This window comes from Lolium rigidum, chromosome 1 (assembly GCF_022539505.1).
Source record: "Lolium rigidum isolate FL_2022 chromosome 1, APGP_CSIRO_Lrig_0.1, whole genome shotgun sequence".
Lineage (NCBI taxonomy): Eukaryota > Viridiplantae > Streptophyta > Magnoliopsida > Poales > Poaceae > Lolium > Lolium rigidum.
This window is the reverse complement of record NC_061508.1, coordinates 15,649,314-15,721,402: the sequence shown is the minus strand read 5'-3', so window position 1 is coordinate 15,721,402 and position 72,089 is coordinate 15,649,314. Positions and strand designations below refer to the sequence as shown.

Here is a 72,089-nt window from a genome sequence, read left to right as displayed (position 1 = left end):
CGCTATGATGGACTGGCCAATTTCTGATCTTCCTCTGCTGCTTCCTATCAAGCCTGCAAGAATCAAGAAGTTAGATTCTACCTCTTCTATCAAGAATCTTCCATCGCATGATTTCAGAAGTTTACCTATGAAGCGCCTTGTCCGTGTCTTGCCACTGAGGTGGGCACTCCCGATACAGCCCAAAGCTGTCTCATCACTCGTGCGGCTGGTGGTATTCAACAAGCCACATGCATATGAGTGGGCAGCGCATACGCCAGAACCGCGCCTCCTCCGTGCACTTCTGGTTGAGGCCAGGCATCCCCGCGCCAATACGGTAGTAGGTACCATATGGCTCCCAATCCACCTGCAGCATACAAATATTTCAGAATTTACAACATGCCAGTAAAATTTATGAATTCGGATTGCAAAAGAGTGATCGGTTACCTGCTCAGCGGTAAGAGTGTCCAACTCCTCAGTGTAGTGCATGTACATGATCTTTGGATCGCTCGTCATCTCCGAGACATTGTCCCAAAGATATGCCCAAGTCGGCTCCCGATCAAGGTTCTCATGGTGATGAGGCCATGGCCTCTCGGTGAGTGTCCTAGGCCGCCCAACTGATAGGCGGTCCCAGCTCCATACGGAAAGTAGGAGCAAGCTTCCACCAATACCGCCGCTCCCAGTCCTGCGACAAGCTTCGTCCAACTCGCGTACATAAGACATTTGGTTAGTACTTTGTCTAGCACACTACTATAGAAGAATAGTACATACAACAAATCATCACCTGCCGATAGAGGTAGGCAAGTGCCGCTGTTCCCCAACTCCATCGGTGCTCCAACACCGTAAGCGCCTTCAGCCAACACCAATGGGCCAGCTTCCCACCATTGTCAGCAAAGAGAGTCCTCGAAATCATGTACCATAAGTACACGCGGGTGTACGTCCTCAGAGTGTCCCTGTTGGCCCATTCCGGGCATTGTCCAAAGTTAAGCCTTATCCAAGAGAAAGATGCGCCGGCGGGAGCCCTCGCCTTTGGATCTCGCCGGCGACGGAGGAGCCCTGCCAATAAGCGCCTCCATCCGCCGGCGCCACCCATCGAAGCTGTGTTCATACACGGTGGCTCGCCCCGAATAGGTAGTCCAAGGATCATGGAAACATCCTGAAGAGTAGGGGTCATCTCGCCGGCCCTCAAGTGGAAGGTGTGCGTCTCCGGCCTCCACCGGTCGACAAGAGCGGTGAGTGCCGCGGCGTTCATGTTCGGCCCCCCACGGCTTACAAGCGATTTGAACGGGAGAAGACCGGTAGGCTCGATGAACTCCGTGTACCTCTCGTCATACGGTATATCCACTGTGCCATGGTAACGAATCTTCAAAGGGTGAAGATCCGTTATCCTCTCTGTCATATGAAAAGCCCGGTGATCCCTGTCATACTCTTGATCTAAGAGCCACACCATCCTACATGTTTACACAAATACACCATATTATGAGCCATTCCTAACAAATATGAGCAACACATGAGAATATATCCAAATAAGCCATCACACATACATCATATACATACATATACATTCATATCTAGGCATTCTTAACAAACATGAGTTATTGCATCACAAATATGAGCCATTCCTAACAAATATGAGTTATTGCATCACAAATACTAGGCATACATAACACATTTGAATGCATTTCAACACATACATACATAGGGTTTGAACACATACATGTAAAATTTCATATCTAGGGTTCAAACAAATCTTTGGTTCAAACACATAGACTACAATGTAGATTCCACCAACATTAATTTCCATATCTATGGTTCATATCCAAATCCACCAACATAAATTTCCATGTCTAGGGTTCATATCCAAATCTACCAAATCCACCAACACTAGTGGATGAATCGGAGGGAATCGAAGGGGAATATCTTGAGGAATAGATGAGGAAGGAGTTGGCCGGCCAGATCTGACGAATCCTTGGTGGATTTGGTGGGGGGCGAAGGGGAGGCGGGCGGCGGCGGCGGTTCCTTGCTTGCAGAGAAGAAAGAAGAGAGAAGAAGAGGTGTGGTCGGGCTGGGGCGGGCGCAGGCGCCACACTTAAGTGGATGTGTGGCGCCCTTCCGAGCGGCGCCACAGGTTCCACAGTGTGGCGCCGATGGGAGGGCGCCACACATGCTGCCACGTCGGATCGGCGCACCGGCCCGGCGTCGAGGGCGCCACGTCGGCTGGGGGAGTGGCGCCGCAGGCACTGGCGCCACAGGTGCATGTGTGGCGCCCATGGGAGGGGCGCCACACAAAAGGGTTAGATGGGTGAAATAGTTTGCCCGGAGGGTTAGTCTGTGCTATAGTTGCAACAAAGGGTTATTTCTGTGTAAATCGCCCACAAGAAGAGCGTCTTCCGCGATATGATAGTCCCCCTATTACTCTGCTCCAAGACGTTATTTGGGAGCTGCTCCCTATATTTTATGTCCTAGAAAGTTACACTGACATTTACATCAACATTAGCCGTCATTTTCAGTTAAAAAAACAGCTATCATTTCTTAGCTCCTTTGTGTACTCAATGACAGCCATTAGGCATTAGCTCAATGCCTTTCCTTTCCTTTTTTCCTTCCTATTCCTAGTGCCATGATACCAGAATGAGGAGTGTGCTCTATGGAGCGTTCATGGAGCCCATGTCGGGCCACCGGCTATATAAAGGTAGAGGAGCTCTACGAGAGAGGGCAACGACACTGTAGCAGGATATCATGAAGATGCGGAGGAGTGGAGTTGACATGCTAGGGATGGCGGTGGATTCACGAAGTTGCGGCGGAGGAGAACACCAAGGTCAAAACAGATCGGTGGCGTGTTTCCCAAGATCCGTGGTGATTATTGCAGGCTAGAAAATGTTTGTAGCATCCACATGCTCTCTCTTTGGAAGGCTCTTATTCCATATGCTCTTTGGAAGTTTATGGGCCTAGATATAATAAGGGGCTGAAGTAGGGGGTGTTGAAATGCTCTATTTTTGTTCCCGGGACCATATAAATTGTTTCATGGGGTTGTAGTAGGATCCTTACTAGAGATATGCTCTAAAGCCACGCACTCCCTTCCCCGGTTAATCGGGAATATAAGTTTTTTAATCACATAATTCAAGTAGGCACTACATTATGACATCCTTCCTGCCAAATTTGCCCCTCTCTTTCATGTCGACTGTTTTTCCAGAACAAGTTGAAGCCCACATCATTGTGTGCGAGGCGAATGTGCGTCTATGTGGGGTTACAATAGTTAGAATAATGCACAATTAGGATTCGGCAGAAGTGCATTCTTCATCTTTCTTCTTTTAACATGAAAAGTGCATTCTTCTCGATGTCGCCTTCATGGATAATATGCTGGAGTACCTCTTGAAAAAAGCTAACGTCGCCGCCTGCAAGCCAAGTCAGCAACTACGAGATGGTAACATCATGAACCACCAAAAACATGGACGTTCTTGCCAAAGCCGAGTCAGCATCTCCCACTTTGTAGCAACCCCATTAGATCACACGTGGAAGGTGGGCCATCAGCATGCTGATTCACCCCCAGCAAAGCAATGATCCCGCTACCTATAGAAGAAATTGAGTGGAAAGCCCAGCTGACGTGGACTGCATGCACCCGGCAGCGACTGCTGAGCTCATTCTCGTTCGTGTTTTCCTCTTCGACTTACTCTAGCTGTAATTTTCTCTACTCCAGTGTAGCTAGCTAGATGCAGTATTTTTACCACCAGCTAGGATTAGTGTGCTTTGAATCTTGGCAGTTTCGATTCCGTCCCGTGTCAGTCGACATGTAGCAGAGGTCGGGATCGATGGATCCCAAAAGCAACCGATCGATGGCCAAATCTCTTATTTTAGCCATTGTGGTGCTATAATATTAGACTCAAGTTTGCTATATATATGAGTCCAGATGATGGACAACCGCTCACATTTAAAAACGCATGTCATTTGTCATGTCTAACTTTGTGTTGCAACAACATGACCTTTGTTAATTAGGTGGCCAAGATCAGCCGTACTGCAAAGCTCGGTGGCACGTGCGAAAAGGTGTACTTACCACGGACATGTTTGAATGTGCTGTCTATTAAAATATATATGTTAAAACCATCTTTTTAGAAGTTTGGAGTTTTAGATGACTTAACTAGCTCGTTAATTTATGTTACACACTATATATATTAATAAAAAAATTCACCTTATAGCTCACTTGTTTATTGTTATTTTTTAAGAATCGAACCTTGCGAACATTGTGCGGTAATGGAAAGAAGCAAAGTAACGAACTCCAAAGTACATGTTTGTTTTGTCATATTTATGTTTGAGGACGAGCATAGGTTAAGTTTGGGGATATTGATGCATGTAAAATGCATACATAAACTTTGTAGTTTATTATGTCAAAATCATTATTATTATGTAACTTTATTATATTTATTAATACTAAACTATTAATAGTTGCAAAAGTGCACAAGTTCTTGTTTTACACTTTGTTGCGTAGGAAATATGTAAATATGGAAGGAAACCGGTCATTATGGTGAAATCTAGAGTTTCCCGTTATCTATCCCTGCAGAACTTTTTTTGAAGATAGAGACGGTTAGACCTTGAAGGCAGCGTCCAATGAAAAGGTGCCAATTGTTGAAGTTGTGGGAAATTTTATGCCCTTCATTTTAGACATAACATTCGCAGAAATCCGACTCTGGATGCCTTTTGTCCGGCCATATTACTGAGGGTCAAGAAGTAGTTTCAGGTTTCCAAAAATTGGTGACACGATTGGCACAAACTCTTGTCATACTTGATGGTTTTGGCCAAACTACGACTTTATGGGTTCATAAACAACATAGGGTAGTCCTACAAATGTTCTAGAGGTGCCCAAGAGCCCTTGGATGAAAGGGACATCCATCCTATAGCCAAGATTGCATCTGAGCCTCTATATATTGAGGGGAAAACCTACTCCTGGAAGAGGTCAACCATTATCACAATTTTCCTCCCCCTTGGCAGCCGCCAAGTGCGGGGGGGAGGGGGGTGGAGGTCCTCAAGACCAGCACCATGGACAAGGAAGAAGGAGGGCCAAGGTGCCGCTGACCCCTAGGGAAGCCGCCGCCCCCATTGGGCACCGCCCTCGACAAGGGATGCCATGCCGGCGCCTATCACCATCTCCTCCATGGGCTGCTCTTCATCACCAACATCTTCATCAACACCTACATTAACATCATCATCTACCCTTTTGTAATCTTTTGGCAAACATGATGTGTATTGCAATGTATCATTTTCCCATTATATTTTGTACCTCTACGCCTATGTTTGAGTAGTGACTTGGTCTAGGCAATTGTGATATAGTTTGTTGATGATTGCATACAACTATATGTTATCTTCTATGATGATATTGTTGTACTAACATATCAATGCACACATATGTTAGGGGACGCACAAGGTTGTCATCGTTGCATGTTGATAGGATGAGGTATAGCCGGAGTTGATAGAAACCAAATCCCAAGTCTTAGAGATACATGTTGTATTAATTCATGGTTAATAAACGGGGGTATTATCATGGGGATCTTAGATATAAATGTGGTGCTTGGACATTATGTCTTAATAATTCACTTTTTCTCTTAATTGGTCTTAGGATCAATCACTAGGGTTGTATTTGCTCATGTATATGGCTGCACCTATTAATTGCTCCTCCTTAGAAGAAACACTAAGAAGACTATACTGACCTTCACTAATTATGACAACCACACAAATGTAATCGCAATTTGCCGGAACACTTACTCCCATGAGTTACTTCACCTTACTCCACTTCACCTAACAGCCTTAACTTTAATTGCACTAGTTTTACTTCCTACAATTATTTTTAGTACTTTAAAGTTTTCTTGTTAGTACCACACACACACACACACACACACACTGATGAGGACATCCCTGCCACACTACCTCCGTCATTGCAAGATGAAGATGTTCCTGCTGTGAAGCTCAAGTCCAATGAAGTTAGGATTGGACCAATGACACGAGCTCGTGCGAAGCTACTTAAACAACAGGTGAATTTGTTCCTATGTGATACTTTGATCGATGATAACTTTATACTGCCTAAGTCCTATTAGTTATGTATGATCAGGTATGAAGAAGGAGCAAGCATCGCACGAGGAGAAGAGGAGCAGCTGGACAAGAAGCTGGACGTGAAGCTGGACATGGAGCTGGACATGAAGACATCCCATGGACGCGCGAGGGAGGAGCGGGAGGCATGCGAGAGAGGAGGAGATGTTCAGGCCTGCGCCCAGCCCGGTCAACCGGCCGTGCCGCCGGACCACCCGGCCCCAGGCCTGGTCCGACCGGCTGCCACGCCGGATCCATCCGGTTCAAACCGGATTCTACGCCTGTGCCAACCGGGCACTATCCAGTAAGGCTGGCTGCCTCGCCCGGTTGCCAGCCGGTCCCTGGCCCGGTCCATTGGCAATTAGAAGGTTGTAACCTACCGCTTCGTGGTCGGTGGCTACGTGCGCAAGTGTGTGGAGTTGCGAATATCTTGCAGGGTTGAGAGCTGTTGCATTGGCGACAGGGACCAATCGAGAGATCTCGTTGCGTCATACAAGTTATCATCCACTTCATCAAGTTAACTCCGTTGTGTTCATCCCGTGATCATCATCACCATCGTTGCTTACTGAGAAGATCGGGCCACCCCTTATCATCTTGGTATCAGATTTCAGTGTTTCGTCGGTAAGCTATCCACAATCCACCCCATAGTTGAGTTGTGAGTGTTTCCTATCCAGAAAAAGCCAAAAAAATTAGGGTTAGGGTTTGCCATAGCCTTAGATTGCACTAATTTCAAGTTTTAGTTGCTTTTAGTTGTTGTTTTTGCGTATCTTTTTCTTCCATCTAGTATTGTTAGGATTTGTGTTTCCGCTTTCATCTAGAGTCAGTTTTTGTTGCAGCCTTTCGATATAAGTGACTAGGAACTTCCCCAGAAGAGACTAGTTTTACCGCTCGATAGGCTGCTCATTAGGTTTTTGGTGCTTTGCATTATCTGTTGGCCGTGTTATCAAGGAGTTGAGTAAAAAAAAAGAGAAAATTGAAAAGAAGCAAAACGAGCTACATAGCTGCGTGTTATACAAAAGAAAATTCCAAAAAGAAAAGTGACGTGCTAGTAGAATCAAGTGAATACCTAAGTTTTCTTTAACTGCACCTGTAGTTGAGCAATCTTGTGCCTGTCCCGTTGAGCTTTGCTAGCGTCTCTCGAGTGCATTGCAACCTTTCATCCATATAGTTGCATTGCCACATTTATCGCCTTGTGTGAGTATCATTGGTTGTCTACGATCAGCGCTAGAGCTTGTTATTGGTGCAAATAGGTAACCCACCTACAGCCCCACATATACCCTGCTTTGTCGTGTGATTGTTCTTATACCCTTGATATTCGCTTCACTACATCCATGCACTAGTCTTCACTACAAGTGGTAAGCGACACTAATTCACTTTGGAGCGGTAAGATTTCCTTTTCTTATCAGTTTTGAGTGAGTTGTGAGAGTACCACCGTATATTTTTGATTTAGTGCACTAACCTACTAACCATGTCTGCTAGTGATGAAAAAATTGTTAACCAGGAAAACAAGAATTCCGCTGATCTAATGACATGGAGGTAGTATGAAGCTCTTCGTAATGAGATGCGACGTGAATTCCGCACTCAGGACGATGAACTTAGGGGGACTGTTCAGGGAATCTCCCAGAAGTTGGATACTACTAATGTGACCGTCAACACAATGCGAGATCAAATGACGGATATCCAGCGCAGTCTTCAAGATTTGCAACTAGCTGTTGGTAATCTCACTCAACAACAGCAACAAGAAGAAGAAGATGATGATGAAGCACCTAATGCTAATCGTGGTGCTGGGCGTGGTAACCGCGGTCGTGGTTTCGCTGAACTCCGACGTCAAGGTCGTGGGTTTGAGGATGAAGATGGATTGGGTAAGCCCAAGTTCTCCATACCCAAGTTCTATGGATTTCTATGGATTTCAGGGGAAATGAGGTGGGAAACGGCATGGCATAGTTTGCAGAAACGAGGTCATATTTAGCACGTTTGTTGGCCCCATGATGGGAAGCAACACCCCGGACGCGAATTTCTAATCCGACCCACGGGCGATCATTTTTTCATTTTTTTAGCGTGCCCAAACGGTTTTTTTTTGTGAAGCAGCTACATGGGTCGCATTTTAGTATGACGTGAAGCCTACGTGCGGTGATAGTATACCACCTACGCACCACCTATCACATGCCATGTGCACGCGTTAGCTTTTTGGGAAACCGTGCGACTTCCGGCGGTGTTCCGCCGAATCCGTTGGAAATTGATTGGATTTGAACCAGGGTCAACTATCCGTCGCTCCAGAAATTTCGGAAAAAATGTTTTTGGTTCTACGCTGTATCATTATATGTGCTAATTTTAGTCTTTTAGTTTGTTCGCGAATGGGAGCACCCGCACTACCGGTACTTCGATACCGCATGTCCCGGGGGCCCTGTTTTGGCTAGATGACAATTTGAACGAAGTCAAAATATTCAACGGAACCGCATGGCGTCATTTTATATGTTATAGTAACTATTCAGTTTTTCAAAATTGGGATATGGCAATTACTTTGAAAAACCCTTCACGAAAAGGGCTATCACGTCCGGAGTTCTATGAATTTCAGGGGAAATGAGGTGGGAAATGGCCTCGGCATGGCATGGTTTGCCGAAACAAGGTCATATTTGGCAGATGTGTGGGCCCTAGGATGGGAAGTAAGACCCCGGACATGGATTTCTAATCCGATCCAAGAGCAACTATTTTTTCATTTTTGGCCTGTGTGAAAGCCATGAAATCTTGAACACTATAGCTCATTTCTAAGAAGGTTTGTTTAGGTATTTTAAATATTCTATTTTTTATAGTTTATAAGATATATCCTATTTTTCTGCAAAACTTGATATATTATATTTATTTTTCTCAATTAGAATGATTTAGTTATGCTTTTTCGAAGATTGACGTAGAGAAATAGAAAATAGCTATGCCGATAGCATAGCCGTCGGCATAGGTCTAAAGTGAAAAAAATTTTATTGTGCTGACTGCTAAAACTGTGCTCTCCGGAGGCTCCTATACCGATGGCCCCGATATTTAGCGCCGACGATCATCCTTGTCGTCGCTCTCCGGAGGCTCTTATACCGATGGCCCCGATATTTAGCCATCGGCACATACGGCGGTTGTCGGTACATCTTTGCTCTCCCTGGTGCCCTATGGTGTCCGCAACATGTAGGACGAAATGTCGTGCCACTTTGAGCCGGTAACTTGGTCAAACGTAGTTTAACTTTTTATTCTTTGTTACAGTGTTATGGCCATTCTACCTTCCTCTGTATGATCCACAGGTTTGATAGTTGATACAGGTGAATGGGGAAAACAGAGTAGAGAAACAGAGAGGAGGACTAGACAGCAAGAGGAAGGGGCTCAGTTACAGGTTGGTCCAACGACAACCACTACCACGCCACAACCTGTGCTTTATGTATGTTTTGACCTCTGTCCACCTGGCTTGGACGCGACGTCGATGAGATGGCGTGTCCATCCCTGATTGGCCTTCATGTAGTCCAGTCAGGCCCACAGACGCGGGCTGGCTTCCTTCCTGCTCGTCGAAGCCTTCTTCGCTGCTTGCCTGACGCTGATAAGGCCACATCTCGCTCCAGGTCCATGACATTACCCTCTCCTTGGGAACCAGCTTGTCCCCAAGCTGGATGATCCGGGAAGCGTCGTTGAAGCTCTTCACGATCCTCCCAGGTTGCTGAGGCGTCAGGCAAACCTTCCCAGCGAACAAGCACCTGGCACTGCTTCTCCTTGCCGTGGTCTCTCCAGCGCGTTCCCAGCAACATGTCAGGCTTTGGTTCAGGACACTCCACCTCAGGGAGCTGAGCTTGCACCACCTCTGTTGCTCCCAGGGCTTTCTTCAATTGTGAAACGTGAATGACAGGGTGAATGAGGCTTGTTGCTGGCAAGTCGAGCTTATAGGCGACCTTGCCCACTTTCTGTAGAACCTGAAACGGGCCATAGAAACGAAAGGCAAGCTTACGCGAGCCTTGGTTAGCAACTGATGTTTGCACATAGGGATGAAGTTTCAAGTACACCCAGTCTCCTTCCTCGAAATGGCGCTCGGTTCGATGCTTATCAGCTTGGTGTTTCATGCGCAGCTGCTGACGCTCGAGATGTTGATGCAACAATTTTGTCATTGCCTCACGATCCCTCAACCACTGTTTCAAATCCGGGACAGCACAAGATTCGACAACATCAACTCCAAAATGACGAGGGGTATGGCCATACAGAACCTCAAAAGGTGTTTTACCCAATGTGGAATGGATAGTGGTATTGTACCAGAATTCAGCTAATGGAATCCACTGTGCCCACTGCTTTTGACACGAACTGACGAAACAACGTAGGAACCCTTCAAGACATTGGTTAACCCTTTCCGTTTGCCCATCGGTTTCAGGATGGCGAGCAGAGCTCATTCTCAGTTCAGTTTGTGTCAGCCGGAATAATTCCCTCCACAGGTTGCTAGTAAACACTGGGTCTCTATCTGACACGATTGCCAGAGGCAACCCATGAAGCCTATAAACCTCTTTCACATACAGGGAAGCCACCGAAAGAGCTGTAAAGGGGTGCTTGAGGGGTAAGAAGTGTGCATATCTCGAAAACTTATCCACCACCACCAGTATGCAGTCCAACCCCGATGATTTCGGCAACCCAGTGATGAAATCCATGGTGACCACTTGCCACGCTCCATCTGGTGTTTTGAGTGGTTCCAATAGTCCCGGGTAAGGCACTCTCTCGGCTTTTGCTTGCTGGCAAACAACACAATGGGCCACATACTCCTTCACATGCTTCTTTAGATTAGGCCATGAGAAGGTATGTTTGACCCTATGATAGGTTGCATGGAACCCAGAGTGTCCCCCAATTGGACTTGCGTGTAGAGCATGGAGAATTTTTTGCTGAATTTGAGTATTAGATCCAATCCATATTCTTCCTTTATGGCGGATGATCCCTTGCTGCAATGAATAGTTGCCTTGTGGAGTTTCCAACGCAAGTTGTTGCAATTTCTGTTCTGCGATGGGATCTTGCAAGTAACCCAGTGCTACTGCTTCTAACCAAGCCGGTTTGCATTGAGATACAGCCAACAGCTCTTCTGTATCTGCATGAATGTGTCGTGAAAGGGCGTCTGCCACTCTGTTGTCCACCCCTTTTTTATAAATGATTTTGTATGTCAAGCCAAGGAGCTTAGTGAGTGCTTTGTGCTGCCAGGGTGTTGTTAAACGCTTGTCATCAAGGTGGATGAGGCTGCGCTGGTCAGTGCTAATGATGAACTCCCCATGCTGAAGATAAGACCTCCATTTGTCTATCGCCATAAGGATTGCCAAGCATTCCTTTTCATAAGTCGAGAGTCCTCTGTGACGTGGTCCCAAGGCCTTGCTCAGGAATGCTATAGGATGTTTATTTTGCAGCAACACGGCACCAATGCCCTTACTGCACGCATCAGTTTCAATTACGAAGGTCCGGGAGAAATCAGGCAGGGCCAGGACAGGGGTTGAGACAAGCGCTTGCTTCAATGCTTGGAATGCTGCTTCCTTGTCGGAGTTCCACACAAAGGGAACACCCTTTTTCAATAAATCAGTCAGAGTCCTGCTGATAACTCCATAACCACGAATGAACTTTCTGTAATATCCTGTCATGCCCAAAAATCTTCTCAGTTCTTTGACGTTTTGCGGTGGTTTCCATTTAACAATGGGATCAATTTTGGCCTTGTCAGTGGACACCCCTTCTGCACTAATGACATGGCCCAGATACAGGATTTCTTGCTTGGCAAAGGTGCATTTTGATTTCTTCACCTTCAGTTCATGTTTTAACAAAACTCCTAGCACAGCTTCAACATGGGTTGCATGCTCATTCAGTGTCTTACTGTAAATGAGGATATCATCCACAAAGACTAACACGTATTTCCTTAGGAATGGTGATAGAATGTCATTCATCACACTTTGGAATGTTGCAGGGCCACCAGTAACTCCATACGGCATAACTTTGTACTCAAAATGCCCTTGATGGGTTTGGAAAGCTGTCTTGTACTCATCACATTCTGCCATACGGATTTGGTGGTAGCTTGCTCTCAAGTCCAGGCTGGTGAACCATTTCGCACCCGATAGCTCATCAAGAAGCTCATCAATCACTGGCAATGGGTACTTGTTCTTTACTGTCAGTGCATTGAGATGTCGGTAATCAACACATAACCTCCATGTTAAGTCCTTCTTGCCTACCAGCAGAACAGGGGAGGCAAACGGGCTGGTGCTTGGTTTTATAACACCTTGCGCCAATAGCTCTTTAATCTGCTTTTCGATTTCATTTTTCTGCATTGGGCTGTATCGATATGGTCTTAGATTTACTGGACTGGCCCCTGGAAGCAGTGGAATAGTGTGGTCATACTTTCTATGGGGTGGCAAACCAGTTGGCTCCTCAAACACCTCGGCATATGCGTCCAAGACCATGCCAATTATGTGTGGCACAGTTGTTTGTGTTTCACTGTCAGTAGTGAAATATAGATGGACCAGGTAATAGATGGAATCCTGCTGAGACATGGCATGCAACTCTGTAGCTGAAATTTCTTCACAATGATGAGTCTGTGCTTGTAACCCTTGCAGCTTGCAAGATCTGCCTTCCCACTCAAACTGAAACCATTTCTGTGCCCAGTGTGTTTGCATCAATCCAAATTGTTCCAACCATGTCATCCCAAGAATCATATCGTAACATTGCAGGGGCAGGACCTTTAGTGTAGTGTTGAAGGAGTTTCCCTGACAAGTCCAGCCACAATCAGGAATCTCAGAAGTGCCTTGCAATAGACCTCCCCCTGCCACTTTTACTTGCACCGGATGTTGCAAAGGTATAACTCCAGACAATTTAGCCGCCAAATGAGAGCTGATGAAATTGTTTGAAGATCCCGAATCAATGAGGATCAAGACATCATGCCCTTGAATCTGCCCAAGCAATCGCATAGAGTGCAAATTTTCTGATCCATTCATTGCCTGTTTGCTAATAGACATGAGCACTTCTGCTGTATCTGCTATGGCATCTTCAAATTGATCAGCTTCCACAGAAGAAGGCTCAACATCAGAATCTGAGGTATGTAACATCGCCAAGAGTTCTTCCACTACATGCAACTGGACAGTTGTACTGCATTTGTGGCCGGGAACATATTTTTCACCACACGTGAAACACAGATTCTTAGCCTTGCGATAGGCCTTCAGCGCCGACACTTTGTTGGCTATTGCAGCCGATTTGTCATCAGAATGAATCAAAGCAGGGGGCCTGGCTGTTGGTGAAAAGCTCTGACGAGAGAAAGGTCTTGGTTGCGGACCTTGTCTTCCAAAAAATTTAGGAACATCATCATCAATTTCCTCCTGCAATAAGGCCAAGGAAACAGCAGTCTCGAGGTCCTCGGGGCGTTGAATCATAACAACTCTACGAATATCAGTGGATAAACCTTCTATAAAACGAGTGGTGAAAAAGGTGGGATCTAAATCAGGTTTGTAGGCTAACATGTGATGCATAAGACTGTCAAATTTTTCGATATATGCCACTACACTACCAGTTTGCTTAAGCCTGAAACATTGGCGATACAACATTTGATACTGACCCCTATCAAAGTGTTTACTAAGCAGCGCACACAACTGATCCCAGGTAAACTCAGCTAGTTTATGTTCCACACTCTGTAACCAAAGAGCAGCGTTACCGGAGAAGTGCATAGTGGCATACTCAACTCACGTAACTAGGATCTACGGCGAACGAGCGAAAATATTTTCTCGCGGCCTTCGCTACAACATCGGATTTTCGCCGTCAAAGCGGGGAAAATCCGTGGGAGGCGGAGCTGGTGTAGTGACATGCTGGTTTGCAGTAACAGGAACAATATCGAGATTTGGTCGACTGTTCGTACCTGTGACCGGGGACGACAGGGTGAGAGCAAATTGCTCGCCTGTCGCACCCCGGTGTTCTGTTTGCACGCCGTGGCCAAGTTGCCCGGAGCCCTGCTCCTGTGGTGATGCGCCCACGTTGAGCGGCGCAAGAGGCTGGACTGGCGACGCTGCTCCTGGCGGTGTGCCTAGGGCGCTGAGGCCAACACCCACCACCACACGATCGATCTGCTTCCTGAGCGCTTCCACGGACGCGGTCAGATCTGAGACTTGTGAGTCCACGCCATTGCGCCATGAGTTGATCGATTGGAGAGAAGTTGAGGTGGCTTCAATTGAGGCCTGAGTCGATCCCAGCTTGGCCTCCACCGCTGTGAGGCCGCTCTTGAACTCCTCCTTCAAATCCGTGCGCAAAGCAGCAATTTGCTTGAGGACTTCCTCCATGTTGCGGTCGAGGACGTCGATACGATCCGACGTCGCCCACCGGGTTTGGTGCGGACGATCCAGGGCTAGATCTCACCTTCCGCACCCCAATTCCGGCAACCGATCGGAGGCGTCCCTGGAGGGGAACTTTGTGCCGATTTGCGTGTACAAATCGGCGCCTACCGAGACGGGTTTACTGTCCAGATCGAGGGATTTTACACAGGGAAGCGGTGGATCGAGCGGCTACTGATACCAAATGTTATGGCCATTCTACCTTCCTCTGTATGATCCACGGGTTTGATAGTTGATACAGGTGAATGGGGAAAACAGAGTAGAGAAACGAGAGAGGAGGACTAGACGAGCAAGAGGAAGGGGCTCGAGCTACGAGTTGGTCCAACGACAACCACTACCACGCCACAACTTCGTGCTTTATGTATGTTTTGACCTCTGTCCACCCGGCTTGGACGCGACGTCGATGAGATGGCGTGTCCATCCCTGATTGGCCTTCATGTAGTCCAGTCAGGCCCACAGACGCGGGCTGGCTTCCTTCCTGCTCGTCGAAGCCTTCTTCGCTGCTTGCCTGACGCTGATAAGGCCACATCTCGCTCCAGGTCCATGACATACAGTGACACGGACGCTATCAGCATGTGCGGAGCAACTGTGCAGTGCATCATGGCCTGGCCTCCGAGAGACGAGAGCCGTCCAATTATCCTACAGAGGCCCACTCCTACGGCTAGCTCTAAAAAACTGAAGACTGCCAGGTCACGTACGTGTTTCATCGGGATTCGTTTGCTCCCTGATGTCAGCACGGGATATTCCTTCGCGGCGCGGTATCGAAGGTTCAGAGTTCCCCTTGCGTAGTTGTGTTCGTCGCCAAGATCTGCAACCCGTGGCTGACCCCTTGCCTAATTACGTTAACATTTTTAAACAGAAGGCACGAGTGCCCAGCTTTAAATTAATAAAACCTTTTACGGCCAGAACAAAGGTGCTGAAGAACAGCTAACAAACCAACGACCAAACAAGCACAACAAGAAAGAAAACTAAGCATAGCTTGAGGTAGCCGAGGCCCTCATCCACGAGCAACGGCGGATTCGGAGAGGCTAGCCGAAGAAGGATCCAGCGGACTCGACGCCATGGATTGCACCAGGCACCTGAAACCGCACTCACACCCGGTCCATGGCCGAAGAAGGCTCCTGCCTCCTCGTCCCGGTTCGAAGGACGCCGTACCATCGGCCGATGGCGCCGCTCTCCCTGAGCGCCTGGATGGGAAGTGCAGCCGAGACCCCCGGCGGACCACCGTGCACAGCCAGACACTGCTAGCACACATCCTGAGGAGAGCCTCCCCGTATTCCCGTCGCTCGCCTCCGAGAAGAAACTGTACGGAAGCCGAAGAAGAAGTGGGCGCTGCCCACCGCTGCAGCACCGCCCACCGGACACTAGCACACCTCCACAGACCGCCAATGACCACAGACCCCTCTTTCTCACCCAAGGCCGCGCCTTCAGCAAGGACATCGACACCACCGGTGCCGCCGCGGCCCAATCAAAGATCTAGGCTTTCACCTGGGGAGGTAGGGGAAGGGAGAGGAGAAGGACAAACCACGATGGCGACCCAAGGAGGTAAACGGCGCGAAGGGCATCGCCGCCGTCGAGACCGGCAAGCTGGTCAGGGATTTCTCCCGGTCGTCGATCCCTCGCCGGCACCCCGCCGGATCGAGTGCCGGACGCACCAGCCGTGGATCCGGAGGAGTGGGACGAGGTAGGAGAGGGAGGGCCGGCGCTTCGGATCCGGGCACGGCGGCCACGCGGACCACCCGGCCGAGACCGGCCCCCGTCGGCATCGCGCCACCCGCGCGGCCACGAGGCCATCCCGCACTGCGAGCACCGGTCGCCGCCGAGCCGATGTCGCCTCACCGGACGAGGCCGCCGCCTCGGATCCGAGCCCCCACCGTGGAAGCCACCCGTCGGCTCGCCCTACTCCTCGGATCTAGCCGGGGCCGGCCCGTCGGAGGAAGGGAAGCTCGTCGAGCGGCCGCCGCGGTCATGGCGGTCCCGGCGCGGAGGTCCTCCACCTAGACACCGCGCGGGGGGCCAAGGGCTCAGATCCCCGCCGCCCCCTTCACCGGCGTCGTGGGCTTAGCCCAGCAACGTCTCTGGGGGCGACGAGGAGGAGAGGAGGAGGGGGGGAAGGCGATGGCGGCGCGGCTAGGGTTTCGCCCCCTCGGTCGCCTGGTGGGGGCGACCCGAGGAGAGCGAAGCGGGGATAACAGTTAAACTCCCACTTGTCCATCGTTAACATCAGCCATATCCATCGTTTATTAGCTCAATGCACCTTTTTCTCCATCTGCTCTTCCTATTCCCCATCCCATGATGCCAAATAGAGTTCCGCCAGAGGGGGCAACATTGTAGCCGTAGAATGGGAGGAGAGCGGCGGAGCAGAAGTGGCACGCTCGGGGTGGCACGTTGCCGTGAGTTGCAACAGAGGGAAATGCAGAGGTATAAAGGGCTAACAACGTGTTTCCCAGTGGCCATGGCGAGTATTGCAGGAATGAAAATGTTTGCCAAATCGGTAACTAAAATTGGTGGTTGTAGTCTACTGCATGAGGCTCTTGTGGAGTTTTATGGGCCTAGCTCAAAGACACGCCCACACTATTTCCATATCTTCCATGCCAAACTTGCTTCGCTCTCTTCCACGCCCACTGCTATGGCACAGATAAGTTGGAGCCTATGTCGTGGTGTGCAAAGCGTGGGGCATCCTGATTTTCTTTGCACAAGCACGGTAATTAGGATAGTGGACGGTCACGATCCTTCAGAAGCGACATTTCTCAGTGTCGCCGTCAAGGCTCATATGCACAAAGTAAACCGTGAAAAAGTGAGAGGTAAGGCAATTGCCACCTACAAGCCAAGTCAGCAATTCCGAGTTGGTAACATCATGGATCGTCAAAATAATGGATGTATTTGCCACAGCCTAGTCAGCATCTGCCACTTTGCAGCAACCCCATTAGCAGTACACTTGTAAGGTGGCCAGCAACTTTTTTTTTTTTTTTTTTGGAAATGGCAGGAACATTGTTAGTTCACTTTCAGCTTACTGGCTGTCATTTTCTCTCCTCTAGTATAGCTAGCTTGTAGTAGACGCAGTAATTTTTTTTTGGATCTACTTCTGTTTACCAGCTACCATTATTGTGCTATTCAATTGTGCTTTGAATCTTGGCAGTTTCGATTCCGTCCGGTGTCAGTCGGCATGTAGTAGAGGCCGGGATCGATGATCCCAAAAGCAACTGATGGCCAAATCTTTTGGGCCCCTTACTCTAGCTAATATTTTACTAATATATAGCTCTCCACTATATAGTCCAAATGATGGAGAACCGTTCATCTTTAGAAAACGCATGTCATTTGTCCTTTCCAGGAATTGTGTTGCAACAACATGAACTTTTATTAATTAGGTGGACAAGATCAGCCGTGATGCAATCTCGGTCGCACGTGCGAAACGGTGTACGTTGCAAGACTGGTTGAATGTGCCGGGAATTTTCTCTCGGTTGAACTTTCTCCGGTCACGAATGAGTGTATTTCAAGCTTTTATATTTTATTGAAACAATCGATTTGATAAATTTTATTTAAAACATCATAAACATATATAATGTCAAATGGTATATAGTGAAATTACATTAGAAACAAATAATATACTATAATAAATGATGCTACTTTTTATAAAGTTGATCGAGTTTAGAAGAAAAAAATCAATTTGGGCCATGCGCTACAAAGGACGGAGTGAGCAGAACGTGTATATAAGGACATCTCTTGCTGTCCAACCAATTTCAAACACCAAATATGTTTGTTTTTATCCGTTGGGTCGGATCCCTGGCACTAAAATGACGTCCGGCCATGTTTATCCATGTGTGTTAGGTGGTAGCCCCAATAGCCCGATGCAGTGTAATCATGCGGATACTCGATAAAGACCCTTTGTCGTGTACATTTTCGTGGCACTCGGCAAACAAAGGACACCTCCGCTTGTCGTTCGTTGATTCTTTGCCAAGTGTAATCATGCGGATACTCGACAGGACCCTTTGCCGTGTATATTTTTGTGGCACTCAGCAAATAAAGGGCACTTGCGTTTGTCGTTCATTCATTTTTTTGATAAAAGGTCGCCCCAGCCTCTGCATCAAAGTGATGCATATGACCTTTTTATTATTTTATTGAGAGTGTGTTCTTATTACAATTCAATGACCAATCAGGGTCAACAATAGTATCAACCAAGAAAAAAGGAAAACAGCGGGTGTCTTAGGGCACATCATAGCGTAATCCTGTGGTCAAGCCGCCAGCCGAACTGGCTGAAGAAATCCCGTGTGACCATCTTCAAACGGTTGCCAGATTTCATGGCAGCCTGCTGCTCCTCTGTTTGTAGATAGGACCACGTACGGATCCAGTGTATCGCCAAGGGAATAACCTGCAAGAAAGACGTAGGCTTCTGCAGGTTTAACACCACGCCATTGCGAAAATTCCACAAAGCCCAAACAATGGCACAAACACCAACCTAATTTGAATGAGCTCTTTTTTGGCAATGCCGCTTAACCAATTCCCAAAAAGGTTAGATACATTTACGGGTGGTGAAATAACAAAAGTCATATAGACAATACGCCAAATAATTCTAGCTAGTGGGCATTCAAAAAAAAATGCTGAATGGATTCATTTTTATCACATAATACGCAAGACTTGTTTCCTTCCCAATTTCTTTTAGCAATATTATCTTTGGTAAGAATAACTTTACGATGCAGGAACCACATAAAAAATCTTGATTTTTAAAGGAACCTTCATTTTCCAAATATACTTACGCAAGTATTTTGTTTGGTCATCTAAAAGATCAAGATACATTGATCTAACTGTAAAACATCCAGAGGGAGTAAGATCCCAAACAAATTTGTCATTATCACTAGTCAACTGAATATCCATTAGTCGTTCGACGAGCTGTAACCACAACACCCACTTGTCAGGTGTAAACGACCTACGAAACAACATATTCAGTTGGTTGGGAAAATTAAAAGATTGGCAACGGTCACTTGTTTTCCGTTGGCAATGTTGTAGAGTGGCGCATATTGCTGGGCCAAGGGAGTATCTCCAAGCCAAACGTCTTTCCAGAATCTATTAGAGGATCCATCTCCCAGAACAAAATGACCTCGATTAACTAACTCTTGTTTAACCTTCATTATCCCTTTCCAAAAATGGAAATCTATCGGTTTAGCTGTCACTTGTGAGAGAGTTTTAGAATGCAAGTACTTATTCCTAAGTAAATCTTACCAAACTCCTTCTTCATTTAAGAGTTTATATATCCATTTACTGAGTAAACATTTATTTTTAATCTCGAGTACCTCAATGCAAAACTCCCCTTGATCCTTAGGACGACACAACATGCTCCATTTTGTTAGCCTATATTTTCTTTTGTAACCATCACTTTGCCAGAAAAAGCGTGAACGAAAAAAATCCAGACGCTTCCTCACCCCAATCGGAATCTCAAAATGAGAGCATGAACATTGGCAGACTTGTTAAAATAGAGTTAATAAGAATAAGTCTATCCATATGACAACATCTTCCGTATCTAGGAACTGAGCTTCTTTTCAAATCTATCTTCAATTGGTTTTCATTCCCCATTTTTGAGCTTTCTAAAATGAATTGGAATACCTAAATACTTAAAGGGGAACTTGCCCAGGTCACATCCAAAAAGGATCCTATACTCCTCCTCAGCGTCCTTAGTCTCTCCAAAACAAAAGAGTTCGCTCTTATTGAAATTAATTTTTTACCGGATAATTGCTCAAACATACAAATAATGAGATTCATATTTAAAGCCTTCTCCAAATCATGGTCCATAAAGATGTCATCTGCATACTGTAGAATAGAAACACCTCCCTCTACTAAATGAGGAATAAGGCCATCAACCTACAATCCTCCTTAGCTCTATTAATAATAATCGAAAGCATATTAGCAACAATAGTAAACAAAATTGGAGATAGTGGATCCCCCTGCCTAAGACCCTTCTTAGTCTGAAAGTAATGATCAATATCATCGTTCACCTTTATACCTACACTCCCTTTACTGATGAATTCTTGAATCCATTTACACCACTTGGGGTCAAACCCCTTCATTCGCAAAGCTTGTTGCAAAAAAATCCAATTTACCTTATTATATGCTTTTTCAAAATCAAGTTTCAGCAAAACACCATTCATTTTTTTCCTATGACGCTCATGAATAGTCACATGAAGGACGACCACCCCCTCTAAAATATGACGCCCTAGCATAAAAGCACTTTGTGTCGGTCTGACCACCTTATGTGCAACCTCCGTGACACAGTTAGTACCAACCTTAGTAAAAACTTTAAAACTCACGTTGAGAAGACATATAGGTCTATATTGCTGGCTCTGAACCACATTTTCTTTTTTAGGAAGCAGAATAATTGTTCCAAAATTCAGATGAAGAAGAGGTAAATGCCCATCCTGAAAAGCTGCGAACATAGCCATGAGATCTGGTTTGATCACCTCCCAAAATGATTGATAAAATTCTGCCGGGAGCCTCTGCCAAGTGCATACGATCGACAAGCACCCGATGGAGAAATGATGCCTGCAGTTGATGTCACGTTGGCCCTCTCTTTGCCGAGTGTTTAATAGCGGTATGGCAAAGATTTATTTCCAAAATGAAAAAAAAAATCCCACCATTGCAGCCACCATCGACTCCCATCATCTTCTCTGGCGAGCCTCATGCCGGCATCGATGAAGGTTGGAGCTAGGACAAAGCAGTACCGAAGGCCCCACCATGGCCGATCACTCCAAGAACAACCGCCCGGGGCCGTCATGCCTAGTCTACAAACTTTTCCATCGCCATGGTAAATGCGAGGTTTGAATGTGTTTATACAAAAAAAATCACCAACGCTTATGCCACTAAATTAAGGTCCATTAGATTCGTGATGCACTACATTTTTACCATTCGGATATTTGGCTTTATAAGTATTGTTATGTTTTGTGTAACTCGGAAGTCTGAAACATCTGTACTTTTCAAGAAAGTTGAGAGTACTCTTCCAAGAGGAAGTAGACAATGGGTGTACGGTTAGCTTTGTCTTCAGTTAAACCTTTTTAAATTTGATTAACTTTTTATACAAAAGTAGCAACATATATATGTAGCACAAAATTATTACACTACAAAACTAAATGTCAATATAAATATAGTAATGATAATTTAGTATCATAAATACTACACGCTTATTTCATAAAATTTGTTCAATTTAATAAAATTTAACTGAGAATAAAACTGAAATATCCTAATTTACGAACGGAGGAGGCAGTACCATAACTGCGAAGTCTCACTGCTCAACACGAGTGGCGAGTTGGATTTACCATTGATTGGCCTTCGCAGCTGGGAGCCAAAGTACGTATGGACGGACCTCAGTTGCTACTATAGATAAATTCACGTAGGCTCCTCTGTCACCGCCCCCACGAGCCCCGGTCGTCCGCGCTGCTATCATACATGCACGTGAGCCGAATCCGGGCTCCAGCAACTCAATCATACATGTTCTCTATAGGACTAGTATGCAAATTTTGCATCTGCCCCAAAGAGGCATCTTTTCAAACTTTAAAGGGGATCATGCATATTTTGGGACATCGAAACTGTTTAGTTTGGACTGTTTGTGGTGGAGTGCGGAGAGGTTAAAGACCCATGTCTGTTTCACCCAACAACATCCAGTTAGCATCAAGTAATATGTATCAAAGGAAGTATAATATTCGAGATCTTTAACTTGCGTGCGATAAGATAAGTGCTCTACATTTGCTACTCAAGCTCTCGCGGAAATGCAACAAGACATTCACAGTGAATGGCTTGTTGCCTCCTGGCTCGAGGGCTTGCGGTGGCCATTCACGTCTCACGCAGGTTTTGAGTAGCTAGTTGCCTCGCGCCCGAGGGCTTGATGTGGCCATTCATGGCTCACGCAGGTTGTGAATAGCTTTTTGCCTCCCTGCGCGAGGGCTTGAGGTGCGACATCTGATAGCAACACCAGAACCGTCCGTGCCTTCTATACGAGCCTAGCTAGTTACAAAGATATCACGTCGGCCGATCGTGAACTGTTGGACACCCAAAGTAATCGTTACCTAGTTTACAAATAAAAAGATACGATCTCAACTAAAGATATATTTTAACATTACAAAACACTAGTCAACATCATGTAGAAACAATTGACTAGCTCGTGGGCTAGACTTCAAATGACACATGTGGTTATTGTTACGATTTTTACGAAAATAGCATATTAATCATCCACTTAAAAATTTAATACATACTTTTAGCATCATATTCGGGATCTTTAACTTCGTGCGATTAGACGAATGCTCTCACATTTACGGTTCAATTAAACTCTCGAGCCCAAAGACAACAAGCGATTCACAATCTGCATGCGAGTTTGAATGGCTTGTTGAGGGCTTGAGGTGGCCATTCACGGCTCACGCAGGTTGTAAGTGGCTAGTTGCCTTGCGGCTCGAGGGCTTGATGTGGCCATTCACGGCTCACGCAGGTTGATAATGGCTTTTTGCCTCCCAGACCGAGGGCTTGAGGTGCGACATCTGATAGCAACACCAGAACCGATGCGTGCCTTGTGTATGAGCAAGTTACAAAGATGTCATGTCGACCGATGGTGAACTGTTGGACAAGCTACCACTTCCAAATCGCTACAAACATTCACGCGTGTCCGTTTTTTCCATGATATACATGAAAATCGTCCTTTCTGCTCTTTCCTGGGAGACTCATTCGGAGCAGAGATACTTGCCATTTTCGCCGTAGGCTCCTCTCGCCACCAACACCCACGGCCACGAGCCCGTGTCGTCCGGGTTGTTATGCGCGTGAGCCTAGCCCCGGCCGGCTCCAGCAATTCAACCGATGCACGTACTGTCCTCTTCTGGGTGTCGTGGCTAGGCTAAAAGCAGCGCTAGCACCACATGCAAACAGTGAAGAGAAACAAGCTAGGCCACCATTATGCATGTTCCATCACCAGCTCTCTCAGTGCAAAATTTCCATCTGTGCGCTAAGTCGGCATGGAGCTGCTATATCAGATACAGATCATGGGCCACTCGAGCACATGCGTTCACTCGTTTCGCCACGGCCGGTACGCGTGTGTCAAGGAGAAATATCTTGTGTTCCACGCATGCATGGGACATCCCGTGCATGTTCTTGCCCGCCGATTCATGAGCGGACCTTGCCATCCCTAACACCAGGCCGGCGGCCGGCCAGGCTTGCCAACCGCACAAAGCTAACAATTTGTGATATTCAATAGCAATGTCATCTAAAATTTGGCAGCATAACCTTGTGTGCCTAGGCTTCCAGAAGTTTCTAAGCTAGCTTGCAACTGGTTTTATTCACTTTTTTCCATACTTTAAGATCTGTGTTGTGCTGCCAGGGATCATACAGTTTCATCAAGTTTCAAAGTTTCAAAACGAAAGGGCGCGCAGCGAAACATAGTGATTTTGTGCGCAGCTGGAGGTCTGACAAACGCCACTCTAGCTAGTGTGTCGAGCACATCCACCAATTGCGGAGCTCACTCTGGTTCATTGGTTACTCTCCCGTCTACTTAATTACTCGCTGTAATTTTCTCTCGAGCTAGCTGCAATATTTCCCCTTGCCTGGATCCAGCAGATGTGTTGGCAGCATTATTGCGCTACTTAATTAACTCTTATGTGGACCTTTCCAGTTTGATATTTCCGGCTCATGTGGAGTACATCAGCGGTCGAGATCAGAGATCCCAAAAGCAACCAATTGCCAAATCTTTTGGGCCCCAAATTCTGGCCATTAGTGTACTAAATTAGGCACCTTGTGGTATAGGGTCCAAATGATGGAGAACTGTCCTTTATAAAACTCCCCACATGTCCTGCGTCATTCCCAATAATTGTGCCACGGCAGCATGAACTTCACATGTGCGTAACAAAGATCAGCGGACAACGGCAATATCGCAAGCTCCGTGCCTCACGCGATTGCTCCGTTTTGTAGAGTAAGAGTGTTAAAATTGATTGATGGTGTTTTATTCACGTGATGCAACAATGTTAATAAATATAGATATGTTGGGTAAAAAAAAGTGTTGTGATTAAAAGCATGAAACACATTTTTTTAAGATAATGGGCGCTTTTGTTACTTCAGGAAGCAATTACACCCGACCTCTGCATAGCTAACACTACTAGAAAAAAAGCTTTCAGTGGCGCACCACATATAGCCATCAGTGGCGCACTAGTGGTGCGCCACTGTTATCACGCCACTGCTAACACATAGTAGTGGCGCACTAGGGGTGCGCCACTACTAGCTCGGATACCCGTGGCGCACTACCCGGTGCGCCATTGACATTCCCTCCGAGTGTGCCACTACTACTCCAAAGTGGTGCGCCACTCGTTGGTCGAGGCGGTGCGCCACCACCGTGTAGAAGAGGTGCGCCACTCGCTACCGTCTTGCGTGCGCCACCGGTCCAGCTAGTAGGTGCGCCCACCGTTGCGTGAGTACGTGCGCCACTCGCCCTCTCCGGGACGTGCGCCACCGCTAGTTATCCCGGTGCGCCACCGCTAGTCTCGGAGAGGATCACGGGCGGTGCGCCATCGGATCCGGAGCGAGTGCGCCACCGCTACTTAGTGGTAGTGCGCCACAGATGGTCCACTAGTGCGCCACTGCTAAGATTTCGAATTTTTTTTTTGTATCTTGGCGGGTATTTATACGAGTTGTATATGACGATACAATAGCACAATACGGGATATATAACAGAGCATATAAACAACGAGCACAGACTTATCCATACATAGTTCTTCACATTAGCCCCACATGATTCACAAGCATTCACATTAGAGGTTACAATGCAAGTTACGGTGTTACAAGTCACAAATGAGCTAGTAGTGGCACAAGGTCGATCATCTAAACTAGCATCACATAGAAGAGAGCTAGAGTCACTACTAGCACCGTCCCGATGAAAGTGGTCTTCATCCGGTTCCTCCTCCGCTCCGTCCTCTCTCCCGCCGGATAGCGTGCGTATCCGTCTTCGGCCTCCGCTCTAGTGGTGTACCTTTTGTAGTCGTTACCGCTAAAACGGTGAACCTGTCTCCGACACTCCTCCCAGTCGTTGTAGACTCCGGGAACCTTGCCCTTGTACACGACATACCACGTCATATCTGCGTACATATGCACAAGCCAAAGAAACATTAGTGCACGCTCATAGATGTTTGCAACGAATAAGGTCAAACTCAAAAACGATCCAAGTAGTATGAACTAAAAGGCATGCCTCATACATTGTTGGTCGGAACAAATATTAACATTTAGGGACGGAGTAAGTGAAACCAAGTAGGATGCACAAGAGATTGATACTTGTGTCATCGCACCAGAGTTCACTTACCCCTCCCCCAAGTGTATAGGTGACCAACATTCTAATCATCGGCATTTTGAGATACCAAAGCAAATGGAAGAATGACAAGGGCCTCATACTTTGTCGGTCCAAACAAATATTAACATTTAGAGAAGGCGTCGGTGAAACCAAGTAGGATGCACAAGAGATTGATACTTGTGTCATCGCACCAGGTTCATCGACCCCTCCCCAAGTGTATAGGTGACCAACATTCTAATCATCGGCATTTTGAGATACCAAAGCAAATGGAAGAATGACAAGGGCCTCATACTTTGTCGGTCAAAACAAATATTAACATTCCGTGATGGCGTAAGCGAGGCCAAGTAGGATGCACAAGACATGGATATTTGTGCCATCACACCAGGCTCACTTACGTCACCACGGAGTGTACAAGTGACCAACCATTCTAATCAGCGGCCAATGCAATTAAGAAGTGCCAACTCAAATAAGAAACAAGTAGCTAGTATGAACTAAATGGAATGCCTCATACATTGTTGGTCGAAACAAATATTAACATTCCGGGACGGAGTTAGCGAGCCAGGTAGGATGCACAAGAGATTGATATTTGTGCAATCACACGAGGCTCACTAACACCGCCCTGAGTGTAAGGTGACCAAGCATTTTAATCATCGGCATTTTGAAAATCTCAAAGCAAATGGAATGACAAAATGGAATAAGTGCCTCATACATTGTTGGTCGAAACAAATATGAACATCCCGGGATGGCGTTAGTGAGGCCGGGTAGGATGCACAAGAGATTGATATTTGTGCCATCACACCAGGCTCACTAGCGACACCCCGGAGTGTACGGTTGACCGAACATTCTAATCATCGGCATTTTGAGATACCAAAGCAAATGGAATGACAAGGGCCTCATACATTGTTGGTCCAAACAAATATGAACATCCCGGGATGGTGTCGGCGAGGCAAGGTAGGATGCACAAGAGATTGATATTTGGACATAACATCATCATACCTAACATCGTAGCTTCATACAATTTAATATAGAATTCAAACAACACGAAGCAACGAAGATAGAGTTGACAACACTCTAAGTTCTAACTATCGGTGTCCGAGCCGGATTCGCCGGTGTGGGGGTAGTGCACACGGCGGGCGGTGTCGTCGAACACCTTGACGATCATCTCGCCGTCCCCTCGTACAGGAAGGTGAGCCGGCAGCCGGGCTCGAGGTGGAGGTCACGGGCGAACTTGTCCCACCCTGTGTGCGGGTACATCTTGCCTCGCCCGTCGAACGGGACCTCCACGGACCAGCGGCGGAGGTTGCGGCTAGCCTCCCGTAGCCGCAAGTGCGCCGGCTCGACGCCGTCGACGAACTCGGCGAACTTGTCCGGTAGCCTCTTGATGCCGAGTGGGTCGTCGTCGATGCGGAGGAGGAACTCGAAGCAGCGTTCCTCATGCGAAGACGAGGAGGATGCAGGTGACGGTGACCGTGGGGCCCTTGCTGCTCCACCGCGGCGGCCCCTTCCCGGCCGCGGGGCGCCCAGGACCGCGGCCTCGACCGCCTCGCCGGCCACCGGGACCGGCCATCCTACATGTTTACATTTTTGAACCATATTACGATCCATTCCACTAACAAAATTGGGCATGACCTATGCTAATTTATGTACATATGAGTGCCCCATTTTCGCCGAAACGGAAATGAATCAACATTTCGGCCATAATGGACAACTACGTCGATCCCCGCACAAGAATATGTCACCATATACACCAGCTGAGCACCATGGCACATGTACAATTGTTCCTCATATACACCAGCTGAGCACCATGGCACATGCACATGGCACCAGCTAGTAGCAGACAGCAGCCTAGCAAGCATGCATCAACAACTTAACGGCAGCAACTAGCTAGCAGCATGCATCAACAACAAGCGGCAGCTAGCATCTAGCAGACAAGCTCACCGTGCGTCGCGTGGAGTCGCCGAGAGGTGAGCCGTTGCTCGGGTCGAGGAAGATCAGGTCAGGTGCTCAAGTTCCAGGAAGTAGCAGCAACATACACACCTAGCAGCATTAAAATCAGCATTAAAAAGGAATCAAATAAATGGAAACTTTACATAGGAAAATGACACTACAGACTATGGCCAGAATCAGATAGCATCAAGCAATGTTCAGTATGCTAATTTTCCCTTTTTTCACACAATGTTCAGTATGCCAATGTTCAGCAAGCAACTCTCTCTCACTCTCTACATATCAAACAGAGAAGCTTTCTTTGTTCACACTTGTTACAATGCCAATTTTGAAGGTTTGCCAATGGGCTCTATAACAAAATGAATGATTTTACAATGCATTTGTTCTAAAAATAGAGGATATGTAACCTAACAACGAAGCAACCTATCTAGCAAGAAGCAACCTATCTAGCAAGAAGAACAACACCAAGCAGCAGCAACCTATCTAGCAGCAGCAACAACACCAAGTAACAGCGGCAACCTATCTAACATTAACAATATTTGAATGGACTTTTATTGCTTAAAGTGTACTTTACATGTAACAATGCTCTTAATAGCATGCAATTGTGAGTTACTAAGCATACAATATGATCCAAAGATCCTAGGACGTGTTTTAATCTTCGATTAAGAATTTAATCAATTGGATAGGGAGGGACCGGAGGCAAAAATTCTTAGATGGGCAAGCAATATGGTTGCAATGTATTGGGCCCAACTTGCATACATCGTCCCAAAGTCCCTCTTTATCTCATGTGCATGTTCTCTATAACTAGTCCGGATGATGCAATACTATTTATTGTGTTAGGTGACTGGAACATTAAATTGGTTTACGTAATGTTTTGGTTTCGTATACTTGAACTTATATAGCCTAACTTGTACTTACTAAAACCATCAAAATGAACACCGTTAGCATCAGCAGCTAGAACTAAATTCCACTAAGCCTACAGTCAAAATGAACACCGTTAGCATCAAAATGAACACCTATCGTCGATGCTAACACTCGGTAACGTTGTTTTGCTATTCGTTTTTACATTTCATTCAACACCTACAGTCCTAATCCTAACTCCATCATTCCACTAAGCCTAACTTTTCTAGGGTTAGGGTTGGGTCATGGCGAGGAGGGGCGGCCGGGGAGAAGGGGTGAAGGAGGGAAGGGGCGGCCGGGGGAAGGGGTGTACCTCCCGAAAAAGAAGACGGCGGGCGGAGGGAGACGCAGGGAAGAGGGAGGAGGTACACTGTCGCCGCCGGGAGGGGAGCCTCTCCGTCGCCCGATGACCGCGGTCGGGAGGGGTGGGATCTGGTCGGGCCGGGGTGGCGAGGAGAGGAGGGCGTCGCTGCGGTGGTGAGGGCGTCGCTCGGGGCGCCGGGGAGGTGGCGTCGGAGAGGAGGCCGCCGTCGGAGAGGAGAGATCGATTGGGGAATGGGGGGAATGGGGATGGGGAGAAGAAGAGATGGTCGGGATGGCTAAGTCCCCGACCCCCTAAGCAATGGCGCACCGCTAGGGGTGCGCCACGATGATGCTTAGCAATGGCGCACCACTACGGGTGCGCCACTACGACTTTAGGATAGGGTCAAAAGAATTTGGCTCGTACTATTGACAAGATCCGCACCGTACCGCAGAGTGGCTAGCTATCCGTCCCCCGTTTGGTTAACCCTGGCCGGCCAGGTTCGAACCCTGGCGGCCCCAATTTTTTTTCCCTTTTTTTAAATTGATTTAATACTATAATAAATAGCATAATACACCAACATAAAAGGCATAAATAATTATAATTATGTAGAATATCCAAAAATATAAATTATATGTCTATTTTGATCGGTACAATGTGTAGATTAACAATATGACATCCATTATTCATACAAGAAAATGATACATAATTGATCTCAAAAAAAAGAAAATGATACATAATTATCTTTTCACAATCTTCTTGCCCTTCTTTCTCGCGGTTGAATAATTTAGCCCCGGAACTCCTAGACTTCTTCTCTTGAATGGACGGCCTTTAGGTAGGGTGGTCCTCGCTTCTTCTTGTTGTGTATGGTTCTTCATCATCGTCGTCGTCCTCTTCCATCTTCGGATCGCCGTACCGGTCAAAGTCTAGCTCGTTGGCGGCTCCATCCATTCCGATGATGCTCCTTTTGCCTCTCCTCACGACAACACGGCTGGGCTTTTGCGGGTCGGTAATGAAGAAGCATTGGTCCACTTGGGAAGCTAGTACCCATGGCTCATATTTCGCGGTGACCTTTGCGCCCGCTGTCTTGATTTGGCTTCGGGTATAACCATGGTGGTGAAATGCCGGTCTTCTTTTATGACGTTCTTGGCCCACCTGACACGGAACATCGGCACATTCTCTCCGGCGTAGCTCAGCTCCCAGATCTCCTTGATCTTTCCGTAGTATCTCCGCTTGACGTCACCGGTGTAGGACTCCATCGTTACCCCGGAGTTCGATAATCGCTCTTCATGTCCTTTTCCTCGGTGTAGAATGTGTAGCCGTTGATATCGTACGCCTGAAATGTCATCAGGTTGTGTTCGGCGCCCTGTGACAAGGCGAATATGAGTTTTTCTTCCGCGGAAGAATCCTCGTCTATAGGGTACGTCAGCATCTTGTCCTTGAACCACCGCGTGAAGGTTGAGTTGTGCTCTTTGATTATATCTCCGTCCGTCCTCTGTTGGCCCCGATCACCGTACGTCTTTGCGATGAAGGTTTTGTGCTCTACCACCCAAGGATCGACCACGTCTATGTGTTGTAGCGCGACTAGGTTTGCTCTTTCAAAGTCGGCGATTCGACCCTTGAAGTCGACATGCATTTCGCGGCTACCGTCGCGGTGACCCCATCCAGCGAGCTTCCCGAGATGCCCGTTTACGGGCAGGCCAACGGGGTTCTCGATTTCTAGATAACTCGTGCGTAAGGAGATGCACTCTTCGGTCGAAAGCCCTTGGCTATGCTTCCGTCCGGACGTGCCCTGTTGCGAAAGTATCCTTTGATGACATCATTCATCCTTTCGAGCGGCATCATGATATGTAGGATCGTCGGTCCGAGGTGTATGATATCATCCACGATATGGATCAGCAGATGCACCATAACGTCAAATAATGCGGGAGGGAAGTACATCTCAAGCTCGCACAGTATCACCACGATCTCTTCCTCGTAGCCTTCTAAGTTGCCTCACGCCAACGGACTTCCGAGAGATGACGTCGAAAAAGTTGCATAGGCCAAAAGCGTTTCACGGACGTGCGCGTCCATGATCCCACGGATTGCAACCGGAAGTATCCGCGTCATCAGCACGTGACGGTCGTGAGACTTCATCCCGCTGAACCTCTGCTTCGCTTTGTCTAGGTACGTGCTTATCTTCCCCGCGTAACCGTAGGGAAGTTTTACTCCTAGGAGACAGTCGAAAAACTGCTCGATCTCCTTCCCGACTTAGAGTGAAGCACGCGGGGGGGGCAAGTAATATTCAATCTTTTTGGCATTTTTTCCCTTGCGACGACTTTGCGTGTCCTCCGCCTCATCATCGTCATCGTCATCATCATCATTAGGGCGTCCCGCGTGAAGCTCCTCCCCGATCCCAATTGATTGCAAGTCGTACCTTGCTTTCGGCCCATCTTTGGTCTTCTCTCGGCATGTTCAGGAGGGTACCAAGCGGACTCTCGCACACGTTCTTCGTGATGTGCATGACATCAAGGCTGTGAGGCACACGGAGGATCTTCCAAGACGGCAAGTCCCGTAAAACGACCTCGTCTTCCATACCTTAAGCAGCGGCTCCGGCGCCTTTCGCTTCTTTCCCGGCGGTGGGCACTCTTTCCAATTTTTCAATAGCTCGTCTATTTGCTCGCCGCTTCTCGTACGTGGCCGTCTTCGGGGTTCGTCTTCACCATCGAACGGATCCTTGCGTTTCCTCCATGGGTCGTCCTCGCGAAGCCACCTTCGATGTCCCATGAACACCGTTTTCGAGGACCCGGGATCTCTATCTAGCCGGCGGTACATTGTGTCGTCCATGCACCTTACGCATGCATTGAATCCGTGGACCACCTGCCCCGCGACATATCCGTAACCGAGAAAGTCGTGCACCGTCGTGAGCATTGCGGCTCTCATAGGGAAATATTCTTCCGCGGCGGCGTCCCACGTATTGGCGGGCGTGTCCCATAGCGTGGCTAGCTCCTCTTTCGTAAGCCCCATATACGCATTGATGTCGTTCCCTGGTTGTTTCGGCCCTTCAATTAGCATACTCATTTGAATGTACTTCCTCTTCATGCACAACCAGGGGGGGAGGTTGTACATCCACACAAACACGGGCCAGGTGCTATGCGTGCTGCTCTGGCCGCCAAACGGATTGACTCCATCGGTGCTCGCGCCCAGCCCTATGTTCCTAGGATCGTCCCCAAATTCCGGGTACTCGAGGTCCAACGCATTCCACCGGCTAGCATCCGAAGGGTGTCTCAACATCCTGTCCTTTTTCTTTTTCTTCGGATCATCTCGCGTCATCTTCTCCCTTCCTCATCTCCGCGTGCCGGCGCATTAGCTTTGCTTGCTTAGGATCCGCGAAATACCGCCGTGCAGACGAGGAGTGATTGGAAAGTACCACACCACCTTCCGAGGAGCTTTCTTCCCCTTCTTGTACCGACCGACGCCGCACTCCGGACATATGGTACACTCTGCGTGCTCGTTCCGATAAATGATGCAATCGTTCAAGCACACATGGTATTTCACATGCGGTAAATCCGGAGGACACACGATTTTCTTGGCCTCCTCGATACTAGTCGGACACGTGTTACCTTTGGGAAGACGTTCTCGCCGTAATGACATGTTGTCGTTGAAGGATGTGTCGGTCATTTTGTGCTTTACCTTCATCTCCGCAGCCATGAGCGTTACTTTCAGGCGGGTATCCTCCGGCCTGCATCCTTCATACAATGGAGTAACAGCGTCTACCTCCAGCTTGATCCATCTTGGCTTTCTCTCGGGCGGCAGCTCTTGCGTTACTCGTCCGCTTGAGAAGCAGCTCTTGAAGATAAGGGTCCCGCACCTAGCCCATCGACGATGGTTCATCGTCTTCATCTTCATGATCGTCATGATGACCTCCATCTTGATCTTCCTCATCATCAGGTCCAGGATCTCCTACATTGTGGTCATCATCATCTCCGGGATCTTCTACATCCCGATCATGCCCGAGATCTTCTACATCCCGATCACCTCGGCCTTCCTTACTTCTTGTTGAATTCCCATGGACAAATTCATAATCATCTTCATCGCCTTCCCACCGATAGCCATCCATGAAACCACGCATGAGAAGGTGGTCCCGCACCATATCGGCTTTAGGGTCCATAAGGCTCGTTAGCTTGCATCTTCGACACGGACATCTTATCTCCTTTTGGTTATTTCTAATCATCTCGTCTGTCGCGGCTTTCAAAAACCTAGCCACAACGCCTTCGCTCATCATGCGGACCATGGTCGCCTGCGGATATAGAGAAAATGGATATCTTAGCATACCAAAAGAAAATTTTGGCATGACCTTCCCTAAAAATAGGACATGTATATGCGTAGTATGCCCAACATTCGCCGAAACGGAAATGAATCAACGTTTCGGCAAAATATTGGCAACTCCATCGCATTTCAAATCCCTGCAAACAAAAACACATGCAACACATGTGTGGAGGCTTCGCATATACAACACACATGTGGATCCGGAGGCTTCGCATACAACACACATGCACGTGACGCTTTTCGCGCATGCGCACGTACACATGATATCATCGAGCTTCGCACATAACATATGTGCATGACGTGTGTGCAAGACGATCGGAACCGTTCACACACAAAGCATAAAACCAACAAAGTTACCGATACGGCGAGACCTAGAGTGTTGGATGAGGTAAAAAGTTGAGATTGAGTAGGGTATTGAGCTAAGAAAGCTTCACCATTAGTTACCTATGAAGAAAATTAAGTTTACCAACTTAATTTTGGTGAATGAAGAGGTGAAAATGAGGTGGGAAGGAGGGGCAACACGACCAGATCCAGATTTGGTGGGAGGTGGTGGTGGAAGAGTGTTTGGGGAAAGTGGGTGGCACATGTGAGTGGAGGGTGAAAAGCGAGGAAATGGTCCCGAGGTTAGCGAGTGGCGCACCACCTAGCCGTGCGCCACCTGCTAGGGTGACATAGCAATGGCGCACTGCTAAGTGGTGCGCCACCGCTCACCTGTTACTCGTAAACCCACGCCCCGCCCAACTTAGCGATGGCGCACCATGTCGGCGGTGCGCCATACCTAGTAGTGGCGCACCAAGCAAGGCGCCATTGCTAAAGCCCTCATCTCCGAAGGGCCCCGGCCACCTCCTAGCAAGTGGCGCACCACAAAGACATGCGCTATAAGTAAGCCATGTAGCGGTGGCGCACCATGGAGACGTGCGCCACTATTAGTTTTGGGTGGGAGCCGGCCTCCCGCCAGGAATTAGTAATGGCGCACCACAAACAAGGTGCGCCACTACTACATTTGTAACAGTGGCCCACCATTTTGTGGTGCGCCACTGCTAAGTAGTAGTGGCGCACGGCCATCATGGTGCGCCACTGAAGTCAACCTTACGGCTAGGCCTTTTCCTAGTAGTGTAAGATGCACACAGCTGTTCAAAAAGTCTCAAAAGTCTAAAGTGATCATAAAGGCGAATTACATATCAAAGCATGAGCAACTGTAAGACGCCTAAGATGAAGGCGGGGACCCAATCCGTAGATTATGCTGCCACCCATGTAGGGAAAAAGTATCCCTCGCGGTGTCCTCCAACCGTGTACAGACCTCCATAAAGAGGTCGCGATTCTCCATCTTTTGGTGCAGACCACGAACAGGAGAGTAACGGTACATCTGTAGATAACCTGCAAGAGAGAACAATTCTTATCATTAAAAACTTTATCATTTCTACGTAGCCATAGCGACCATAAAATGGCAAGCGCTCCCACACTAATAAGCGTGCTAAATCTGTGATCAATACCATGAGGCCAATTACTAAAGATATTGGCCACACTAGTCGGGGGATACAGATCAGAAGCTACTTGGATGCATGACCATATAGACCTGGCAAAGCGACATTGGAAGAACAGGTGTTTAATCGTCTCGTTGTGGTGACAGAAAACACATTTCGTACTCCCGTGCCAATTGCGTTTCACAAGATTGTCTTTGGTTATGATCACTCCTCGACGCAAATACCAGCCAAAAATCTTAATTTTGAGCGGTATTTTCATCTTCCAAATTTTCTTGTTCTTATCAACTGGTATTTGAGGTTGGATAATTGTATTGTACAAAGAACTTACAGAGAACTTTCCATTGGGTTGTAAGTTCCAACGAAATTCATCCTAACCTTCCGACAACTGAATGGATTCCAAACGTAGAATTAAGGTATTCCATGCCAGAAGTCTCGGACCGATTAAATCTCGTCTAAACGTCACTGTTGGAGGTGAGGTTGCTATTACTAATGCAATGGTATCACTTTTGCCACGAACAATGCTATATAACGCTGGATATTGTTCTGAGAGAGGCCTATTTCCTAGCCACGTATCCTCCCAGAAACGAATCTGCGATCCATCCTTAATATTAAAAGTACCATATGTGAAGAAAATTTTCTTCGTTGCCATTAGGTCAGCCCAGAAATGCAAGTCACCCGGTTTCCAATGTATCTGGGTTAACGCTTTCTCGCTAATGTACTTTCGTTTAATTATGGTCTGCCATACGCCATGTTCTATTAGAAGCTTATAGAGGCACTTACCCAACAAGGTCGAGTTCTTGACTTCAAGGTCATGAACCCCCAATCCACCCATATCTCTGGGTCGGCATACGATAGACCACTTGACCAGTCGATATTTCTTTTTTTTTTCACTATCCCCTTGCCAAAAAAATCTCGATCTATAATAGTCGAGTTTGTGTAACACACCTTTTGGCAAGATGAAGAAGGATATCATATACAGCACCATGTTAGTTAGTACTGCTTTAATGAGTACCAATCTTCTTCCGAGGGATAGCAATTTACCTTTCCAACTACTAAGTCTCTTCTGAAGTCTTTCCTCGACTAGTTTCCATTCAGCTATAGTTAATATCCGATAATGAATCCGATGCCCAGATAGTTGATAGGAAATTGGCCTTGGCCACAGCCAAACAGTTTGAATATTCGGTGACTGATTCCTGAGCCTCGCCAAAGCAGAACAATTCGCTCTTATGGAAGTTTATTTTGAGACCCGATAAATGCTCAAAAGCTGCCAATATTAGCTTTAAATTCTGAGCTTTTTCGATGTCATGTTCCATAAATAAAATTGTATCGTCTGCGTATTGAAAAATTGATAAACCCCTATCAACAAGATGTGGGATCATGCCTTCAATTTGGCCATCAGATTTAGCTCGCTCGATCAAGATAGCGAGCATATCAACCACAATGTTGAATAATAGTGGTGATAGAGGATCGCCCTGGTGTAAGCCTTTTCGTGTCTGAAAGAAGCGTCCCGTGTCGTCATTGACACGAATCTCTACACTTCCTCCATACATAAAATTATTGATCGGCGCTCTCCACTCGGGTGAAAAACCTTTCACCCTGAGTGTCTGATGAAGAAAAGACCAATTAACATTATCGTAAGCCTTCTCAAAATCAAGTTTTAAAATTACCACATTCAACTTTTTAGTATGCATCTCGTGGACCGCCTCATGTAGCACCACAACCCCATCTAGGATATTACGTCCTTGCATGAATGCGGATTGTGACGGCTTGACCACATGATTAGCCACTGTATTCAGTCTAATGATGACCACTTTCGTGAAAATCTTGAAACTTACATTAAAGAGGCAGATGGGTCTATATTGTTGAATCCTTTCTGCCTCCTTAACTTTTGGTAACAAGATAACCTCACCAAAATTTAGACGGAATAATTCTAGTTTTCCAGCGTGTAAAACACTAAACATGGCTAGAAGATCCTCTTTAATGGTATCCCAGAAAGTCTGATAAAATTCAGCAGGGAAACCATCTGGATCTGGGGCTTTGTTATGTTCCATCTGGAAAACTTCTATTTTAACTTCCTCCACCAAGTAAGGGGCCGTTAAAATAGCGTTCTTCTCCCGAGACACTTGGGGTATATCTGCTATTTGTGACTCATCGAGAGAGAACGAACTCTCTTCTGGAGGACCAAATAGACTCTTGTAGTAACTAGTAATGTATTTGAGTTGTTCATGGCCTTCAATTAGACCCCCCATCTTGTACTAGGGATTGAATACGCTTTTTCCTGTGATGGCCATTGGCAATCCCATGAAAATATCTCGTATTTGAGTCCCCTTCCAAAATGAATTGGGCTTTTGACCGTTGGTACCATTTCAACTGCTCTTCCCGAAGAAGACCCGCTAGTTGAGAATTGGATTGGTTTTTCAAATCCAGTTCAATTCTCGTTAGCGGTCTCACCTCAGCAAGCGCTTCTAACTCATCAATAATAGTTGATAAGCGAAGCTTCTCCTTCTTCAGAATACCAGCTGTATGACTCGCCCATCCAGAAAGGTGTTTGCGAACTGCTCGCATCTTTCTATTCCACCTTAGAACCGGATTGTTGGCATATACTGGTCTTTCCCAAACATTTTTAACCATCTCGTGAAAACCTTCCCGCTGTAACCATCCGAGTTCAAACTTGAATGGTTTGTTAGACAATGGTCTTGTTAACCCAGTAGTTAAAAGTATGGGAGCATGGTCCGACAGTTTTTCGATACGTTCTAGAGCGCGTACTGACACCATTGGGTATTTATCCTCCCAAGTGGTGTCCATCAGCACGCGGTCTAATTTCTCGTATGTTGGGTCAGGTAAACTGTTAGCTCATGTGTACTATCGGCCTGCCCTCACAACCTCTCTCAAATCTAAACTATCGATGACAACATTAATAAGAAAGGCCAATGGCCATTAAAAGGGCCTTTACTTTTCTCATGGCAGAATCTAAGCAAATTGAAATCACCCCCTATGAGAATAGGGTATGGATCGTCCTTTGCAAGATTCACAAGCTCACGAAGAAAGTCAGCCTTAAAGTTATCCTGAGCCTCACCATAAACGGAGACCAGAATCCAAATGAAATTATCGGAACATCAGAATGGGCCAAAACTTCCATGGAATCTGTCCGGACTCCAATAAGCAAGCCACCGGACCTACCTCTAGGTGGGCGAGAGAACCATTCAAAGTCCAATCCTCCGGATAACCGGTTTAAGAAACTTTGAGAGTAATCACGCTTTCCCGTCTCAGAAATATCAATAAAATCTAAATTATAATCCTTACAACAATCAGCAATATGTGAGTGTTTAGCCAAGTCACGAAGACCTCTGCTATTTCTAAACATGCCATTCATTTAGAAACTATTTTAGATTTGGAAGCGAGACCTGACCTATGTTTCTTCTTCTTTTCGGCCGAAGACTTAGAAGACCGTCGAGAGGCTTTTATGAGATATATGTATGCTCTTTTTATGAGATACATATCTACCATGTGGTAACCCCTCTGTTGGATTGTTTCAACACTAAAAAAAAACTTGATGTAGCAATTCTCAAGAAAACTGAATTTCTGAACTAGTTTTCAGCTTTCTAAATCGGTTCCATATAGTGTTATCATGCCGAGTTTGTGCACTTTATATATGATATTTCTTACATCTACAAATGTGTGTTACAATTACATGTGTACTTTTTTAATGAGGTTGATTGTGAACTCTTTGGCAAGCACTTGTCAAAAAAAAATTAGAAGGCAAACCCATTACGGTACGCCCTCAATGTGGTTAGGGTTAGGGTTATGGTACATCTACAAACACACCTCTCTCTCTCTCTCTCTCTCTCTCTCTCTCTCTCTCTCTCTACCATCCATAGAACGGTCACATTTGACATCTAAAATTCCCCTTTATAATCAGACACTATTTGTTTCTTAATTGAATGAGAAGCTCAAGGGCAATCAATTTCAAACGGCAGAAAAGACAACAAACTTGGACCGTTCGCTCATTGTGACCTCTTCTCTAGCCTGTAGGATTCTCCCTACCATAAGTTGATAAGTTCATGCTTTCAAAGAACCAGCTTCCAGCTTGTCTTTGGTCGACAACACCATCGCTAGAGAGAGACACTTCTAGGTTTGCTTCGAAGATCATCATAAGACCGGCCGAGCCAAGTGACCAAAGTAATGCAAATAGAAAGTTATTATGAAAGAAGGTGTGTTGTAAATTTACCAAAAGATGGTTACAATTATTCAGAAAAGGTTAAAGGTATATGATTGCATATTCAGAAAAGGTTAAAGATGTTTTATTTCCACGCTAATTTACTGTACGACAACTATGTGTAGTGGCTTTCCTGTGGTATATATTGTAGTATTTCTTCAATTAATGGCGTTTGAAAAATAAATATTTTTGGTGCGGTTTGAAGTGTCACATAAATATACACACACAAATGTAGTGATGTTCATATAGGATGGAGAAGAGTGTGTCCACAAATATAGATCTACTACTATCTCGCCCACCCTAGTAAGTACAGTAATGGAATCAGCTGAGCGAGCAAGCCCGTCCAGAGGATGCATGCATGTTTGCGATCTCACATGGCCAATGTCGGCCTTCTCCGTCGCTGACCCGTGGGCCCCACGAGCCAGACGTGTCCGTGCTGGCACCCTACAATTTTAATCTTTAGCGATCAACGGACGGGAGCGCTCGACGGAGGGGACGCGTACTTACGTACAGGCTGTTCAAAACTAGTATTTGACACAACGGGCCAAAACCCCTGCGAAAACCCCCCGCGTCCGGCCCGACCAGCTATAAATCGCGCCCCGCTCGCTCCTCCGTCGATCCATCCATCCACCGCCCAGTGTCCACTCGATCAGCCTTCCTCGGAACCATCGACCGGGCCGCCGCCGACGCGACGCGATGGAGTCCAGCGCCGTCGTCCCCGGCACCACGGCGCCGCTGCTTCCTTATGCGTACGCGCCGCTGCCGTCGTCCGCCGACGACGCCCATCAAAACCGGAGCAGCGGCGGCGTGAGGTGGCGCGCGTGCGCCGCCGTGCTGGCCGCCTCGGCGTTGGCGGTGGTCGTCGTGGTCGGGCTCCTCGCGGGGGGCAGGGTGGAACGGGTCCCGGCCGGAGGAGACGTGGCGTCGGCCACGGTGCCGGCGGTGCCGATGGAGTTCCCGAGGAGCCGGGGCAAGGACTTCGGCGTGTCGGAGAAGTCCTCCGGTGCCTACTCCGCCGACGGCGGGTTCCCGTGGAGCAACGCCATGCTGCAGTGGCAGCGCACCGGGTTCCATTTCCAGCCGGAGCAGCACTACATGAACGGTACGCGCACTTCTCCATGATCTGGTTTATTCAGATTAGATTTCGTTTTCTTGCGTTGTTTTCCCTTGATCTGACCAACGTACGTGGTCTCTGTTTTCCGGTGGCCGGCGACATATTCTGCAGATCCCAACGGCCCCGTGTACTACGGCGGATGGTACCACCTCTTCTACCAGCACAACCCCAAGGGCGACAGCTGGGGCAACATCGCCTGGGCCCACGCCGTCTCCAAGGACATGGTCAACTGGCGCCACCTCCCGCTCGCCATGGTTCCCGACCAGTGGTACGACAGCAACGGCGTCCTCACCGGCTCCATCACCGTGCTCCCCGACGGCCAGGTCATCCTGCTCTACACCGGCAACACCGACACCCTAGCCCAGGTCCAGTGCCTCGCCACGCCCGCCGACCCGTCCGACCCGCTCCTCCGCGAATGGATCAAGCACCCCGCCAACCCCATCCTCTACCCTCCCCCCGGCATCGGGCTCAAGGACTTCCGCGACCCGCTCACCGCCTGGTTCGACCACTCCGACGACACCTGGCGCACCGTCATCGGCTCCAAGGACGACGACGGCCACGCCGGCATCATCCTCAGCTACAGGACCAAGGACTTCGTCAACTACGAGCTCATGCCGGGTAACATGCACCGCGGCCCCGACGGCACCGGCATGTACGAGTGCATCGACCTCTACCCCGTCGGCGGCAACTCGTCCGAGATGCTCGGCGGCGACGACTCGCCCGACGTGCTCTTCGTGCTCAAGGAGAGCAGCGACGACGAGCGCCACGACTACTACGCGCTCGGGAGGTTCGACGCCGTCGCCAACGTTTGGACGCCCATCGACCGGGAGCTGGACCTCGGGATCGGCCTCAGGTACGACTGGGGAAAGTACTACGCCTCCAAGTCCTTCTACGATCAGAAGAAGAACCGCCGCATCGTCTGGGCATACATCGGCGAGACCGACTCCGAGCAGGCCGACATCACCAAGGGATGGGCCAATCTCATGGTATGCACTTGTACAAATCCACATCATTCTTCTTGTACTTAGTATTAGTATACCTTATTTGCATATATTCTGTCATTATCATCGCTATTCCTTAATGGCTGCATAATCATGGAGGACGACTAACACTATTAGACGTCTTGTCGCTTGTTTCTTTCTTGTTTCACGGTCACCTCTCGTTCTACTGTGTAGGTCGCTAGCGAGTAATTAGCTGCTAGCTGCCTCTTGGCACGGACGTCTAATAGTGTTAGTACCTTATTTGCATATATTCTGTCATCGTCGCCATTGCTTCATGGCTGCATCGCCGGCACATCACGGAGGACGTCTTGTCGCTTGTTTCTTTCTTGTTTAATGGTCACCTCTCGGTCGGTTCTACTGTAGGCAGGTCACTATCGTAATTAGCTGCTAGCTGCCTGTTGACACACATGGTGTGCCCGTCCCCCTTTGGCTCTGCCTGCCTGCATGCATGTCGCATTCAGTCCCTAGTTAAAACCCCAGATCTACTAGCATCTACGTCTCATATGCCTAGCTAGCTAGCTTGTCCTTTCTCCCAGTATACTACTATTACTTGTATTTTTGTTAGCTTGATGCTGAACTAATCATTTATTTACTTACCGATCGGCCGGGTATAGGCCGGCTGAATTTCAACGGTTAGTTTCCTTTTGGTCACTTTCATCATTGATCTCACTGCACCTCCCAAGACACACCAATCAAGTGTCCATTTTCAGTCTAGTGGAAAATGGAATCCGTTGCTTATTAAATTATTTATGTGAAGACTACGATATCTTCTTTGTTCGTGCCGTTGTTTCTTTAAGAGAATTCGGCGGCCCTTTATATTGATTACATAAACAAGAGTAGTTGTTTGCAGTCAAGTTAAATAATTGATTCATTATAACGGTAAATGCATCATCGTGTGTGCAGACGATTCCAAGAACGGTGGAGCTTGACAGGAAGACCCGCACAAACCTCATCCAATGGCCAGTGGAGGAGGTCGACACCCTCCGCAGGAACTCCACGGACCTCGGTCGCATCACCGTCAACGCCGGCTCCGTCATTCGCCTCCCCCTCCACCAGGGCGCTCAACTCGACATCGAGGCCTCCTTCCAACTCAACTCTTCTGACGTGGATGCTATCAACGAGGCCGACGTCGGCTACAACTGCAGCACCAGCGGTGCCGCCGTACGGGGGGCGCTCGGCCCCTTTGGCCTCCTCGTCCTTGCCAACGGCCGCACCGAACAGACAGCTGTGTACTTCTACGTGTCCAAGGGCGTCGACGGCGGCCTCCAGACCCACTTCTGCCACGACGAGTCACGGTCAACGCGGGCAAAGGATGTCGTGAATAGGATGATTGGCAGCATCGTGCCGGTGCTTGACGGTGAGACCTTTTCGGTGAGGGTGCTAGTGGACCACTCCATCGTGCAGAGCTTCGCGATGGGCGGGAGGATCACGGCGACGTCGCGGGCGTACCCGACGGAGGCCATCTACGCGGCCGCGGGGGTCTACCTCTTCAACAACGCCACGGGCGCCACCGTCACCGCCGAGAGGCTCGTCGTGCACGAGATGGCCTCAGCTGACAACCATATCTTCACGAACGACGACTTGTAGATGAAACCAAGTTGAGCTCGTGTTGCATTCTTGTTAACGGCCGGTGATCGCCTATCTACACATTCATTTGGCATTCGATCGACGGGTTCCTTGGTCTTGGTGTCATGGATGGGGATCGTACAATAGTTTTTGATTTGGTTTTTTTTTTTTTGTATCGGGGTGATGTATGAAATTAGATGACTGTCCTGCCCCCAAGTCGTAACTATCTGCAGGAGCCCTTCTGCAGTAACTATGATGACAGCGTCATCTATCAACTGTACCAGATTACTTAATTTCCAAAGGGGTTTCCTTTCAATCGAGTCTTGGGATCCTCAAATTTCTTCTAGCTGCAAAACCCTGTAGATTCTATTTTATCAGGTGACCTCACTGCAACTTAAATTTGTTTCCTGGTCGCACAGAAAAGCCGCTAAATTTATCCTAAACTCTGTCAAGGATATATCGCGAAAACAAAACAGAATTCAGGGTACGCAACGGGCAGCATTTGGAGTTTGGGGTTCAGAACACTTGAGAGCATCTCTAGCAGACCCTCAAATCGCAAATCCCCCAGTACAATGTGGAGACAACATTAAAAAGGTGAGTTTAGCCGATGCCCATCAAGGTCGCTGAAAATTTTCCGGGAAACCAAAAATTGCGCTCTATAGCCCAAGAAAATTGGCAAAAAATATGAAAAATGGGAGTTCTGGCAACACCCATCTAACCATGTATCGGTAGTCATCACCACTGAAAATCGTCTGAAGAACCAAAAATGTGCGCTATAACCCATGAAAATGGCAGGAAACATGAAAAATATGACTTTTGACGACGCCACGCAAAACCATGTATCTGTGGTTATTATCGCTACAAATTCAATGGAGGCATGAACCCACTATCGAGCATAAATACTCCCTCTTGGAGTCACAAGTATCAACTTGGCCAGAGCCTCTACTAGCAACGGAGAGCATGCAAGAACATAAACAACACATATATGATAGATTGATAATCAACTTGACATAGTATTCAATATTCATCGGATCCCAACAAACGCAACATGTAGCATTACAAATAAACGATCTTGATCATAATAGGCAGCTCACAAGATCTAAACATGAACGGGAAACAGAGCAATATCATCTTATCAGTTTAGTTGGTGAACCCTGCAAAAGAACAAATTTAGTTGGTGAACCAGAAAACAATCAAGAAACTGAGGTGATATCAGCGTGGGGAATGGGAGGTCTTGGGAAGACCACTCTTGTCCGAAGCGCCTACCGAAGCCAACAACTTGGTGGCTGGAAGCGTGCTTGGGTCACTGCATTTCGTCCATTCGATCCTGAAGCGCTCGTCAGAAGTTTATCATTGCAACTACTGAATGGTGCCCGAGAGGATCCTACTGGAACAACAGCAACTGGAAAAGAAAAGAAGAGCATTGCAACAATGGGAGTTCAAGAGCTGGTCAAAGAATTAGGTGTCCTTCTAAATTATAAGTGCCTCATTGTTCTTGATGATATATCCACGACTGACGAATGGGATTTGGTCAGGAGTTGCTTCAAAAATGCCGGAATGGTCATAGTCACCACAAGGGAAAGATGTGTTGCCAAACATTGTTCAGGAGAAGACACGGGCATGTATCATCTTGAAGGTCTAAATGATGCTGCTGCACTTGACCTCTTCAAAAAGAAGGTACTTCTTTTTTATATCTGTCTTTTCTTTCCTTTTGAATGAGTATTTTTTTACTCTATCCTTTTGCTGTGTTTGCCTTCAGAAAATACATCGAGAGTTTCTGTAAGACGTCCCCAACACTTTTCTGATCATTCATCATCATTGGCATTGGGATTGTGAACTTAGGCTCTGTTTGGCATCAAGTTGGATTTGGATAACCCTATCACTGAGTGGTGACTACCTTTGAACCAGATACACAACTACTTCTGTTGTGGAAGAAAAAACGTGAAATGTGATAGGAGAACCATAGTCAACAGGTGTCATCTGCATTTAAATGTATTTACAAAGAAGAGAATGCAATAGACTGTCTTAGTTTGTGTCTACAACAGTGCTGAAAATAATAATAATAATAAGCACATAGTAGCATAGTTCAACAAATATAAATTGAGCTTATTGGTGGCTCCGGAGGATCCCTCCTTCCCCAACCCTAAGAGCCCCTCCTCTCCTCCCTCTCCTGGCCGCCGTTGCCGCCGGCGCTGGTGGTGATGGCGGCGCCTATCCGTCCGGTGCAGCGGTGGGCAGGGGAGGTGGTTCTCGGCCGCTGTTCAGGGGCGTTGGTGGGCGGCGGCGGAGGGCCATGGGTGGCGCGTCTGGGCGTGGCCGGGTCCTGAGCGCCTCCATCGGATCGGCGACAAGGAGGGGTGGTGCGCTGCCAGCGCCCTCCGCGCGGTGGTGCTCCGCGCCGCCTCGATCCGATCTAGGCTTTCGGGCAAGATCTGGACCGGGTGAGTTTGGGCAGGTGCGGTCCTGATGTTGGTCCTTGCCACACCGTCGGGCAGTGCTGGACTGCCCTATTCATGTCTTCCGATCTGGTTGGTAGTTAACCGGTGGCGAGGGGACTGCTAGTCTTGTGAATAATGGTGGTGGTCCTCGGATTCCTCTCGCGCCAACTGAAGATCGGTCGGAAGCTTCTTCCCACCGGGCTGGCTGGATTGTCGTGTTTCGGAAGGCCGTGCCGGCAAAATTCATTATGCGATCAATGCCTGAAGATTGTTGGATTGGGTGTTTTTGGTCATGTGCACGCATGTTTTTTATATGACCATTTGGTTTCAGAGGGAGCGCTTCAAAGCTCCGTTGGTTGTTAATATCATGGAGCTCGTTTTCTTTCCATGGTGCTGGCGGAGAAGGTCACAAAAGCCGAGATCAGTGTAAGAGCAATGGTGATCGGATCTTGGTGGTGAGGTGGAATTGGCTTGGTGCTTCATGACTTCAAACATCGACTTGTATGTGGGGACGACTGCACAGGAGAAGTTCAGAGTTCTATCTTTCAGGGTGTAAATCCAAGGTCTGGCCTTAATTGGTTATGCCTGGCAATGTTCTTGTTGAAGGCATTGTTTTGAGAGTGAGGACTTTTTTCAGGGTGAAAACCTAAGATCTATGATCAGGCGACGATAGTGTTTGTGCACTGTTTCCTTCTTGGAGGTGTCGCTTATGGTGGTGGTGCCAGTGTTGCTGTTTCAAGTTTTCAATCTCTGTAGCGGGACTTTTCTTTTTTTTAATTCTTCTCTCTTTTTTTGGCTGTGTGCATCTTTTATGCCATTAGGGCATGATGTTGTTGCAGAGGTTGGGTGTAATTGGTATCTCCGTGATATTAATATATGCTCTTTACCGAAAAAAATTGAGCTTATTAGGCATGTAACCTTTTTTACAAGCCACAAACTCAAGCAAGGTTGAAAAGTGCATAATGTACTTTTTAAGAGTTATTCTTTAACCCACGTACTTAACAACTTTACATTGTATCTTTTATAGGTGTTTCAAGACAAGACAGGAAATGCTGATTGGATCATTGATTTGGAGGAACAAGGAAGACGTATCTTAAAGAAGTGTGAGGGACTTCCCCTTGCAATATCCACTATAGGTGGATTCCTAGCCACTAAGCCTAAAACTGCTTTCGAATGGAGGAAGATGAATGACCGCATTAGTTCTGAGTTGGAGATCAACACAGAGCTTAGGACTATAAATACAGTCATTATGAGGAGCTATGATGGCTTACCTTACCATCTCAAGTCATGTTTCTTATACATGTCCATATTCCCAGAAGACTACATAATTAAGCGCAAACGTTTGGTGAGGCGATGGATCGCAGAGGGTTACTGCAAAGAGGTGCATGATATGACAGCAGAAGAAGTTGGTGAGGGCTACTTTGATGATCTTTTAGACAGGAGTATGATTCTGCCAGGAGAAGGTGTAGACCATCATACTGGGACAATTGATTCTTGTCAGCTTCATGATGTCATCCGTGAAATATGCATCTCTAAGGCTAGGGAGGAAAATCTTGTTTTCACACTTGAGGATGGATGTTCCTTGAGCAATACACAAGGTCCAATACGCCATCTTGTCATTAGCAGCAACTGGAGAAGAACTAAAGATGTATTTGATAGTATGCTGGACTTATCGCGTGTGCGATCACTCACCGTGTATGGAGAGTGGAGACCGTATTTCATATCTGAAAAGATGAGGTTCCTCCAGGTGCTCGATTTGGAGGGCGCACTGCGGTTGGGGAATCGCCATCTTGATAAAATTGGGAAGCTCCATCACCTTAGATACCTATCTATACGAAGATGTAATCATATCTGGTACCTGCCAAAGTCTATTGGAAATTTGAGCCACCTCCAAACACTGGATATCAAAGGTACGCATATATCAGAACTGCCAACAACTATCACCAAGCTTCGCAAGCTACAACACCTTCGCACAACTCGTGATTTTATGAGAGCACAAGAGAAGAATGACATGTTTATTGATGATTACCGAAGAGTGTATGGGTTACATCGGCTTTCTTTGTTACGGGCCAAGAACAGTGAACGACAGACAGGTTGCACAATTTTGCTACCCCAGATTTTGCGTATGTGTCTTCGGTAGGCCACCCTCTAACGGTCTCTGGTTGAATCATTTTGGAGTGCACAACATTCAGAACTTGGTTTGAGCCTGCACGATACACTCAACCTGCACCGCGCCCTTTGGGTGTGTTTACACAATGATACAAATGGTTTTAAAGTTCCAAAAGGGACCGGAAAACTGACGTCCCTACAAACACTGGGTGTTGTTGCGGTTGCAATGAGGAAGGAAAATGCCCTGAAGGAGCTGACTTCACTTACCCAGCTGCGTAAGCTATGTGTGGCTGGTATCAAAAAGGAAAACAGGGAGAAGTTTTGGTTTGCCATTGCTGCTCACAACCGACTTTGTTCTCTGAAAGTGTATCAAGCATTTAGCAGTCGTACAGATGGAGACAACTTAGATGGTTGTTTAGGTGGGGATTTGTTGCCACCAAAACACCTTGAGAGCCTCAAGTTGGATGGCTTCCTGGTCAGAGTACCGCACTGGATGCATCACCTATGGAATCTATCAAAGCTGGACCTAAAGTTCAGCGGATTGGGCAAACATGTTGAGATACAAACCCTCGGGGATCTACCAAATCTTGCAGTTTTAAGACTGAGGATAGGGTCACTTGTAATGAATCAGCTGCATTTTCTAGGCTCGTCTTTCCCGAGCCTTGTGGTGCTGGAGCTTTCTGGGTTAAGCCAGCTCCACTTAATATTTGAAAAGGACGCAATGGCTAAGCTCAAGCTGCTAGAGACTGACAGTTACAGGGAGATGGCGGGCCTACAATTTCTCAAGAACCTCAAGGAAATCCGGCTAAATGATTGATAAATCAATAAGTAGAAAGTACAGTTAGAGAACCTGTATGCAGAGCATCCAAATCTTAAGAAGGTCAGTTTCAAGGTGATGTAGCTCACCTGGTCAGTATACCAGATCTTCTGACTGCTGCTCGATCATGTCCTTCGTGTTCCAACTTCCAAGTACATTGCTCGGGTCCTTGTAGTCTTTGCATAGCATTCCATCCTTGTCCTTGTAATATGTTGATTCAATTTGCACGAGAACACCGTACATCTCTGCATCTAGCTGGTTACCATCCATGACTGCGTGGCAGCTCACCGCGTGTCCTAGGATTCAGAATTTGGTGGTGAATTTGGATTGTAGTTTATCATCCAGTGAACACTATACAATTGTGGATTATCTGCAGATGTCTATCCAAGTAGTGATTTCAAAAGGCATATCACAGCCAGTTAGTGTCTTATTTAGCTAGGTGCCTAGGTAACGCGATTTTTTTTAAATAATACGAATTTTTTATTTAATTCTAGGAATAGCGCGCGATTTCAAAAAGTGCAAAAGTGTGATCTGGTCGGTCAGCTAATGACCGATCGGTCAATAGCAGGCCGACAGGGAGTCGGCTGTTGTGCACCTGTGAGGTGACGGAACTAGTTGGTCGATAGCCGACCAACCGGCCAGCTACGGACCAATTGGCCAGCCTACCGACCAATCGGCCAGCTACTATCTAACCAGGTGCATGGATTTAGTTTAGGTTTATTACGAGTGATATCTCCCGGCACTTCTCCCCCATTATTTTCCCGCCACCGCTTTCCCGTCATATTTTCTCCCTCTCCCGTTCACACCGCCGTGTTTCCCTCCCGCCCTTGCCGCCACCCTTCCCGCTATCCTTCCCGCCACCATCTCCCGTCAAATTTATCCCGCCACCATCTCCCGCTATATTTTCCCGCCACGCTCTCGGATTTTCCCTATAAAAGCATGCATCGACACTCATCGCTGCACAAGTGCTTCTATCTCTTTTTTTCTCGTTGGCTCACCCTTAGCCATCATAAGTGTGTCATGCTCTGACCAGGATTTTAGGCCGACGAAGACGAAGGATGCAAGTTTGTCCCCGGGTATGACAGCGGAGCGGTGTTGGTGCGGCCGTCTTGCGAAGGTTAAGCAGGTGGAGGATTTCTCTGATTGGTTCGGCATGAAAATTTTCATGTGTGCAAACCATGATCATGATCCACCCCGTAGTTCGGCTTCGTCGTCCCGTCGTCCACCGGGCCGCCGGTATGTTTCGACATAATTTTATGTAGGCATAAATATATTTATGAATGTGATTTAATGTTACTCGTTTGTGTTACGGTCTCCCCGCCCCTATGCAAATGGTTTCACTCGGATAGACACGGAGCAGCCGGAACAAGCTCGGTACATAAAATTGCAAATAAGTTCCGAAGTAGCGCCTCGCCGCCTAGTTTCTTCCCTCCCGCGATGTCCCCTTGTGCTTCACTCGCCCCCTTCCTGCTGGGCGGTGCCGAAGGTTGGACAATTAGTGTCCCGGTGACCAAATTGATTGCATAGGAAACATTGTCTCGTTGGCCCTCCAGCTTCAGATTCATCCATATCATTCGGATGCGTTGCGATGGCCGTCTACCGATGCCCGTCCTTTGTAGCGTCGGGTCCGGGATATATCGCTTTTCAGAAGGGTTTACGATGCTGAAATAAACCTAAGGGCATCTCCGATAGGACCAGGGTCGCCGCAGGCGGGCCCGTGGGGAAGCGAGCGAACGCTAGGCGCGACCGCGCAGCGTCCGCGGAGACGCAAACATGCCGCATATTTGCGTCGCTGCGGACGCCCCGGACACGATGCGTCGCCCCACTGCAGCATGATGTAGACGCATTTCCGGTCCGCGCGGACGCAAACGATCGCTCAGCGCCCGTTTGCGTCGCGCCGCTGGAGATGCCCTAAACTAAATCCATGCACTGGTCGGATAGTAGCTGGCCAATTGGTCTGTAGCTGGCTAATTGGTCTGTAGGGTCAGCTATCGACCAACTAGTACTGTCCCTGACAGGGGCGCAGTAGCCGACTGGAGTCGGCTCTGCTACTGACCGATCGGTCATTAGCTGACCGACCAGATCACACTTTTGCACTATTTTGAAATCGCGCGCTATTCCTAGAATTAAATAAAAAATTCGTATTATTTTAAAAAAATTCGCCCTAGGTAACGGCAGCACATACTACATTATCTGCAGAAGGTATTTAAATTACATATTGGTAAGTGATTTCTACAGATTAATACGTTACTTTGCGTATTTGCATCTGTTATGCCTAACAGCCACTTATCGTGGGATCGCTAGTCAAGTTCGGCATCTGAGTGCTAGTTATGGACTTGTGTGGTTCACAGTAATGCAAGTTCAGACATTAGACTATGTGCAAGTTCAGAAACTAATCTACGACACAGTTGTGGTGTGAATTAGCAAAGGATGGAAGGATTCGGTACCAGAGGATCCAAGGAGGTGAATTAAGCCCTCATTTAGTACAGGAAGCCGTCCCGATTACCGACTGACTGTACCGCATCCCACGCGCTCGTGGCCGTCGGCCTCGACCATGGAGCTTGGCCATCGCCTCCGCTGCCGCATCTCGGGCTCCTGGGGCACGGGGAGACGAACCAGAGCGGGGATACGAGCTCCACTGCGCCTGGATGCTCGGGGCAACGCGGAGTGAAGGGCGGCAGTGCTGGAGATCCAGGCGGTGGCGGAGGACAAACAAAATGTTAGAGACGAGGCCACCAGATCCTGAAAATCTGTAGAACTTCCTGTGCCACTTGACTTGGTCGTTGTTCCGAGCATTTTGGCTCTGTTGGACTTCCTGATTCTTCTTCATCTTTCACAATTTTAACCAAATCAGTCTCCATTTCCTGAGTGTCCTCTGACTTAGCCACCAAATCTGTTTAGTAGAGAGCCAAAATTAATTGTAAAATATCAAAGCATTTCTAGTTTTTCAAATGCTCCACATAACAGCAGTGCAAATGGTGTTACGAACATCATGCTTCTTGTCTGCAAGACAAGATTTAGATACAGAAAGAAAATAATATCCAATTCTAATTTCAAGGAAATCTGAGACTAAAGCTTAGATTTTAATACAAACCACACACTCTAAAAACAAATGAATGATACTTTCAGGCCCATCACAAAACAAATGCGTGATACTTTCAGGCGCATCACAAAACACATAGCAAGAAAGCTAATCTAAGTTTCTTTCTAGCGGACTATTATCCCTGGTAATGAGTTTGTAATTACAGAGAAGCCACATGAAAATTTGGACCCTGTGGATACCACGCGGGACCAAATCGTAGGAATAAAAACATGAGTAACTCTTCTATAGATAATAATGTTGTAAACTGAGCTAGTTGAATATTGCCCACTACCAGTGTATAAGCGAGTCACAACCATTAGACAAAGGAAATACTGGTGGTGATATGTTCAAGTTCAAACCATTTTTCCATCCTAGCAAGTGTGAAGTTTCTCCTGAAGAAAATTTTAAGAGAGACCTAATTGCGAACAACATATAGTCCCAAAATTGAACAAAGATACGTGATGTACCAAACCAGGTATCTTCCCGGAACCAGATTCGGTAACCATCAACAACCACCAATTGCACATTTGCCACACTTTTTCTGCACTTTACATAGTTGCCACATCATGTGTCACTGACATATGGAGCTCATAGGACAATTATGCAACAAAATATGAAGTATGGCAAATATGCAAATATCATGAATTGGACAGCTTTAACTGCCCGACTGAAACCGTTCCAGAACCTACAGGGGACAACTAGCTTCACTACAGTTAAAGATATTAGGTTTTTTGGTTCTATATTTTGCATCTACTAACACTAACTGCTTCCACGTACACTTGATGTATCTTGTATGCCACGGAGTTAAAAGACACATATTGCAATCTCTAAGGCAAATAATCGAGGAAAACATCGTCTTCTATTGAATAATATTTCTTATTTATAAGATTTCACTGCGTGTGTGAGACTGGCAGCCGGCCAAGCCCAACGCGTGCAGCTTAGGCTAATTTTTTTTTTTGCAAAACATAGTACATACGTAGACGTTCACACATACGTACATACACTCGAATCTTATGAACGCGCACACCCTACCTCTATGAAGCACCTTCGAGTAGACCGAGTCCAGAAACTAACCTGACGGATCTTGAGATTGACGAAGTCACCACGGACTCCTCGCTATCAACGGGAACATCGACTTTCACTGAACAATATTTCGTCTTTTGATGAGACACCGAAGTGTTAAATCTAAAATTTAAACTCAGATCGGTTGGAATGTCACCGTCCTCCTAGCCATCGAACCACGTACGGGTTGGTTGTTAGCCTTAGGGCGATTTGAAAAAACTCGGTGTAGCCTGGTTTCTGATGACTGGATCGAGGAGGTACTGTACGTATATATATTGCAACAAAGAGTCGTAGCTAACCCAGTAGCGCATTGCGACTCCGCTTGAACTGTACTAGCTAGCGTGCTTAGCTCTAACAGTGACAAAAGCCACCTGCCGCCGATGGATGTCATCCTCCTGGAGAAGACCCTGCTGGGCCTCTTTGCTGCGTCGGTGCTCGCCATCGTGGTCGCGAAGGTCAAGGGCAAGCGTTTCCGCCTCCCTCCGGGACCCTCCGGTGCCCCCATCGTGGGCAACTGGCTGGAGGTGGGTGATGACCTGAACCACCGCAAGCTTATGGGCCTAGCCAAGCATTTCGGCGAGGTGTTCCTCCTCCGTATGGGCGTCCGCAACCTGGTGGTGGTGTCGAGCCCGGAGCTGGCTAAGGAGGTCCTCCACACCCAGGGCGTGGAGTTCGGCTCCCGCAACCGCAACCTTGTGCTGGACATCTTCACCGGCAAAGGGCAGGACATGGTGTTCTCGGTGTACGGCGACCACTGGCGCAAGATGAGGCGGATCATGACCGTGCCCTTCTTCACCAGCAAGGTGGTGGCGCAGAGCCGCGCCGGGTGGGAGGAGGAGGCAAGGCTGGTCGTGGAGGACCTCAAGGCCGACCCGGCGGCGGCGACGGAGGGCGTGGTCCTCTGGCGAGGCCTGCAGCTCATGATGTACAACGACGTCTTCCGCGTCATGTTCGGCCGCCGCTTCGACACCGCCGACGACCCGCTCTTCAACGAGCTCAAGGCGCTCAACGTCGAGCGCAGCAGGCTCTCGCAGAGCTTCGACTTCAACTACGCCGACTTCATCCCCGTCCTCCGCCCCTTCCTCCGACGCTACCTCAACCGCTGCACCCAGCTCAACAACAGGAGGATGAGAATCTTCGAGGACCATTTCGTCCAAGAGCGAATGTAAGTAGACCACGATCCATTGCGGGCATACACATACATCAGCTCGCGCCTTTTCTTTTCTTCTTTCTTTCCATGGTGGAGTGCTAAGTAGGTTACCAGTACTAGTTTTTTTTTTCTTTCATGGTGGCCTTCCAGGAAAGAGAGAGTTTGGTATGTGCACATGCATGATATGATGATATATAGCTAGGCTGAGTTCCACTTTTGGACGTTTACATGATTGCCCTTTCGTTGTATACTTGTATGGGGAAGCTTAAGATCTGTTTTATCCAGTTCAATAACTAATATGCATTTATCCATATGATAAACGCAGGAAGGCGTTGGACCAGAGTGGCGAGATTACGTGCGCCATCGACCACGTATTGATGGCCGAAAGGAAGGGCGAGATCAACCACGACAACGTCCTTTACATCGTTGAGAACATCAACATCGCAGGTAAGATTCATCATCTAAATAGGCAGCTCACTTCTAGGTTTAAAGGGAAAATGGTTTTTAAGTAAGGAGAAGAAGGCTTATTGTTAAGTAAGGACATCCAAACCCGGAGAATCTACCGGGAAGCTCCGGTAAAAAAAAACTTTCGAAGGACACCCTCCATTCATTTATATAAGTGTACATCTAAAAACTACTCACCAATCAAACAAAATAAAAGAGAAGAAGTAGGATTGGGGATGAGGTGGGGAGAAGGATGGTCACTCTAAGATGGAGAGTCGGGGGAGTGATTGCGAGAAAATAATTGCATTTCTGATTGCATTGATTCTATAATGCATAAAAACAAGAATAACTCTAAGTAATAAAACCCCCTTTATCGAACAATAACAACAAGAATAGTTGTAGAGCCTAATACCATCTTATCTATATTCCGTTCAATATGAAACATCTATATTTACTAACTGAAAAGATGAACTAGTTTATTAATGCGTGGTCCACTTGCCTTACTCACAAAATGTTTAGGAGAGTGGCTGGCTGTTAATCTACAATTGCTTCTTTGCCATGTGTAAGAAGTCGGCCGTAAAGGCTTTCCGAGTTTCAGGAAACCTTTGCCGAGTATTTTGGCCATGCAGAAAAGATGGTATCTCTTGGTAGTGTCTTTTTGTGTTCTTCTACTCAGTAAAAATATGCTATTTTAACTTTTGTAGTATGATTACCATTCATCATCCTATTTTACTTGCTTTAAGTTGTGTGCTGTGATATCGTTGTAACAACTCTCTTAAGTTTCATTAATTAATGAAATTCGGAAGACCCCTCTCTTTCCAAAAAAAAACATAAAGTGCATTGAAAGTGTAGATGTACATCTTATTTGGCAGTACTTACAAATGGAGTGGTCATACTCCCTCAGTTCATGTTACTATGCATATAGGTCAAAGTCAAATTTGGTCATGTTTGACCAATTTATGTAGAAGTATACTATTATTTAGAAAATGAAAATAATATCATCAATACCATAAAGCAATGTGCTATCATAAAATTGAGTACATTTGGTTATGTATATGTTGATATTTTATGCTGGATATTTTTTGATAAAGAGAATATATTAATATCTATAGATAACAATTACACCAGCCTCTGTAACAACGCAATACTCTAATGTTAATACGGATGCATATCCAAAAAAAAACTAAGAAAAAAGTCCCGCTACGTTATTGCATCTTTAGTAGCAAAAGTACATCCACCACCAAGACAACACCTGAAATCCAGGCTCTCCAACAGCGACGCCTCCAACAAGGGAATATCGCACAAGTGTTGTCGTCGCCCCGATCAAAAAGTATTAGGCTTTCACCCTGAAGATAGTGCCGGCTTTCAAAATAATGTCTTCAACAACAAGGTCATTTCCAATCACAACCAATTAAGACTAGACCTTAAATTTTCACCCTGAAAGGTAAGACCTGAACTTTACCTATGTTGTCGCCCCCACTTCCATACTACTGCTACGATAACTAGTACCACAAACAAGTCCCACAACATCACAAACACTCGAACCTCCATTGCTAGTCCTCCAAACTGGTCTTCATGATACTGTCCGCGTCTAATTTCACCATGGACCGGAATGTCATCAGATGGCAATACAGAACAGAGTTTCATGTCTCTCCCTCCAGAACCTAACGATCGAAATAAAAGCATGGACGCGCTGCACCGAATACCACCCGATCCAGCAAACTCTAGGCATAAGGTGCACTGGTACATTTTGGGGGGGGGGCTTCTGGAATTCATCACTCTAGTCAGATGAAGAAGGACCGGCTCAGAAAGGTCACCATCTTCGCAAAAGATGAACTCTAGGACAACCACCATTATTTGGCTAAGCCAGCAGGCCCCACACCGCCGGTCGGCTTCCGGCGAACTAATGGAACGGGCCGACCCGGTCTAGTCGAACGTCGGCTCCATATCGAGCACGCGAGAGTGGTACCGAGAGGCAAGACCGCACACGAAGCCATCCGTCGCCGCCTGCGCACCACCTCTAGCATGCCCATCATTGTCTCCTCCATGCCTCCCTGCCGCGAGCCAGCAAGCGCCACCCCACCGGCAAATGCCACCGCCCCTGGACTCCACCTGCGCTTCCCCAATGTCGATCCCCCCTCCCCCCGGCCCCACGCGAAGGTAGCCTGATGGGCTGCGCCATCCCCGCCCGCGGCCATTCGACAGCCAGGCATGGCTGCCACCGCCGGCAGCGGCCAGTGGGTGAGATTGATTGGGATCTGGTGTTCTTGAGATGGTGGGTGGCCTCCGGAGCCTCCCTCGCGTGAGCTGCCCGGGAGTCTCCCCGTTGCGTCTAAGAAACTCTGTTGTATTACCATTTTATCCTGGATAGTTCGTCAGATATTTCAGACATTTACACAGGTCAAACCATATGTGCGGACAAATAAGGAACGGAGGGGTATGACCAGTTAGGTTGTCATGAAGTTATATCTATATATATAGCTGTCTTCGGTTAACAGTTGTGAACTTTTTGGACCGCTTTGTATTTTGACAGGCAAATCCAAAAGAAACGAAATATGCATGCATCATACTTGAATAAATATACTAGAAAGATTAAGCTAGTACTCCCTCGGATTTCTTTTAATTTATTCGAATTTAATATAAAGTTGTACAAAATCTAAGTTACTTAAAAAGGATTGGAGAGAGTACTGTACAATGAGGTTTTGATGAATTCGTTGCAGGCATCGAGGGAACGTTGTGGTCAATTGAGTGGGGCATTGTTGAGCTGGTGAACCACCCGGAGGTACAGTCGAAGCTCCGCGACGAGATGGCTGCCGTGCTGGGCCCTAACGTGGCACTGACGGAGCCGGACCTGGAGCGCCTCCCCTACCTCCAGTCGGTCGTGAAGGAGACTCTACGCCGCCGCATGGCCATCACGATGCTTGTGCCACACATGAACCTACGAGACGCCAAGCTCGCCGGCTTTGACATCCCCGCCAAGTCCAAGATCCTCGTGAATGCCTGGTTCCTCGCCAATGACCCCAAGCGGTGGGTGCGCGCCGACGAGTTCAGACCCGAACGCTTCCTAGAGGAGGAGAAGTCTGTAGAGGCCAACGGCAACGACCTGCGGTTCGTGCCCTTCGGTGTCGGCCGGCGAAGCTGCCCGGGGATCATCCTGGCGCTGCCAATCATGGGCATTACGCTCGGCCGCCTGGTGCAGAACTTCCTGCTGCTGCCGCCGCCGGGGCAGGACAAGATCGACACCACCGAGAAGCTCGGACAGTTCAGCAGCCAGATCCTCAAGCACGCCACCATCGTCTGCAAGCCGCTCGAGGCTTAGAATTATCGATTTCGTTGTGAGATGGGGGAGCTTGTGTGATGTGAATCTTTTTTACATGTTTTGTGCTTTGTACTAAGTTGCACTTTCGTGTGTTGGGTATCAACTATCTTCATGTTGTCGATATTTTTACAATGTCAGTGATAGTGATGTAGTACAACTAGCTAAGTGCCCGATCGTTGCTGCTGATCATATCGGAGTCGGTAAATTGTGGCACATACGGTATTGCTAACATTCGGTGACCCTCGCATTCAAAATTTGTACCTCATTTTCTTCTAGGACTTTATTCTTGTACGTCTCATGTGGATTGAGCCGTTGCCGAGGTTGTGATAGCTGTTGTATGGCTTCGTTCATTTCATTGACAGAGCGTGAGAGTGTCTCCAAATTGATTTGCACGTTACGTTTTCTAGGATTTTATTCTTATATGTCTCATGTGGAACATGAATACATGATGATGTGGAGGTTCTGATAGCTGACGGTCTGGGTACAATCATTTCATTGATAACGCGTGAAAGTCTCCGGATTACTTCTGTAACTCTATTGTTCTATTACCTCTGTCTAATTTTAGATGTTAAAAGTTTGTATAAATTTAAATATATCTAGACACTATTTAGGTTATAAATACATCTAAATTTAGAGGAATCTACCAACATCCATTAATGGACGTAGGGAATATGTCTCATATGGATAGAGACGATGCCAAAGGTCCGATAGCTTAGGTCTAGTTGCACTTATTTTCCACTGACAATGTGTGAAACACTACGGGAACCAGTCAAGGTGCTGACAGCCAAATTCTGTGCCGACGGCAATTTATCGGGGCCGTTGGCATAGGTCCCGAACAGGACATGCCACGAAGAAGTCGGTCGGCTCAAGAAAGCCGTCAGCACAAGAAAGTCAGCGGCATAGAAAAGCTTGTGCTGATGGCCACCGTCGCCACAGGAAAAGGCCGTCGGCACAGGCATGGGCTGGCCGTCGGCACAGTGAGAGTCTCCAGATGGATGTCCAGGGCGACTAAGCAACACAGTTATATGGTCCGAGTAATCTAGTAACACATTGGAAACAACACCTATATATACCACCTGGCAAATACTACCTCCGTTCGGGATTATAAGGCTAGCACGTATACCAAGATCGTTAATTTGATCAATATAATATGAATTGTAGCTGAAAAAATTATATCATTAGAAAGTAGAACATCTAAACTTTCAAATGATATATATTTTAAAATACATACCTTGTATTATGTTGGTTAAATTTATGACCTAAAGGCATGGGCCGGTCTTACAATCACGAACAGAGGGATAGCGCTTCATCCTCTCAAGTTTTTGCGGAAGCTGACACAACATGGTAGTCGAGTACAAAGACAGAAGGTAAATTCACTTTTATCGATCTTTTTAGTAGTCTAGAAACGCCCCACCTTCCTCGCATCAATGTGGTGGAGAAAATATAACCAAATTAAGCTAGGTATAGTTTGATCCGTAGATGTCCTTTTTTTCCAAGCGATCCCTCAGGGATCGATTTTCATTATCTATTGATAACGAAAAACAGAGTTAGTTGTTCTACGATATATGTACAGCTCCAAGCCACGAGAGAGATTGCAGGCAAAAGCTAACCAACAACAGAAACTAACATGGTGGTGGAGCGGGGGTGCACCGCATAACTACTGCTAGTGTTTTCGACGGGGAACAACTAGGGGGCTGTTAGATACATACAGAACTGAGCAAGAGCCAAAGTAACAGTTTTCACCAGCCAGATCATCGGGATCCGCCGCACAAACTCCTCAAAAAGCAACATCTATGTCGAAGAGAACTTTTTCTTCACGCGCCCAGGTCATCAGCGTCATTAGGGACTTCTCCATCAGTTTCCATATCACCTTTTGAATGTGCGGTCAGCCGAGGAACAGCTCCCGTAAAGCTTCGGTGTCCCTTGTCATTTGACCATGTCAACCCAAGCTCTGAAGCTCTGGTTATGTGAGAGATGGCAATGTCGGCAATTGATTTTATCGTTTACTCATTTGAGGCGCGACTCACCGCAACTACCCGGGTTCAGTTTTTGCCTCGCTGACTTGGTAGGAGGATGTCAAGGAGTCAACATTATATAGGAGGGCCTCAGAGTGTTGTTCCATTGCATCTCAATGTGGAAGGGATGCGGCTAGGCATGGCTTGGTTTTGTGACTTTCATCCGGCGTACCTCCCATTGGATCCAACTTTGGGCTTTCCTTCTCCCGAAAGATATGCGGAGGACTTCTTTTTTCAGTCTACTGGGTGGCAGCACATTAATGGATTAGCTAATGGATAGTTTCATCATGTGCCTCATTTTCTTATGGTTGATACATGTTTCGACCTTATCTGATCAGTGATGTATTAACGGAATACATTTGTGCCGATACTTTTTATTAAATGAAAAACTGTATGGCAGAGGCGCCCATATCTAAAAAAAAATGGCTTGGTTTTGTGACTTTCGTCCGCAAGGGATGGGAAGGTTATCATCTTGTCTTCTGTGCGGCCTCATGGCTTGTGTGGAAATCTGAGCGGCGGCTCCAAGAATCTTTCTCTTCGTGTAGGGTGTCATCTTTGGCCTCTGAGGTTCTTTTGGTTAGTGCGTGGCTTCGTGGGCCATGGTAGTGATAAGTAGAAATATTGTGGTGGCGACTCCGGAGGCATCGCCACCGCAACCTCAGGAGGCGCCCCACCATCGGCCCGTTCTGCTCGCCGCCGCCGGAGGAGGCCTTCCGGCGGTGGCGAGGCGCTCGTTTTTTCTCTTCTCCCGCCTGATGGTCCTCCTCATCCTCCATCGTACCAAGTCTTTTGTTGCTGGCCTCAAGATCTGGCCGCCGACGTCTTGTGTTGCTGGCCTCAAGATCTGGCCGCTCCCGTCCTGTGAAGCTGGCCTCAAGATCTGACCACCGCCGTCCTGTGAAGCTGGCCTCAAGATCTGGCCGCCGCCTTTGCTATGCCGCTGGCCTCAAGATCTGGCCGTCGCCTTCATGCGTCGCGGCCTCAAGATCTGGCCGCCGCCTTTGCTATGCCGCTGGCCTCAAGATCTGGCCGTCGCCTTCATGCGTCGCGGCCTCAAGATCTGGCCGCCGCCTTTGCTATGCCGCCGGCCTCAAGATCTGGCCGTCGCCTTCATACATCGCGGCCTCCCGATCTAGCAGTTCACTGGCGTTCCAATCTGTACACCGGAGCTGGATGCACATGCACGACCGTGGCAGCAAGCCACCAAGACATACTTGCATGTGGGAGTGTATGCATCCTGACTCATGCTCATACACCATGGCGTTGGGCTGTGTTTGTGCGCAGACATGATCAGTGGAAGGCCACGTCCAGAGTGCCGTGATGAAAAACAGCCTGCTGGAATCGTCATTGATTTTGGGCGGATTACCGAGTTTCGGAAGACTCCGCCGGCAACTTCCAAATGGACGACATGCCTGGAATTTGCCGGAGAGGATGGTGTTTCGATCGCGCGCAACCATGTTTTTATCTGACCATTTGGTATCAGAAGGGGCGTTGTGAAGCTCTGCAGTCTGTTGCCATCATGGGACATATATTAGTTCCACGGTGAAGTCAGACGCGGAGAATGGCATGGAAGCCGGAAACTGAAGACTGGCAATGAAAGTTCGAGTCATGGAGGTGTAGGGATTATGACTTGGTGATTTGTTATTTGGAGCAGCGGAATTGGCAAGTGGGGGCGACAACACAGGAGGAATTCAGTGTCTAAACCGGCAGGGTGAAAACCCAAGGTCTGACCTTAATTGGTTGTGCCTGGCAATGACCTTGTTGAAGGTATTGTTTTGTGAGTGCGGACTTTCTCCAGGGTGAAAACCCATGGTCTTTGACCAGGGGCGATGACGGTGCTTGTGCATTGTTTCCTTCGTGGAGGCATCGTTTTTGGAGTTAATGGATTTATGGTGTTGTTTTGGTGGTGTTTGGTCCGCTGTTTTGAGAAACTGATCACTGTGGTGGGGCTTTTCTTTTATGTATTTTTTTTTTTGGCTGTGTGCATCCGTATTGCCATTAGGGCACTACGTTGTTGCAGAGGCTGGGTGTAATTTGTATCTCCGTGATATTAATATACTCCCTTTATCGAAAAAGTAGAAATATTGCGGCACAACTAAGCTGCAACGGAGGCTCACCCATGATGTTGCGACACGGCTAAGAGGCAAAAGTGGTCAGTGATCGATGAGTAGGAGGATTGACCTATTCATGTATGTTGGAGTGTGTCATGCCATACTTCTTCAATAACAGTTATGGCTTCTTCCTCTTCAGTTTTGATGGGAGATTGTGTGCTCTTTACATATTGGTGTTTGGATGTACCCCTGGTTGTGATGGGGCTCTCATAGGGGCTTGGCCTCGCTCTGTTGGTATTATTCTTATTTTTTTAATGATTTGGGAAATTCTACTTTTGGCTTGGTGGAGAAAAAACTGTCATATGTGGACCAAAAGGTCTTTATAGCAGTTCGTGATGTCTTTTTTCATTTTTCACCTGGCTCATTGATAAACTGATCTAGCTCAAGTTTGAAAATCCTATTTACTGTGCCTACCATTAACCGTTTAAGTGAAAATATCTCATATTATTTTCTAGCCATGAAAATATCACAAATATTAAACAACACTAGTTGAGAAAAAATTACACAAAGATTGAGTGGGATAACCCCTGAAAATTGACGTGAGAAAATAGAGCAGTTTGAAAAATATAAGGAAACAGAAAAAAAATCCTAAAGAAATTGTTCATACAAGTTGTGCAACACAATAGACCTTATATTCTAGATTTTTTCCTCAAAATACTACTATATATCTAGAAACGGAGTGAGTATAAATTGTAGTACAAAATTAACAACATAAAAGGTTAAAGGGAATTCACAAAAGAAAATTGCAAAAAAGAAAGTCCAAATGTCAAAGAGCGAGCTGCCCCTTTCAGGCATGCAACAACGACAAATGAAGTGGGGGCTACCTCATGCGAAAAAAAAGCCATGCAGCGACCTCTATAAGGAAGATGCTAGATGAGCCAGCACATTCTTATTAGATCCGGTAGAGCAGATACAAAACCCTGTACTCGTGTCTGCCACAAAGCATTAAATCCGGTAGAGCAGATACAAAATCCTCTATAATGCGATATATTAAAGTTAGAGTCGGTGAGCCCATATCATAAGGTGATCCTAGCATGTCTTATATGAATTTGGATAGATTAAATTTGTAGTCCGTGGGACCAAATCATAAGCTCTCCAAAAAAAAACAAGACTAATGAAGTCATGGCAACGCGCGAACTACCTAGCTGAGTTTGTCAACCTCTGGGCAAGGGTGTTCGCGGTGCAACTAAATGATGGAACCCTGATGATATAACTTGGAAATTCATGGCCTCGGGATTCTACTCGGCGTTGTCAGCCTACAAGGCTCAAGTCGAGCGCATTATCAAGTCTTTCATGCCGAGGCGGTTTGGAGAAATTGGGCTCTGCCTAAGTGCAAGCTCTTTGCTTGGCTTATCTTGCAAAACCCGTCTGTGGATGGCCGATTGTCTCTAACAACGTGCGTGGCCGAATTGTGGTGTGTGCCAACTTTGCAAAAGGGATCCCGAAAGTGTGGCCATTCTCCTCTTGAAATGTCGCTACTCTTTGAGGTTTTCGAACTCGATCTTTGCTTCGTTAGGCATCACCATCGTCGACACTTCTTCTTGGAGCAACTTTGATTCGTTCAAACATTGGTGGCTTAACATCGTCCAAAATGGCACTACGAGGAAGTGCTTTGCATCCCTTATCATGCTTACCTCGTGGGAGATTTGGAGTGAGCGCAGCACTAGGGTGTTTCGAAATATTTCTACCATACCGTCCGTTGTTGTAACTAAGATAAAGGAGAGGTGGCTCTTTCGAATACTACGGATGCTAAGCACTTGGGTCCAATCATGCCGCGAGAGTAATTCCTTATGTTACTGAGCTTGACTCCATCTCGTAACAAATCTTGAACTTCTTCATAATTGACCAATAGGGCAAAACTTTTGCCCTCCTTAAAAAAAATGCTCGCAACATCAGCTAGATAGGGACACGAATTTGGAGTGTACCGCGTGTGCACCGGTTCTGCTGAGAAGAAATGTGTTCGGTCTGAGAGCAGGAAGGGCAAGCACGGGGGTCAGCGGGGCATAAATAGGTAATTGACACCTAAGGTCTCATCGGTGGTTTGTACGTTCTCCCTTTGATATTCTTCTCAGCTCTGCTCTGCCTCTGCTCCGATGGCACCAACTGCACAGGCATCTAACGTACAATCTGTCAAATGCGAGCAACTAGCAAGCAAATGCGCGTGCCTCATTTCTAGTTTCTTCACTCCGCAGGTTGTGGCGGCGCCGGGCCAAGAGCGGCACGGCATTGGCGGAGGCAAGCCGGCGGTGAGGTGCCACCCGGCACTATCGTCGGAATCAGCCAAGGTGTCCATCAGGGGCGTGGTGGTTGAGCTGCTCGCGGCCACCGGCAAGGACAAGGGCCTCGTCTCGCTCGGTGTTGGCGACGCCTCCGTGCATGCCTGCTTCCGCCGCGGCGGGGAGTTGGCTGACGATGCACTTGCCAGCGCTGCCAAGTCTGGAGAGTTCAACTCCTACGCGCCACCGTACGGGTTTCCCGCCACGCGCAGGTTAATGTGGATACATGTTCCTATTTTCTTTTCTAATAAATAACGTTTTATTATCCTTAAAATTTTAAATATTGCACCCTGCCTCTGCAGAATAAAATGCAAACAGCTGCATAAATCTACATGTCACGATAGTAAAGATAAAATACACAATACAAGTACACATCTAAGAAGCGGTATTGGTAGCGGTATTGGCATCTGTGGTGATGGATGACCTATCCAAAGATTACCCTGCCATCCAGTTCAAGATTTTTTTTCCTCGCCTATCCTCTAACTGAGTAGACACCATCGTCAATAAATCATGGTGCTTCACATGTTGTAGAGACGAGGCATAGTTGTAAGAGAATCATTTTTGTTTTTAAAAACTTTGTAATTTCTATATAGCTAAAGCGACCAAATAACGGCAATCGCTCTCACCGTAATATGTAGCTTAAACCTAGAATTCACAGGGTTGAGCTAATTGCCAAATATGTTTATAACGTCAGGTACGTGACGGCGACGGGTAAATGATAGAACCTATCTTGATGCATGTTCCTCTTGATACCAGAGAATCATTGTGGGCCTAGTTCCTGTTGTTTTCAACATCTAGGCCATCCACCAGTTCTTGGAGATCTGCCCACAAGTCAAATTATTTGTTATTGCGTATATTATGTTTTAAATAGGTTATATAAATATCTACATTTAAATTTCAAATTTTGTACATGCAAATATTGTTTTAAAATTTCCTGGTAGACACTGAGAGTTGGCCGCAAAAACTTACAAATCCCAAGCCAAAGTTCAATAAACTTCCAGGAAATAAATAATGTAAATCTAGACGACCGAAAGAGCTTTCATTCTAAACACCACGCAATCTTATTTTGACAAGATTTCAGCAAGTTTGAAGTTATCGTATCTCATAATTCCCTGAGTCAGGGACTGACTGACTGATTGACGCAAGGACCTTCTGTGTAACAGTGCGGTAGCCGTCCACCTATCTGCCGGAGCAGACTGCCACATCCGGGAGTCAGACGTGTTCATGACAGTCGGAGGTACAGGCGCGATCACAGCCATCACCACGGTGCTCGGCGGTGCTCCAGGGGCAAACATCCTGCTACCGCGACCTGGCTTTCCTCCATACGAGGCAGCTTGCGAGCTTGTAGGTGCCGAACCTCGGTTCTACGACCTCTTGCCCCAGCGAGATTGGGAGGCCGACCTTGCAGCCGTTCACTCCCTGGCTGATGGTGCCACGGCAGCCATTGTTGTCATCAACCCAAACAATCCTTGTGGAGTGGTTTACTCGGCGCAGCATCTTCTCCAGGTAATCTTCGACCGCATAATCCATAGGCACAACTTGCTCCATCGGTTGGTTGGCTTTCTGCGGTCCTCATGGTACACTCAACCATGTAAGGCACTAATTCTTATCATATTTTTGCACTTTTGGCTATATGCACTCATGTATGCAGATTTATAATTATCTTCCCCTAAAGGTGATAAATGCAACTGAGATGCTACTTAATGTGACTTCAGGACCAGCCTCGATCATTCAGGTCAGAAACCTACCAATAAAGAGTGTTTTACCAACACAAGTTAGTGTGCACTTATTAGGATAAGATCTTTCACAGAACAGGCAGCTGTTCCAAAGATTCTCTCGGATGAACATAGCGAGTTCCATCGGAATGTTGTGAACTTGCTAGGGTCTGCTGCAGATGCTCTATACAGAAGAGTCAATATGGTCAAAGCTTTGAAATGTTACTCAAAGCCTCACGGTTCAATGTTCATGATGGTTGGGACAAATTTATACTGCTCTAGGTTTTGTATTGATTTATTGGCGTGCCTTTGAATTGATGATTACAAAACCATGCAGGTTGAAATCAACACTTCACTTCTTGTCGGTGTTTCAAATGACATGGACTTTGCTCAGGAATTGATAAAAGAAGAATCTGTGCTGGTTTTACCTGGTATAATTCACTACATATACCATCCTTTTATTTATACATTTATAGAATCTTTTTAGACCCATATTTTTATCTGCCAGCCAGCGGTTACCAGAACCAAAGATTAGGGTGCTATCTGTTCCTGAAGGACTAGTATCATTATCCTTCAGATTTGCAGTTTAAATTCCTTAATTTTCTAGGTTCTGTCCTTGGCTTGAAGAACTGGGTTAGGATATTCTTCGGGGCACCTCTTGGTCTCATAATGGAAGCATGCGACAGGATTGAATCATTTTGTGAGAGAAGGACAGTCCAAGCAAAACAACAAAAAGGGGAAAAACACCGATACGGGGACATGGATACATCCGTACAGGGCTACGCATTCGAAGATACCCGATACAACATTTCACAAAAGGAGATACACATGGAAACTGCAAGTATATAAATATATAAATAATATGCCATGTAATAACAGATGTATTTGAACATGTGAGATGAGATCGCAGTGGAATTTCCACTGTCTATCTGTTACCTCATTTTATAATTCTCGATGAATAAATTGTACTCGGTCCTCATACGAGGCTTTTGTATCTTGCAAAATATGTTTTTTTTCGCACAAATAGACTCGACCATTTGTGCATTAGGTCCACTCTGAAATTCTCAAGTTCCAAAATAAGTGGAGAAATATATTCAGACATTACTAAAGGAATGAGTGAGAGAGCAACTTATAAATTGGAGCTCATGATATTTTTAAAAATACTAGAATGACATTACTAGTACAAAAAATATCAGTGGTGACCTACCACTGCAATAATTTGGCGTTATTGTTAGTAGGTAATGGTGGCGTTGAAGCCTGAACAAACGCCACTAACGAACGTGTTCAACACTGGAGGTAATTGCACCAGACATACAAAAAGTTGTCATCTGCGTGCAGATTCATACAAGTTCTTGCAAGTTGTGATCCAGCGGTACAAATAGTTGTCATTAGGGTGCAAAAACATACAAAACCAATCAAAACGTGACATATGTCCCTGCCACGCTGGATTGAAGCCACAGATGCAGCTCAAATGTTTTAGCAGAAACCCCCCTGCGCTATGGTTGTGTACCTTTGCGTTAGAATCTGTTTTTTTTTTGGCAACTAACTTTCAATTAGAATCAATCCCCAATTCGGAGGACGAGGTGGGCGACCTTGGGATGGCGCTTCATCAGCCTCAACGCACACCTCAAGGGCTGATGCCGCCATCGGTCGGGCATGCGCGCCCCGCTCGCCGAACTCAGGGACAAGGTCGCCGCCTTCCGCGACGCAGCGGCGACCGCGCTCGCTGCCCTCTGCGCCGGGCTCGAGATAAAAGATGCAAGACAGTGCAAGACATAGTTACCTGTTTACTTATAGTACAAGATAAAAGATGCAAGACAGTGCAAGACATAGTTACCTGTTGAAAACTTCTGAGTGATTATTCAACAACATGTCGCATTTTGGAAAATCACTGAAAAATGCTTTAATCCAAGTGTTTGGTACCAGTTCCTCAACCAAGGCATGTGCCGCTACACTGTCAACCTTCATCTTCTCATGTTGCTCCTTAGTCAGATTTAAATCTTCATAGTCAAGCCCAGCATCATCCTCCTCCTCAGTTATTTCTACCTGCTCATTATTGTCATTAACATCCATGTCAATATTATCGAGAAATAGGTCATCATCACGATCCTCCGCATCATAGTCACTATCATAAAATTCAGAGTCGCATCATCATCTGCATCTACAACATCTTCACTGTCAGCCACTTTTGCATATCGAGTTGCAGATGAGCTAGGAATGTCCTGGACTTGAACTTCCTCTACGGTACCTTTCTTTGTTGCATGTGGTTTTGAGAATGGGGATGAAATTTGTACAATTACTTCATCTCTAAAACCCTTAACGAAATTGGTGTGATCCACCATGAGGCATAAATTTTTGTGATCCTTTACAGCAGCTGTCATTGAAAGGATGTGAGAATCAGTCTCAATGCAACATAGGCCATCTGTAAGATCTTTCTCAGGAAGGCGCCAATATATAGATGTTCTGGATGTCATGTCATGCCCTATTTGCGTAAGGAAATCTTCAATCCATATGAGTGAAAATGTATCAGTAGAGCTTGTCAAAGAAATCCACACTCCCATTTTCATAGGAGAGATTGTCCTTCAGTCCACAAAAAAAATCCATTGTGCATGAATTCAATTGTAAACTTGTCAGCATCATCTGCTTAAAGTTCAGGCAAAAAAAAGTGACATTTAGTACTAGCATAACACAAGTAAAGCCTCCAGGTACAAATCATATATGAAACATGCGATCTGTTCTGTCTGAAAGAGATGTGTACAGGAAACAAAAAAATCTGTGAGATCGTTGTTGTCACTCAGCGATCTGAGACACTGCCTGAAGTAGCCTATTGCAACACGAAAGGAGAGGATCAAAGGACAGGATACACACATCTATGATGGATCAGACGAGATAAACCATACAACCAGATAAACCGCATTGGCTGAAGCTCTCGAGGTCTGGAGAAAAGAAGATGCTCACCGTATTGTGGAGGATCGTCGCGCCACCCGTGGCGGCTGAGATCATCGCCCATCGTCACTGGTCGACGTCTTCGGCGCTGCTCTCCGTCTCCGCGTATGCCGCCTCTAAGCTCGCCTCCTTCTGTTAAAGGAAAACGATCAGAAAAAAATCGGCAACAGCCGGACTCACGACTTATGTTTGTCGGCACGAAGCTTCCTGCTCCCTTCCTGCCTCGCTAAACAAAACATTGCCGTCGTCTTCAACCAAGGTATGTGGATATGGACCGATCGTGAAGGGGCTACATGCGATGGCGTTCCGTAGGCGACACGCTGGCGACTTCTGGCGACGGCCGTCGAACACCGGAGATTTCTGGCATCGATCGCTGACCGCCGGCGATCTCCGCCACACACCGCGTACATCTAGGCAGGCCGCGCGGAGGAAGTGGAAAGCCATCTTCATCAGGCACGGTGCTCGTCGCGGGGGCTTCATCCAGACTTCGGGAGATGATCATCTCGAGCTTTTGGATGATTCGGAGGTAGAATTTGGGAGAATCACCTGTTCGAGATGGATTAGCAATGGAGTTCACCTGAAATCTGAGGATCCGCTGATTGTGGTTGGTCCCGAGGTGATTGTTCGTCGGGTTACGGCGGTGGCGCAGTTTCCGCATGCGCTTCCTTCACCGTCCCGCGTACATGTGGAGGAGACGTTTTCTTCGGTTGACTCGGACAATCACCACAGCCCGCATCCATGGCGGGAAGGTCCGTTCAGCAGCTTGGGTTTGGGGTTGCAGCCCAATACCGTTCACAATAGCCCACCGCCGCAGCTCCTTAGGCCAAGGCATCCAGCAGGCTCTCCACATACAATCCATTTGCAAACCCTAGATCGAGGGAGGTGTGTGGCGTTGTTTTCGTGAGAGATCCACAGCCTCCCGCATCTTCGGCTCCGCCGATCTCGTCCCCGCATATCCGGCAAGGAGTGAGATCGGGAGATCGCGCATCTTTTGCTCAAGTCCCGGTGGGGGAATGGATCGCCGTCCTTTCCGTAGATCTCCGCCGCGGGGTATCGTAGAGCTCCCTACAACAACAGATTCAGATCTGCGTAAGAGAGGCGTGAAGATGAGAGAAGGTGGGAAGAAGATAGAAGAAGAGAGGAAGATCGGAGGCGGGATGAGGAGCGGTATAGAGAATCGTAGCCGAGACGCCAATCGGAAGACCGTCGCCGCAGTGAAGAACGGCGTCCGGAGGAAGACCGCCGTCGTGCGGAGACTCTACGCATCACGGAGAAGGCGGCAAGAGATCGGGCACTTGCAGAGAGACAACGTAAGGAAGATCGGACCAACTCCAACCGAGATCGTTGGGCTCACGTGCAAGAGATGGCAGGAACACGGGCTGATTCTTCTTCGAATTCCTTCGCCACCGCACCATCTTCCTCGCTCCACATCAGACCACAATGGTAAGTACCGCAATCCCAACTAGACCTGTTGATCCTCCTGGTCCTAGTTCTGGTAGATCTGCTCCTAGCTCCACTGCTGTACCAAATACTATTACTGTTGCGCCGATGGGGTCCTCTGTACTGCCATCGGTGGCGACAGGTAATAGAAATGCTGTTCCTGCTACTCTCCCTTTTCAGAATTGTAGGGCTGAGTTTGCTGTTGGGTGTTTGAACTGTGGAAAAAATCACCATGTTAGCATCTGTCAGGACAGGGACCCTTGGGAATACAAAGCACCTTATTATGGTAGCCCGTGACTTTGGTCAAGGTTTTTATGTAATTCCCGATGTGGAAGCGAAGTACAATCTCTTGAACTCGCTGAATTATGCACGTATAACCGTGGTTAGGGGTGAAGCTACCTTCGTAGACATGGAGCATGAGTTTCGTGTGTGGTCTCGATTCCATGGGTTACAAATGGAGGTTTTATGTCAAGGTTGCCGCTGAAAACCAAGACATTACTAGATTCCCTAATGCCAAGTGCATTGAAGAATTGTCCCATTTTGGCAAATTCTTCATGAAAACTCGTCCCCGATACAATTATCAAGATTGAGAAATGGGCTGGAGACATTGAACCGTTTGCTCGTGATGGAAGAGGCTTGGTTTAGAATAAAGGGAATTCCTATGAAGTACGTAAATAAGTCCACCGCTTACTATGTTGCAAGTATGGCTAGGTTGCCTTTGGCTCGGATATGAATCATCTCGTGAACTTTGCTTACATCGGAGCTAAAATTGGTTGTCGTGATCCCGCACCGGTACCAAGTTCCGTAATTGGCTCTATCAAGAAGGGATTTTATGAGTTTCGCTTACTAGGGAGGTGATTGATCCTAACACGAATCCCGCAACATATTATGCTTCGCCGTGGAGAATACAAATGATGATACAGTGCAGAACTCCCCAAAAAGACAGAGGACCAACAATGATGGCAATGCAAATACTGCAAGGGGTGGGACTGAAATTACTGAAATAAGGGAGAATGAAACCAGAGGTGGACATACTCAGAGCTCTAATCAAAATGCTCTTCAAGGTGGCCCTCAGAAAGGTAAAGAGGTGGTGGTAAGTGCCTCTAGTCTGTCTGACACTGTCTCTGACTCTTTTGCTACAAGAATTCAAAATATTATGGATCCACATGGGATCCCTGCTGTCAATCCTGGATCCTCTTCTACTGAAATCAGAATCATGGAGAATAGTGCTCATAACAACATTCAGGCTCCCCTGTTGGAAGTTCATAGAAGTGTTGTTGCTGCCCTGGCTCCAGAAAAATTGTGTGAAGAGACTGGCTTACCATCAATGTCCAATGATGCCAGTTTTAAAGACTTCCTGAGTAAATTGGTTAAGAGTGGGAGTGACAAACAGTTCACCCATCAGAAAAAGTATCAGAAAATGATGGAACCAATTCTTGAAGAGCAAGTACAGCCTGTCCAGGAAAATGCTGATAATGGTTTGATTGATATGGTTGATTATGATGGTACTGATAATGAAGAAGAGTTGCAGGAGGAGGAAAATGCTGGTGGGTTTATTCAGGGGGCAATCCTTGCTCTAGGTGCCCCATCCTTAGAGCATGAACACACAGCTGTAGTCATCCCTATGGAGGGCCCTCAGCCTGAAGCTGAAAATTTCCAGGAGGATATGCAGGAAGGATTAACTCAGGAAGAAGTGCAGGTAACTTCTGGTGGTGAAGGTAGGAACATGGAGTCCAATATTATGAATCCTATGCAAACTACAAGGGCAAGCTCAAGAAATGCTGGGCATCCTCAGGCCACATCCAGGGTGGTGGATGGCACCAGGACACATCAGACAAGGGATACCTCAGGTACAAACCTTGATTCCTTTAATTCCTTTGCTATTTTAGATGATGAAGATATTTGCTCTAGAGCTCTTGAAATGGGTGTTGATCCTAGTACATTTACTCTTGAAAAAATCAATCACATAAAAGATCTTGAGATAGCTAGGCATAATTTGAAATGTAAATCACAAGTGTTGCAAAATGAACAAGAAGACATGCAGACTGGTGAGCCCAATCAAGTGTTGTTGCTGGGTTTTGGTGAAGAAGATGAGGAGGAAGAAGAATTTACTCCTGTTATATCCAGGAGGACCAGGAAAAAGCTGAAATCTGCAAAGAAAATTCAAAGATCTATGGAGAGTAAAAGATACAAGACAAGGTCTTTGGGGGCACAGTCTGGTTTTGGTGCTGCCCAGGGGAAAGTCATTGATAGTCACCCTGAGTGTGGCATAATGATCGGACCCGTAGTTAGAAGAAAAAATCCAAAATATTTATGATTGGTGCCGTATGAATTGCGAGGTGTGGGGAAGAAAGGGATGAGTGTCTTCTTGGCTGATTTTATTAGAGAGCAGCAGCTTAGACTTTATTGGCTTGCAGGAAACTATTAAGAAAGATTATTCTCAGGTCTTCTTCAGGAAAATTGATCCCGTGAATCAATTTTCATGGAGGTGGATTCCTTCGTGGGTAGAACTGGTGGCATTCTTGGTGGTTTCGAGTAAAGCAGCATTTGATGTGCTTGATACTCGTTATGGGTAGGTTTTTCATCAAGGTGACTCTGCAGGATTTGAAAATCCAGAGTAAGTGGGATTTAGTGTTTGTATATGG

The 72,089-nt window shown here is 46.9% G+C and overlaps 3 protein-coding genes and 1 pseudogene across 3 annotated transcripts; all 4 read left to right on the top strand.

Annotated features, from left to right (window-relative positions):
• Positions 1 to 39,535: 39,535 nt before the first annotated feature.
• On the top strand, positions 39,536 to 42,830 carry LOC124667961 (sucrose:sucrose 1-fructosyltransferase). Its single transcript, XM_047205182.1, has 3 exons — positions 39,536 to 39,941; positions 40,065 to 40,939; positions 41,858 to 42,830. The coding sequence occupies exons 1-3, from the start codon at positions 39,536 to 39,538 to the stop codon at positions 42,539 to 42,541; spliced, it is 1,965 nt and encodes a 654-aa protein (XP_047061138.1). The 3' UTR covers positions 42,542 to 42,830.
• Positions 42,718 to 47,884, top strand: LOC124704569 (disease resistance protein Pik-2-like). The gene is made up of 4 exons (XM_047236846.1): positions 42,718 to 42,797; positions 43,684 to 44,197; positions 45,986 to 46,955; positions 47,223 to 47,884. The coding sequence occupies exons 1-4, from the start codon at positions 42,718 to 42,720 to the stop codon at positions 47,882 to 47,884; spliced, it is 2,226 nt and encodes a 741-aa protein (XP_047092802.1).
• A 4,524-nt stretch (positions 47,885 to 52,408) lies between these two features.
• LOC124667951 (trans-cinnamate 4-monooxygenase-like) lies at positions 52,409 to 56,941 on the top strand. The gene is made up of 3 exons (XM_047205175.1): positions 52,409 to 53,193; positions 53,504 to 53,625; positions 56,343 to 56,941. The coding sequence occupies exons 1-3, from the start codon at positions 52,409 to 52,411 to the stop codon at positions 56,939 to 56,941; spliced, it is 1,506 nt and encodes a 501-aa protein (XP_047061131.1).
• A 6,219-nt stretch (positions 56,942 to 63,160) lies between these two features.
• LOC124704561 lies at positions 63,161 to 66,440 on the top strand (annotated as a pseudogene).
• Positions 66,441 to 72,089: the final 5,649 nt, after the last annotated feature.

Bases quoted from the DNA above. Each gene is read 5' to 3' on its own strand.
- LOC124667961 (XM_047205182.1), top strand. From the start codon at position 39,536: ATGGAGTCCAGCGCCGTCGTCCCCGGCACCACGGCGCCGCTGCTTCCT. The intron at 39,942-40,064 runs GTACGCGCACTT...CATATTCTGCAG, and splicing joins GGAGCAGCACTACATGAACG to ATCCCAACGGCCCCGTGTAC. The intron at 40,940-41,857 runs GTATGCACTTGT...TCGTGTGTGCAG, and splicing joins AGGGATGGGCCAATCTCATG to ACGATTCCAAGAACGGTGGA.
- LOC124704569 (XM_047236846.1), top strand. From the start codon at position 42,718: ATGACTGTCCTGCCCCCAAGTCGTAACTATCTGCAGGAGCCCTTCTGC. The intron at 44,198-45,985 runs GTACTTCTTTTT...TATCTTTTATAG, and splicing joins TTGACCTCTTCAAAAAGAAG to GTGTTTCAAGACAAGACAGG. The intron at 46,956-47,222 runs AAGAGAAGAATG...ACAATGATACAA, and splicing joins TCGTGATTTTATGAGAGCAC to ATGGTTTTAAAGTTCCAAAA.
- LOC124667951 (XM_047205175.1), top strand. From the start codon at position 52,409: ATGGATGTCATCCTCCTGGAGAAGACCCTGCTGGGCCTCTTTGCTGCG. The intron at 53,194-53,503 runs GTAAGTAGACCA...TGATAAACGCAG, and splicing joins CATTTCGTCCAAGAGCGAAT to GAAGGCGTTGGACCAGAGTG. The intron at 53,626-56,342 runs GTAAGATTCATC...AATTCGTTGCAG, and splicing joins TGAGAACATCAACATCGCAG to GCATCGAGGGAACGTTGTGG.